A 60948-nucleotide genomic window follows, 5' to 3' on the forward strand; every position below is an offset into this window, starting at 1 on the left:
TAAGGAGGCTGAGGACTCTGTATACCAAACCTTACTGTCTAATGTTGAACAGTGACTTTGGGCCCCTTTATTCCATCTAAATCAATACAATCGATACAGTCCCTTTCTCTGTCATCGCTCATGCTTGCAACTCCTCCCAATTTGGTATCATTTGTGAATTTCATTAGTGTGCTGTCTACTTCCCCTTCCCAATCATCAGTGAAGATGTTAAATAAGGCTGGTCCAAACATTGAGTCCCTGGGGCACCGCATTAGAGGTCTCTTCTCTGTTTCATATGTTGCTTTTTATTATTTCTCTTTGGAGAGAGGATAATGTCCTAGGTGCACCACTGCTCTGCTCTGGTATTTTCCTGTCTTGCTAAGTTTGTGAGTTTTTAGCTAGTTTTGAATCCACATCACAGTTTTGCCGTCCTTGTTTCTATTACTGTTGGGAGAGACATAGAATTGTAGGACTGGAAGGGGCCTCAAGAGGTCATTTAGTCCAGTCCCCTGCACTCCTGGCAGGACTATGTATCAAATGTGTTATTAAACTCCAAATATATTACACTTATTGCACTCATAGAATATCAAGGTTGGAGGGGACCTCAGGAGGTCATCTAGTCCAACCCCCTGCTCAAAGCAGAGCCAATCCCCAACTAAATCATCCCAGCCAGGGAAGATTCCCCTCTTCCACTGATTTTATGAAGCCACCCCAACAAGCACTGAGGTTTGTTTGAAGTGGTTATCTTCTTTTTGACTAATTGCAATTTTCTCCATGGTGTAGGGTTTTTTTAATCTTATACATTTGAAATTCTACCAGCTAAATAGCATATTATAATAGCCAGAGCAAATCGATATGGTTTGGCACACCCTTATGTATCATCACAAATATAGTCAAGTGTTGACTCCTTTTGGAAGTCTTGTAGATGCACAAGAATTGTACTGCTTTCACGGTACCAGTATTTTACCAGTACCTGTAAGGGAATGGGCATGAGCTCGTCCACTCTGAGATCCTTTATACCAAAATAGCTACATCATCTCCTCTGTGTAGTCAGGAGTCAAAAGCAAAAGGAGGAAAGGTGGAGTGTTAATTTTGAAGCAAATACGTTTCCTGAAAAGCAGAGGCCCACACACACCGTTCACATACCGTATTTCATGTTCATTTTTAGGTCCAGATCATAAAAAGTCCTTTGAGACTGATCCTCATTTGTGACCAGCCCGTAAAGGAATCCCTCCTCTTAGCCAGAGCAGGGGGATGTTCATACTGTAGGAACAAGGGACCGGAAACCTGATTCTCCATCACCCTCCTCCTTGTGCTGTCATTTACACCAGTGCAAAGGAGGACCTGCATGCTACTACTCGGCCTCGGTAGCGCTTTGCTCCCACCGTGCCCTGCTGTCCGTGGCGACAGCAGCTTGTTGGGAATTTTCGGAGGGAACAGGCTTCTTTCAGGAAATGTGGCCTGAGGGAATTGAAATGTTCTGCTGCCGGAATGTGTCAGGTTTGATGGAAACCTGCCCCTCTGCTGGGTCTCCTGGCAGCTTGCCTGCCCACCGCCTTGCCTCTTGGGCAGCCCGCCTGGTGGGTCATCGGGGTTCCCCAGCTCCATGGCTCAGGCCTCCTCTGATCCAGCCTCCCAGGCGGTCCAGGGGCCAAGAAGAAAGGCAGGAGGGCAGTTAAGCCGCCTGACTTCCCAGGCTGGCCCCCACCCCATCTAGCCAGGTCCCCGGGGCTGTCCATCTCTCCAGCTACCTTCCAGGGGGCAGCAGGGCCCTGGCCAGGCAATATTTTTGTTGGTGAAACATTCCATTTCTATTCTCCCAAAACTTAATTGTTTGAAATCGACCCTCCTGCCGATTGATTCAGAATAAAGATGTGAAATTCTCTGCAGGAGGGAAACTCCAGTTCCCGCCCCGCTCTGCTGGAGCCACAGGGCAGCGGAGAATCAAGCTCTGAAAAGACCAGAGAGGTTGCCCAGTCCCTGCAATCCGTTTCCTAATGCCAAGTCTGGTTTTAAACGGTTTGAGCAAGGATGCCCCCCTTCTCATCCCCTGGGCTAGTGCATCTCCCTGTTCCAAAGCTAGGCCTGGTTTATTGCTGTTCCACTTTTCTCCATTTGCCAGTCAAGTTTGTTACCCCAAGCACACCCCCGCCCCCAGGCGATTCCTCTCCCTCCTTCATGCATCTACGCTTTAAATACTTGCAGACAACTGTCATCTCCCTCTGCCAGAGCCCCTAGTCACGTGACAAGCGACATACGAACAGTCTGGACTGTAAAGCTAGCCGTGCCGCATGGGTGCTGGAAGAAGACAAACACTGCGACAATAGCACATTGCCTTTCCCTAGCGACTCTCATCCGACGACCTCAAAGCACATTACCAGCATGAAGGAAGCCTTGTAACCCCCATGGTTAGCTGGCTACCGACTGTGGGGGAGCTAAGTGTTATTATGCCCCTTTTCCAAATGGAGAACCGGAGTTGAAGTGACTTGCTCAAGGCTATGCAACGAGTCAGTGGCTGAGCAGGGACGAGAACACAGGAGTCATTCCCCAGAGGCAGAAAGAACGACACCACTGCCTAGCTCTTAGCTAGTACTTTTCTTCCATAGATCTCAAAGCCCTTTACAAAGGTGGGTCAGTATCATTAAACCCATTTTGCACATGGGGAAACTGAGGCACAGAGAGGGGAAAGTGACTTACCCAAGGTTACACACAGTCCACTCTTTAATACCTAGCTCTTACCTAGCAGAAATGGTCATAGCTCCACAAATGGTCTATGACCATTTACACCAGCTAAGGATCTGCCCTCAGGTCTTTATTTCTGTCTGTCCACACATCTTCCCAAAGGCTCCAAACAGGGGCGGGATCCTGCACTCTTTGCCTTCCCAAGGCCTGCCTCTGAGCCACTCGGGATGCCTGCATGCCCGTTGGAACTGCTGGTGTTCATCACCTGGGCGAATCAGGACCCCCGTGCTCCCACTGAACGCAAGCTGTGGGAGAGCAGTGAATGCAGGGCCCAAAGTGAAATAGCCACACTCCAAGGGAGAGGTTCTCCAACACCATCGGCAAATAAATTAACGGCACAGCCACATTTGTGTTTTTTTTTAAAAAAAACCCGTTTCAAATAAAAATCCTAAAAGCTGTAACAAGCGAGGATTGTTTTCTTTACCTGCGGTCCCAGGATGAGTCTCTGTTGAGCAGGTGAAGGGATTTGAAAGGGGTTTTTCAGCCCCTTGGTATAAAGTTGAAATGAACCGCTACCGTGTGTTTAAAAAAATCGCCCCCCCCCCCCCAGCCAGCCCACGTAGGGAAAGAGGGGCCGCAGCCAATGAGAGAGGATGCTTGGGAACCAAATGCTGCTTCTGTGGTTTGCACTGTCACTGTGTCACTGGTTACATGACACTCATATTAATAACAGGGGGCGAGAAGAAATTTCCTGGCCTTCTACCTAAAAGTCAGCTGCCTCCCCCCGGCCCGCCAAATGGTGGGCTCTTGGTTCACAAAAAAAACTAAACACCCCCAAGCATGCATCTTAAACAAACTGATCCCCCCACTTTCCTGGACCAATCACCTGAGTTCTAAGTCTTTAAGGTGTGTATTTATTGGTGCAGAGAATATATTTGGGGATATTGTTATTATTTGTAATACTGCAATGTCTAACAGCACATTGTGCTAGGGGCTGTACAAACAGGGGAGATGGTCCCTGCCCCAAAGAGCTGACACTCTAAATAGACAATGCAGAATCATAGAATACCAGGGTTGGAAGGGACCTCAGGAGGGCATCTAGTCCAACCCCCTGCTCAGAGCAGGACCAATCCCCAATTTTTGCCCTGATCCCAAATGGCCCCCTCAAGGATTGAACTCACAACCCCGGGTTTAGCAGGCCAATGCTCAAACCACTGAGCTATCCCTCCCCCCAGGGTAGGAGCGGAAATGCAGGGTGGGGGGCATTGATTTCATAGAACCATAGAATATCAGGGTTGGAAGGGACCTCAGGAGGACTTGCCCAAGTTCACACAGCTGGTCTATGGAGAGTTGGGGATAGAACCCAGGTGACCTGATTCCAAATCTAGTGCCCAAGACTCTGCTTCTTCCACATGTATCTATCGATCAGTGAAGCCCTGCGGGGGAGAAATGGGGGTATTCAATGGAAATCCGTTAGTTGTTAAGTAAACAATTAATTGCTTTTCTCTTTGTGGATTAATAAGGTTCTAGCAAATATTTCCCTCCCAGTAACAGAATTCTGTTTGCTTGTGTGGAACTGATTGCATTAACGAGGTGCTAGACCAAATCCAACTCTTTGTGAGCAACCTAGGCCACTGGCTTTCCCAAGGACCTACAGCCCTCCGCAGGGGTGACGGCACAGGGAGTGTTATTCTCTGAGAGACCCTGTACTTCCCCGTATCTGGGACAGGGTGAATTACAATGTGCCTTGAGTAGAACCTGTGTATGTTTGTCCTTTCGGAAGCCCCACATTAGGGATACTCAGGGGGTTCTGACAACTTTCCTGAGAATTTCCTGAGAAGCAACCTGTGAGTAATACCGTGATCAGCTCAGCAGCTGGGGGAAAAGTGAGTGGGGCTGAGTTTCATTCTAAAGAAACAGCTGCAGATAGCCCAGGGTGATGGGGCAGGGAGCTGGCGGACCTAGCTGGAGTGTAAACCCCTTGGGGGAATGCACCGGGGGGAGGGAGAGAAGGCTTTTAGTTTAATCCCTCCCCCCTTTAAGGCCCAAACAGATGGTTTTAGTCCTGAGGGAGGGAAAACAACCCCCTTACCCCAGAGGGCACTGGTCCCCCAAGTCCTTGCCTGGGGCTGGGGGTGCCCGCTCCAGCACCATGGGCTGGGCTCAAGGGGAAGTGCTGAGTGCAGCTCTCAGGGTGTGTCCCGGGCTTCTGGGGCGCTGCTGGGACAATGGCAGGGGGTGGGAGCATGTTGGGGAAGCGAGGTCAGGAGGGAGGGAAGCGGGGAATGAAGAGCGTGTGACGGGGGGAAGCAGGGGAGAGTGGGGCAAAGCTGGGAAACAGGGAAGAAACTTGAACTGGGCCTTTGATTGGCAGCCAAACTTGTCAGTGTCATCTGGGCCTCCTGGCTGCCCAGAGCCCCCTTGCCCTTTACAGGCCAGTCCCAGCACGTGTCCTCGTGTTCCCCAGAGGGGCTGCATTCCCAGCAATGGAAACACGAGCCATTCGGAGCTCGTTTTGCATAGGAAGATAATATAGGGCCGTGGTTCTCAAACTTTTGTACTAGTGTCCCCTTTCACACAGCAAACTTATGAGAGCGACCCCCACTGGTAAATTCAATACATTTTTTATTATAAATGCTGGAGACGAAGTGGGGTTTGGGTTTGCAGGGTGGAGGCTGACAGCTCACAACCCCCACAGAATCACCTTGCGACCTCCTGAGGGATCATGATGCCCAGTTTGAGAACCCCCGACATAGGGCCAGGGCTGCACAGAGCCTTTGGGGGGACCTGGGGCAAAGTCTGAAACCGAGCTGCTCCCCCACCACCGCCCCCCCAAAACCGAAGCCCCAGCGGGAGGGGCCGAGGTTGGAAAGCAAGTCCGCCCCACAGTCATCCTGCAGCAGCTGCTCCTGTCCCCTCCAGGCTCTGCTCTCTGCCCCAGGGTCATCGCGCCCCTTGGGTTTGGCCCAGCCGCCCTCTGTCACGCCGGAGGGGTGGCCGGGCCCCATTTGAGCGAGTGGCATTGCGCCCTGGCGCGTGGGGTCCCAGCACCCACGGCGGCCAGGCCCAAACCTGCGGGGTGCCGTGACCCCGTGCTTAACACTACTCCCACCAATTTCACAGGTTCAGGGGCCCTCTCAAGCAGGGTCAAACTTAACCCCCACCCTGGGCGGCTCGGCTTCGAGCCATGTGTTAAACGGCCTGGAGCTGAGCCAAGGAGCATGTGGAGAGCGAACGCTGCTGAAACCACCGTGGCTCACCCTGCGTGCTGGCTGCTGGAGACAAAAATAGCCACCGTCCGGGACAGACGGGAGGTGTGAAAGCGGCTGTCTTGCTCTGTAGCTGCACCGCCTCTCGGGCGGTATCAGATCAATGGTATGACGTAAACTACGCGGGCCAGTGGAGCGGGCACGGAGGGCTCCTGGGTTCTAGTCCTGCCTGTCACGGGGCGGCAATCACCCCTGCGGCACCTCCTGCTGGTCTCGCCGGGAATTAGCTCTTCCAGCCTCCGGAGCACCCTCTGCAGGCCAGTGTCCCGCTGCCCCCGCCAACATGTCCCTCCCAGACCCCGGTGCCCCTTTCAGGTCAGGGGGCCAGTACCCCCACAGACTCTGGGTCTCCCCTCCCCAGGGAACCTCCACCCAGTATTCCCACCTCGCCTCAGTCTTTGGCTACTGCTGCCAAATCATCACAGCCCAGGAGGGTTTGGACCTGCTGCCTCTGCCTACCTTTGGGCTTCCCCCTGCAACCCCAGTACCTATCCGGCCTTACACTAGGCCTGCAGCCGGGGGGGTTTCCAGGCCAGCGCTCCCTTGGCCTTCCCCCAGCCCTGCTCCACCTCAGGTACCCTGGTACACTCCCCAGCAACCAGGCCTATCTCCCTCCACAGCTAGAGGAGACTGTCTGCTCTTGGCCCACGGCCCTCTTATAAGGGCCAGCTGAGCCCTGACTGGGGCATTGCCCCAGCTGAGCCTGCTTCCCCCAATCAGCCTGGGAACTGCTGGCTCCCAGCCACAGCCCTCTCCTGGGCTGTTTTAAGCCCTTTAAGGCCAGAGCGGGTGACCACCCCCCTACACTGCCTCTGCCACTGGTGTTGGGCGGGTCACTTCCTCGCGCCGTGCCTCGGTTTCCCCATCCGTAGAGTGATACTCACCTTTGTAAACTGCTTTGGAATCTATCGGTGCTTTGTGAATGCAAAGTGTTATAAGATTTCACAGGGATTTTCATGCCGGTTGGAAGAGGTTCTGGGTTCCAAATCCTAGCAGAGTCACTCCCTTTGCAACCTCCAGTGAGTCACACACCCCGCTTGTGCCAAGGCCAGCCCTGCAAGCACAACAAAATGGACCCTTACTGCAAGGCAAATGCTGCTGCAGATTACCAGGGAAACGCCCGACACAGACTCAACGGGACTTACCTTTTGGATGCTGCCATAAAGGAGGAGGTTCAGGAACCAACTTCAGAGCAGCGTTGAAGCCTAAATCCTCTGCCCCGGGGGGCTCACACCCCATGTGTGCTGCTAACCTTGCAGTGGGTCACATGGAATGCCAGAAGAGGTCGATGCTGCTACGTTTCATTTCACCCCTATGGGTTTAGCACCGACACCTCCCTATCACACAGAGGCTTCCCATACGGATCTGCAAACCACTTGTGGACACATCCGGGCCAGCCTGGCTTACCCGGTCAACGTGCAGATTGCTACTCCAGAAGCAAAGCCACAGTGATGTACAAAAACCCAGTGCACTCTCCTGACCCCTTGAAATCTCGACTGCCCTGGGGGGTTACTCACACTCTGGGCCTGGGAGAAAATAATAGGTATTCCAGTGCTTCGGTGATCGGAGGAAAGCTGCATCTTGGGGCTTAAATACTCAGTGCTCATGCTGTGGTGGTGGGTGCTATAACGCGGCATGAATATCTAGATAGATGGATCTAATGGTTTCCTGTGGCAGTAAGTTCCACAGATTAACTCTCTGCTATGTGAGGGGATGTGTTTCCTTTTCTGTGTTCTAAATTTACTTCCCCTTCAATGCTCTTGAGTTTCTCTTGTTCCCATGGCATGCCCCTTGGGGACAGGAGGGACTGGCTGGCTATAAAAGGAGGAACCCCGGCACCTAGAACTGTACATAGTTCCCTCTAACCCAGTTGGTGAAGGATGGGTATCTAGTAGGCCATGGTCCTTCTCCTTCTGTGTGCTGGAGGTAAAGTTCCCCAGCTGTCGCATTCAGCTTCTCTGAACTATGGGGAGGAGATGTTATCTAGTGGTCAAAGCACAAGACTGGACAATGGCAGACCCAAGTGCTCTTCCCAGCCCTGCCACTGCGTGGTGCTGATGGCCTGGGATATACAGGAGGTCAGACTGGGGGTCCCTTCTGGCCTTACACTTTGTGGCTGCCTGTGTCTCTGTGCCTCAGTTTCTCCATATGTAAATGGAGACAAAAATAATACTGCCCTATCTCACCGAGCGGGGTGCGAGGTTCGACGAATCAATCGAAGTCTGTGAAGAGCCCTGGTGTGGTAAAATGGATGATGCTAGAGGACAAAGCACTGTGTAACTATATATCTTTCAGGCCAGTCCTAGCAGGATGGGTTGGGAAGAGAGGGTTTGTGCAAAACACATCCTGATCTAGTAGACAGAGCCAGTGTTTTGGCTGCCCTAATGTCTCCAAGTTCCTGTCCCCAACGGGGACAGAGACATGGGGGGATCCAACAGGCCTCTACCCACAACAACAGCTTCTGCTTCTGCTTGACTCCGCCGGGGTCACGGCTGAGTGTGTTTACAGCTAACCACCAGCGTGAACTTGTCATGAGCCACACCAAGCTAGCAGAGGCCTTGAGCCTCCAGCCTGAGAGGGTGGAGATGACAAATGACACCCCAGCCTGGAGACTGCGTCATTCCTAACTCATGAGGGAGGCCCCATGACATCGGCCCCCCAGAGTCACGCTTTCCCCCTTCCCCCATAGTGACTGCTGACATTTCTGTGAACCCCCCAGCCGGCTCTTCAGAAGGGCGCTGCCCTCTGTCACCTGGGCCATGCCCTTTGCTTGGGGTTCCCAGGGAACCCCACCTGGACCTGCACCTGGATCCCCATGTTACTGAGCCCCAACCAGTTGCACCTGGATCCCCACCCCACTGAGCCCCACTCCCCCAGCATCTAGACCCCCCTATTGATCCCCCCACACCCAGACTCCCCTGCTGAGCTCTATCCCTCTCACACCCAGACACCCCCCACTGAGCCCCAACCACCTTCACCTGGACCCCCTGCAGGGTCCCATTACCATTGCACCCAGAACCCCCCAACAAGCCCCTGTGCATCCAGATCCCCTCCACACCCAGATCCCCCACTGAGCCACCCGCACCCAGACTGCCCCACACAGAACCTTCTCAACCTGCACCTGGACCCCCCCACATTAAGCCCCTCCACACTTGGATCCTGCCTTGCTGAGCCTGCCTGCCCACACCTGGTACACCTGGCACGGAGGGGCAGGGTCCTAGGGTGTTTCTGGGGCAGGCCCGGTCCTTGCGCTGTGTCAGGGTGGGTGCAGCCTCACCACCGAGTCCGTGGGCCAGGGAGGAGATGCACAATGGTCTCCCACCCCTGTGCAGCCAGTGGCCTGTGCTCCCCAATGCCACGCTGGAGCCTCCACATTTATGTGACAAGTAAAATTTTGCAGAAAAATTTAAAATATTGTGTGCAGAATTTTTAATTTTTTGGCGCAGAATGCCCTCGGGCCTAGCTAATTCGTGCACGTGGAGGCAGAATCAGCTATGCTACCTAAGCACCTGGTGTCACTCCAGTCCCTGTAAATCTTCTGAGGGTGCTTCTAAGTCAGGCAAGGGGGCAGCTCATTACACGTTCAGTTCAATCCACTGACCCCTGCCCAGGTACCCGTATGGGGGATGCTGGGAGGGAGAACCAGAGCTATGGCTGGCTCCATTCCAGGGGTTGTGTGGCCTTCCAGTCAGACCCCAGCCCACTCAGACAACAGCTCTGCCCTGGCCTGGGCTCTAGCTGCTGCTTTCACCTCCTGGACAGAGGCCACTGGCTGGGCTACGGCTGGGCTGGGCCCGGAGATGGTGAGAGATAAGCTTCCCATCTCCCTGCTGGGTACACCTCTGAGCTTCTGCTTCCTCTGCTCCCCCGGTCTCCACGCCCACCCTGCGCACACCGCAGTCGCACGGCTGTCTCTTGACAAGCGAAGGACAAGGCCGTGCCAGGGGCTGTTGACCCTGCCGCAAGATTGGGGACGCCCCTTCCCCTCCAGTGCCATCCCTGACTGCTCGGGTCTCATGTGGGCAGGACTGGGAGTAGATTGTGCTCTGCAGAGTTCATGAGAAACCGAGGCAGTGATGATTCAGCCACAAATACTTGGCCCTTAACACCCCCTCCACACACACACACCTGATGATCTCAAAGCGCCTGGTGCCTGTCACAAAATACGCATACATGCTCCACTGAGGAGGCGATATCACTGCCCCCATTTGACAGATGGGGAAACTGAGGCCCAGATCAGGCAAGTGACTCCCTGAGTCAGGGACGGAGCTGGGGCGAGGCCCCAGGTCTCTACCGCCTCAGGTCTGTGCTCTAACCACCCTTCCCCTCTCGCCTCTCCTGTCTGCCTGCCTTCCATACCATTGCGTTCTCTCCTCCCCCGCAGGGGAAGCGGCCATGGTACCCGTGAGGTTACTGACAGAGTTTCAGCCATTTCCTGGCCTGGCCTGGAGAAGGGTTGGTGGGATGCTTGTGGTTAGTGCAGCATTTCTCACGCAGACTGGCCTCTCCAGCTGGGAGGCTTTAACTGCGTCTGCTGCCAGGGGCGGCTCAGACAGATGGGGGCGGAGGGGGGGGGGGAGGCCATTTATTTTTTCCTGTTTCATTGTTTTCATGTCAGACTCAAAGGCTTCACTGCTCCTCACGCCGGGCCCCACCAATGCTGGCCTTCCGCCCCAAAGCGGCCAGTGATTGGGGGCAGCCAAGCTGAGACGCGAACCTTGGCTGATTTTTCACAAGGTGCTGACTGGACAGTTGCCCTCTGGCACGCCAAGCCACTAGCCCCTTGTGGATACGCAGGCCCCAGCCTTGTCTCCGACACCCCAGCCTGATTCAGCCCCTTGATTTAACCCAGCCCAAGGACAGACTGGGCCACTGCTCAGGAGTAACAGGGAGAGTGCTTGGGACACGGTGGGGAAGCAGCTGGGGGAGCCTGCCTTAGCACGGGGGGGGGGGGGCGGGGGGTAAAGAGTTTTTTAAAAACCAAGTGTTTCAAGCGAGCTCTTTCTCCAGCTGGATGTCCACCACTCCCTGCCCCCAGGCCCTGCAATGGATTGCTCCTGAAAGTTCCTTATTCCTCCACTGAACAACTGATCCTCCCCCAAGTCCCCCGTCCCCTCCACGGCTGGCCCTGTGCCCAAAGGACGCCACACGGCTCCTCTACGGCTGGTGGATGGTACAAAATTGTCGGGCAGGCCCCCCAACCGAAACTGCTGGCTCTGATGTGGCGCCCTTGAGGGGTGGGATTAAAGCCAGAGGCTAGCTAGCTCCAGAACTGGAGCAGTGAAGTCATGGCAGGGGGGATGACCAGATGTCCTGATTTTATAGGGCCAGTCCCAATATTTGGGACTTTGTCTTGTACACCACCACCTCCTGTCCCGGTTTTTCACACTCTCTGGTCACCCTAATGGCTTCAGCACTACCCAGCTGTCCTGGGACCCTGGAGGTTAGCTCGCGCTGAAGTGAACTTGCTGCAGCTGCAAGCCCTAAGCTTGCTAAATTACACAAGCTCAGGGAGGCCTACTCAAACTGCAATCTCACCCTGTGATTCCAGTACAGACCTACCCACTGTAACCCTGACACTAAATAATCCGTCTGCCTTTGATGGTGAGGGATTGGCAAAGGAGGTGCAAAGTCGTGGGGCTGAAATGACACAGACGAAACCTGCCACCCCACTGGAAACTTGCGCATTTTATTATTACGAGCAGACTAGAGCTCCCTGAACCTTAAACTTGTTCAGGCCTCCCTGAGGTCTGAATGAGTCACCAAGGCCCTAGAGCTCTGCGATGCTACCGGCTGAATGGGGGCTGGCCAGACGCCTCACGCGTGACAGTCTGCTAGAAGAATCAGAATCCAAGGCCAAGAGCAAGGCCCTGTGGACGTGCCTGGGTGCGAACAGCTGCCAACGTTTGCAGTAGTTGAATAGTCTGAGATGGATTTCAGGGTAAGAACGAGCCTGGTTTATTTATAGGGTCAGCAGATCTTCCAGCTGAGAAAGAGCAACACTCGTCATGGTGGGGCGTGTACCAGGGTAGGGGCCGGAGGGGAGCACAGGGAGCTAAGGGGTTTAGCTGGTGGAAAAAGGTTTCACAGACCTGGCCACAGACGCTCTGGCCAGCCCTGGTGGAGGTGCCGGCCCTGCAGAGGCTGTGGCAGGCATGGGGGAGTGGGCTCCCGGGCAGTTCCCGCCCCTCCCACAGAATGGGAGCAGTGCACGCTTCCCCAGCGCCCACCTCCCAGTGCTGCTAGCAGGTGTGGAAGGAGCAGGTGTGGAAGTGGCTGGCAGCCCGTCCCCCAGCCAGGCTCCTTTGGGGCATACAACAGCTCATTCTGTGCTCTGGGAGTGCAATATGCCAGCAGCCTCCTGCCCAGCTACATGGGGCAGGGGCTGCGGTTCCCTGTCTTCTGCCCTCCACCCTTGTGCGCCCTTCACCGGAAAGGCCATAATCAGCCCAATAACAAATCGGGGGAGTTAGGGGACATGCAATGTGCAGCTGGAGGCGGGAGCCAAAGCGGGGAACCCCGGGGGAGCACAGGGCAGGGCTGAGGGCCGAGAGCCAGGGACGGTGGTTAGGTGGTGTGCAGGAGGGGGCTGCCGTACTGTTCTGCCCAGTCCCTCAGGTGGCACAAGCAAAGGCTGCAAATCATGGCCGAGAGATTGAACGATGGCTGAGTTCCCTTGGGAGCCTCCTCTTTGCCATGCCAGTCCAGCCAGCACCGTTCTTTCCGAAGGGCTCAGTTCCGTGACTCCCCAAGAAGCACCAGCAGGAGAAAACCAAACCCAAACTAGCCAGGGCATCTCCAGCTCCCTTCCCGAAAGACCAAGACTAGAGCGCGCACGTGCCGAGGACGCCTCTGGGCACAGAGAGGAAGACTCAGGGGAAAGCTGCTGTTGCCTTGTCCTCCTCCGTCTCCTCTGGCCCCTTTTCTGTCTTGGCGGCGATACTGTAGTAATAGGAACGGATTATGGTTTCCACCGCTGCAAACCCTGGGCGATCTTCCCACCTGGAAGAGAAGGGCGGTACTGAAGAAAGATCAGCAAGAAGGAGCAACGCAAATGGGCCAGGATGGGGGGACAGCCCAGGCGCTCCCCGAGAGGGCCTAGTGTCGGTGTCAGGAGTAAGACCTTCGGCTGCACCTGCTCAGGATGCCTGACGCCCTAACGAGCCAGCCACGGCGCCTCATGGCCCGCCCTGCCTGATTGGCTGAGGAAGCCAGCAGGCCGGTTCTTAAACCTAGCAGCGGCCACAGCTCGCTGGCTGCTCAATACCCATGGACTCTGCCTCCCTGTGCTCGCCTCTGCAAGCCCTGCTCCACTCCTCCACAGCTCCAGCCAGACCCTGCCCTGCACCCCATCTTGTTCCCATCCTGTTCCAGCCACAGAACCAGCCCTGCTCCTAAATTCCCTGACTCCTGGTAATCCGGCTCCGACCCTCAGCTCTGGCATTCGGCTCTGACTCCTGATATTGACTCTGTCTCGCCCCTGGGCTCTGGCATTCAGACTCTGACCACTAGGCCTGACCGCCTATGACCCAGTCCACTGACAGTGGGGCAGGGAGAGAGGGGGATGTGGGAAGAGTTCCTGGCACCACGTTTGCACCGGGGCTTGAGAGGAGAGTTTGGCCACCGTGGTCTATTAATCGTTAGCCTCTCTGCTGAGTCTGCAGGCAAGGAAGCCAGTTGTGCTAACGGGTCTGGGATGTGGACTCTGCGCTGAGAAGGCAGATGCCTGTCACGTCTGACCTGGCCTGGACTCAGCTCAGCGACAGGCTCTGTGTCCCGTGGTAGGAGACATCCAGCAGCACCCCAAGAAGAATCCAGGAATGGGCCCAAGCTGCAGAAGTTGGCGGAGTGGGAAAGCCACTGCTGGACTGTGGGAAGGCACTGACTGCTTTGGCTGTGAGCATTGATTCTGCTGCGTTGCCAGGCTACTGGGAAAGGGATCCTCACGGGTAGGGGTGCCCACCCTGAGAGTTACCACCCCTGCTGCTTAGCACCCTGGTAAGAAAGACCAACAAGGCCAGTAACTGACTAGACCAGGCAGAGCAGAGCAAAGGGACCCTCCTTCACATGTCAGTGGCAAAGGGAGATGCCCTTCCAATTGCTCGGAAACCCCAGGAGGAGCAGAGAGGTGAGTCACCGAGAGGGGCTAGCCCTGAGGAGCTGCTATGTTAAATCTAGAGTTGGCCAAGCCTGTTTTGCTTTGCATCGTGGTACCTAATGACTGATCAGCTAAAACCCTGTCACAAACATCCGGCTCTTGTCAGTTTCATTTAGGGTCATCCCCAGGCATCTGCTGACCACAGATGCTGCAGCCTGGCATGGTGGCCTCCTTGGAGAGGCTGAGACTGTTTCTGAGACAGAGAGCCCCAGAGGGGCTCCAATCTTGTCCAGGGGAACTGCAGGCCAGGGGAGGGGCAGAACGAAAAGGAAATCATCACTCATTACAGACCCTGCAGCCCTCGCCAGAGGGAGCTCAGGACAGGAGACACCCCCCCACACACCCGTCACCCTCCTGCAGACAATGTGCCCAGTCCCAAAGGGGCCGGCTCCAGTCTGCTGGGAGATTAGCCGGGGGAAAGCCTTACTTGTAGGTCCAACACTGCAGCATCAGCTTGTACATCTCTGCCGGGCAGTCTGCTGGGCACTCCATGCGCTTCCCTTGGTCTATGAAACTGATCACCTCGGGGCCTTTCATTTTCTAGGGTGAGTAGGGAAGTCTGTTAATGACCCTGCCCTCCCCATCAAGCACAGGAGCTGACAGCGCAGCTGAGAGAGGGCAGGTTAGACACCTCCACCCCCCAGGGCCCTTTTCACTGAGTGTGTAAGGAGCTAATGGCACTGGGTGTGGCCAACCTCCTGTGATGATGCTGTCAGTAATCACAGCACCTTGCGTTAGTATCTCATACCTGCCCTGGTACAGGTCTGACCCCTGTAACCCGGCCAGCATCCTGCTTTTTGGCAATGTAGGGTGGACCCCCTCACCATAACTGGATGATTACTTTGGCTGGCCTCCTTCTCCCTGTCCTGGGAGGAAAGACATCCCAGAGTTCATTGCCCCACGTACAGCTCTGTCCGCCTGCCCTCTGGGTACTCTCTCTACGATCGGACTGCTACCTGGCTCTTTGCGGGATGCACTGAAACAGCGGGGATGGGGTGGGAGCACAAACTCGGCTGGGACGGCCAAGGAGCTGCCCTGGGTCAGTAAAGCGGACTCTGATTCAGCAGTGCGCCCTTGCTCTGCTCACCTTGTACGGTTTCTGCCCGTAGGTGAAGGCCTCCCACATGGTCACACCGTAACTCCACACGTCACTCTTGCTGGAGAACTTGTGGTACAGGATACACTCTGGCGCGTACCATTTCAGGGGCCACTTGCCAGCCGTCCTGGCCTGCAGCAAAGAGACAGAAAGAAGAGTGTGGCTTACCCAGAAACTGTCCGACACACTCCCATGCCCTGAGCCGGAGCCTGTTGTCTTGGGTCTGCCTTGCCGTATCTGTCAGTCCAATGAGCTCAAGACCTCTCGAGTGAGGGTTCACTGCCAAAGGCAGATTCAAAGGGCCTAGCCCCAAATCCTGGATCCGAGCAACCCCAGCAGGTCAGGGAAGCAGTGGGTCATGACCGGAACCAATATCCAATTTATAGAATAGAAGATTAGGGTTGGAAGAGCCCTCAGGAGGTCATCTAGTCCAACCCCCTGCTCAAAGCAGGACCAACCCCAACTAAATCATCCCAGCCAGGGCTTTGTCAAGATGGGCCTTAAAACCATTAAGGATGGAGATTCCACCACCTCCCTAGGTAACCCATTCCAGTGCTTCACCACTCTCCTAGTGAAATAGTTTTTCCTAATATCCAACCTAGACCTCCCCCACTGCAACCCATTCCAGTGCTTCACCACTCTCCTAGTGAAATAGTTTTTCCTAATATCCAACCTAGACCTCCCCCACTGCAACTTGAGATGCCTGTGTATAAGTAGGGGCATAGTGAGCAGATTGAGGGACGTGATCGTCCCCCTCTATTCGACATTGGTGAGGCCTCATCTGGAGTACTGTGTCCAGTTTTGGGCCCCACACTACAAGAAGGATATGGATAAATTGGAGAGAGTCCAGCGAAGGGCAACAAAAATGATTAGGGGTCTGGAATACATGACTTATGAGGAGAGGCTGAGGGAACTGGGATTGTTTAGTCTGCAGAAGAGAAGAATGAGGGGGGATTTGATAGCTGCTTTCAACTACCTGAGAGGTAGTTCCAGAGAGGATAGTTCTAGACTATTCTCAGTGGTGGAAGAGGACAAGACAAGGAGTAATGGTCTCAAGTTGCAGTGGGGGAGGTTTAGGTTGGATATTAGGAAAAACTTTTTCACTAGGAGGGTGGTGAAACACTGGAATGCGTTGCCTAGGGAGGTGGTGGAATCTCCTTCCTTAGAAGTTTTTAAGGTCAGGCTTGACAAAGCCTTGGCTGGGATGATTTAATTGGGGATGGGTCCTGCTTTTGAGCAGGGGGTTGGACTAGATGACCTCCTGAGGTCCCTTCCAACCCTGATATTCTATGATTCTATGAGACCATTGCTCCTTGTTCTGTCATCTGCCACCACTGAGAACAGTCTAGATCCATCCTCTTTGGAACTCCCCTTCAGGTAGTTGAAGGCTGCTATCAATTTATGAGTTGTCCGCTATCACTATACTGGGATGAACCAAAAGCCCAGGGCTGGAAACCCCTGCAGTTTGGGCTGTTTGGATCCGGATTGGAGTCCACATGGTGCACTGAGTCCATCGCTAATTCAAAGCTGAGCTATCGGCGCAGGGTCCTACCAACCACCTCCTTTCTGGCTCTCCAGGGGAACAAGGGAGAGGGCTTTGTTTGCCAGAATGGATGGAGGATGAAAGTAACAGGAAGTTCTGTCCCTGTCTGAAACGGAGCCTGGGAGCAGCCCGTCCTCCATGTGACTAATGAGCCGTTTACAGAGCCCCAGGGTGTCCTCTGGGGCCCCTGAATGCAGAATCCAATCCAGATATGTATTTCTCCCAGAAGGTGGGCTCTGGAGGCAGCGTTCCAGCCAGGAGCCACGCCTGTTCTTGATCCATAGCGCCCATCTCAGGGCGGGTGGAACAACAGCTAATCCAGAGGACAGGGTCTCCTGCGCGGCCTCTTGGACGCGTTCCAGATTCTGTGGTGTCACCTGGCAGATGCGTGTGCCACTGGGTTAAAACATGACAAAACACACACACACACTCAGAAATGAAACTGGGGCCTAAGCTGTGTCTGGAGAGATCACTGTGCGAATGGTGCCATCGTGTGGCAGGCACATCCGGCTATGTTGGCAATTGTTGTTACTTACTGTCTCTACTGTGGGATCACCTGGGGGCCCCACTTGGGGAATGGGGCTCCTTGTGCTGGGCACTCTACAGACCCAGAACAGAAAGCTGGTCCCTGCCCTGACAAGCTTCCAATCAACTCAGCATCGCTCCTTCTTCCCCTCGCTCTCTGGCTTCTCTGCTTCGCTCCTCACTTCTCCACATGGCTGCAGTGACAATAACCTTCTTCTCCCACAGCTCCACCACATCACCCACCGCCCCTGCCCCCCGTTTGGTTCCCTCCTCCCTTTGTCCATGTGTATTTCGAGCCCCTTGTCACCCTCAAGGCTCAGCAGAGCTCCCGGCTGCCAGCATCTCAGCTCTTGTTTCTTGCTTCACCCTCCTCCAGCCACTCCTGATACATACCTAGCCCCCCTCCCTCTTTCAGATCCCTTCACAGAACTCTCCTCTGGTGTGTGTCTTTCCTCTCCAGCATTATGCATCTTCATTCTTACCCCTGACCCTTAGCCTTCCATTGTATCTGTCTGTGTTGGACTGTAAGTTCCTTGGGGCAGGGACCGGCTTTCTGAACGTTTGCAAAGCCCCTTGTACAGCTATGGTATTATATAAACAACAGGCATGATAAGAACTTGGGGTGATCACAAGGCAGAGCTCCTGGGAATGGCTCTAGGTCTCAGCAGCAAGCCAGAAAGGGTCAGGTCACAGGGTGTTCGGGGTGAGCGTCCCAACGGCATGCGTGTGAGATGCATGCATGGCTTCTGCTAACAGGTGGAGTGAAGGGCACAGACTCCATCGGGGCTGACTCTGTAGATGTGCCCCGGTCTGTGATTCCTCGGCTGTGCTTACACTTACCTTGTAATAGCTGTCATCAGCAGCAAGAGCCTTGGAAAGTCCAAAGTCACTGATCTTGGCATAATGCTGGTTGACGAGCAGGACATTTCTGGCAGCCAGGTCTCTGTGGACGAAGTTTTTCTCCTCCAAGTACTTCATCCCTATAGACACCTGGTGCATCAGCTCTACCACATTGCTCACTGGAATCTCCTCTCTGGGGCAAAGGAAAAAGAGGGCAATACAGCAAGAAATCCCTGGAGAAGTAGGAAACTCATTACCATGGCCCTCGGAGCTTCACAGCCACAATGAGCAGAGAATTCAGACTCTCCTACTCCAGAAGCATCAGCCCTTACTAACCAAGGTAAAAGAAAATCTCCATTAGCTATTAGCAGTACAGGGCCTGTGACACACAGCTGCATAGTTCTGGTTACACACAATAGAAGACCATGATATGCACACACTAGCAAGTACAATATTTTATTGGGCAATTCCACTAGCCAGCCAATAGATCTTCCACCACCAGCTTGCTGCCATATTGTTGCTAGAACTTGATGGCACTCCAAGCCTCATGTGGAACATGGCCATATCACCAAGTAGTGCCATCACCAGGCTGGGAAACCGAGAAAGCTGGTTGGCTGGACAGGACGTTAGCTGTTGATGGAAAGGCCCAACAGAACATTTTGAGCATTTCGATTCTTCCTTATTATTTGCATTGTGTTAGATGAGATCAGGTCAGAGGGCAGGCAGGCAAATGATACCTGAGTGTGCGATAAAAACGTCTCAGGAGCCTGAGATGTCGTCTCATCCCTTGAGAGGCAAAAGCTTGAGTGCATTCTGTGGGTCACCCCACATGTGTGCCAAGAACCCATTTGTCTCACCCCACCCGTCCTACATGTGCCACGCCCAGACTAGGCTAGGAATGCTTCAGAGAGCTCCCTAGTGTTTTATTGGGACTATTTTCCACATCCCTCCACCTTCAAAGCAAGTCGTCTGCCGTTACTGTGAGCCTGATGGGACAGTGCCCAGAAGGGGAGAGGAATCAGCCAGCCATGGCTATTCAATACCCCAAAGAACACTCACCTCTTGGAAGACAAGTACTTGTTGAGAGGCCCGCCCGAGGCCATCTCCATGACCAGCATCAGGGATTCTGCCTCGCAAACCCCGATCATGCGGACGATATAGGGGTTGTCCAACTGGTGCATGATCTGTGCCTCCTTCATCATTTCATCCTTCACGGCCTTCTCGTTGTTGCTCTTCAGCACCTTGATGGCAACGTCAATCTGCTTCCTGGCCAGGGGGCGAGAGGAGGGGCACACATGGAGTGGGTTAAGCTGCAGATGATGGAGTGTATCACAGCCAGTAACGTGAACCCCCGATCAGTGGTACCGTTTAAAGCTGCTGGCTCACTAGGCTGTATCTAAAATGCCTGGGGTAATAATGATATTATTAGGGCATCTCGTTCCCAATTATGGTCATGGGCTACAGGTCTGTGAAGCAAGGGGATTGCAGATTAACTCTGGGTGAGGTGCTCCTGCAGCAGTGCCGCTGGGGAACCCTATTCGAGTACGCAAGGACAGGAAACGGTAGCTAGAGAAATAAAATGACAGCAATTCTGTCTCAGACTGTGCAATCAGGGGCAGTTAGTCTCTTCCCTCCCCCTTCCTAGCACAGTAATAACACGTAGCATTTATAATCTATAGCTCTGAAGGCACCTTACAACGCAGGGATCAGTATGATTACTGCCATTTCACAGGTGGGGAAACTGAGGCACAGAGAGGGGAGGGACCATTTCCAGGCTCACACAGGGAGTCAGTAGCAGAGCCAGGAATAGAACCCGTCTCCTCCTTCTCAATCCCATACCCCATCTATTGGATCAAGGTGCCTTTCTTAAAACCATGAGCTCCCCCTCTGAATTCACCTCTGGCCAGCAGACACCTCTGGTGCTGGCAGTCAATGTGCAAGTTCCCATTGCTCGCCTCTCCAATGCTCACCACATTCCCCAGTGCACATGAAGTCGCTGTTGCAACGTTCACCAGTAGCTTTCCCATGCACGCGCCCTCCCCTCCCCCTATCAGCACAGACACTCCTGTCTCCATCCCTGTTACCACATCTGCTCTAGAGATGGGTCCGAACCAAAGCCCTGGGCCCAAACACCTCTGACATGGGATGGGTTTGGCCCATCTATATCCTAGGTGCAGTCTGGCCATGCTCCCCTTCTCGTCCCTTTTGGACAGCGCTTACTTCCGCATCTTGTAGACTCCTTTCCTGACACAGCCGAAGTTCCCTGACCCCAGCTCCACCTCGTCAATCATCAGGTGGTCCCTCTTCAGGAAGAGCTTCTTGTCCTTCAGCTCCTCTGGGTCACTGTAGGGACTCTCGTAGACGCTGGTGTCCATGGGCAGGAGGCGTGATTTCCCTGAGCCTTCCACAGGAGAACAAGTTCAGGGATCTGTCACGTGCCCCCTGCCTGTCACTCCCTCAGGAGAACCCAGAGCCTCCCCGTTCCCTCTGGCCACTGTCCTCCCTGCGCTGACCTTCCAGCCTCCCTCTCCGTCACCTCTAGGCTTTCCAGCCTGTGCCGGCCCCTCCCACTCCTACTGCTGGGTGGAGTTGCGTATGTCAGTACTCCCACCACCCCGGACCCTGATCCTAAACACGCTTGCCGTGTGCACGGCTTCTCACACATGAGCAGTGCCCCTGAAGTCGCATTACGCCCATGTTTCAGTGTTTGTGGATTCGAGCCCACAGATAGTAGTGAGGCGGGGGAAGGTGGGGGGGCTGGACTGGGCTGGGCTTGGTTTATTCCTGGGAGCGATCGTTTAATTGCATTCATGCAAGTGGTTTGGGGCCCTGTAAAACAAATGGGTCCTTTGGATTGCCCTCGGGTGCCTTGAGTGGATGATTTAGTTGGGGACCGGTCCTGCTTTGAGCAGGGGGTTGGACGAGATACCTTCTGAGGTCCCTTCCAACCCCGATCTTCTATGATTCTATGAAAGCCTTGCAGCACCTCTCTTAGCCAGACGGTGGTGCTGATGTGCTAGGCATTGTGTAAACGCTCCCTTGCATTGTTGTAGCTGCAGGTTCAGGGGGCATCACTAGCTCGCGTCCCACAGCTTGGCTGGATCTGCACCGACAGGCAGAGCCGCCTCTGCAGCGATACTCACCTATGGGCTCCGGGGTGTATCCGTCTGCGTTAAGAGCCCCCAGGTGTCTCTGGGCCTGGGAGAGAAACAGTGATAAAGTCAATGATGCATTTAATAACACAGGAGGGAAACCATCGGCGCCAACTCCGTGGGTGCTCTGGGGCTGGAGCACCCATGGGGGAAAAATAGTGGATGCTCAGCACCCACCAGCCACAGCTGTTTGGCGGTGCCTCTGATTGGCTGATCAAGGTGCTGCCAAACAGCTGACTGGAGGCACTGCCAAGCGGCTGATTGGCAGCTGGGACAGGGGCTTGGGGGAGGGCAGAAAGCAGCAAGCGAGTGGGGGCCTCGGGGAGAGGGGTCTCGGGGAGGCCTGGGGTGGGGGTGGGGCCCCGGGGCAAAGCAGGAGTGGAGCACCCCTGGGGAAAAGAAAAACTCAGTGCCCATGAGGGAAACAATTGGGGTGGGGGACAGGGACCCTCCAGAACCAGTGCCTTCCCGTGATCCCTACGGCTCTAGGAGATCACTGGCTCTGTGTGCCCACTCTCTGGCACATATGCAGACCTTTCTAGCTAGCATCATCTACTGGGGCAGCACATATACCCTGCCTGTGCCCCAAGGACACAGAGAGAGGGCAGCCCCATCCACCATGCTGTCCCTTCCACCCCACACACAATCTGGAGACAGAAGGGGGTGGGGAGTAGGGATCCAGGCCACCATCTCAACACTGGTAAGGAGCTTGCTTTTTCTTCTCCAGGCATGGCTTGTGTGCACCCCTGGGGCAGATCGGCTGGAGCCAGTCTGGGATCCATCAGGTGGCAGATATTCTCCTGCCAATCTGGAGTCCAGCTCTGCCCCCAGTAAATCTATAGATCCTGCTCCTAGTGCTGGGGGAAGTGGATATTCCGAGGTGGATTCTTAGGCACAAAACCTGGAAGAAGGGGCAGGCTGTCTGGAGAGTCGAGTGCGCCCTTCTGTGATGAATCATCCTTTATTAGCCAGGCACTGAGACTCATGTACACGAATGCCCAATAGAGCTGGGAGTCCCCTTCCTCAGTCCTCCTGTGTGTCTCTCCCACCCCAGAGTCCTGAGACTCCCTGCAGCACTTTGCAGTCAGAAAGGCAGAGAAGGAGGAGCACAAAGATCGGGCCAAAAGCCTGTGGCTAGGCAGGTCTGCCTGAGTGTTCCCAGCCTCCGCCAGGCAGGCCGGCCTGGGGCTGAGCTTGATTCCCCAAATCATAGGCCCACATGTTGCATGGCGGAAACCAGCTTCCATCTCCAGCTGTATCTGTGCCCAGCCACTACCCCTTCCCCCTCTGCCCCAAGGTGGGAAGGGCCGCAGGATTAAGCTGCCCATATTACATTCCAGTAAGAGAAAGGCAGGATTTTCTCCCCAGGCCTAAAAGGCAAGGATGTGAGAAGCTCTGGAGGGATGGAGAGGAGATATTGCCCCAAACTTACGGTTCCGGAGGGGTGGGCCGGCGGGATTGGTGCCACGGTTGCTGAAAATCAGGAAAGAGAGGTTAGCTCGCTGCCCTGCTCGAAGTTCTGGGCGCAAAGGGGTTTCCATGCACCTCTTTAGCCCAGGCCTAATTCCAGTTCGCACTGCGCTGACAAAGTGGAGTCAATGAGGATGAGGCCCACAGACCTGGTGTGGGTGGGAGGAGACGGGTGCAGGGAACCCCGTGGCTAGTAGCAGGGACAGAGTGTTCTGCTCCTGCCCCAGGAGAAATACTGCAGTCCAGCGAACAGGGCACTGATCTGAGATTGACTAGACATGGTCCTGATTTGGGGGGCCCCGTTTAAGACACCTTAAAGGGGCCTGATTTCCAGGGAGCACTGAGCACCTGCCCTCTGAAAATCAGGCCCCTTTAAGGTGTCTCAAGTGGAGCACCCAAAATCATGAGTCACTTTGGAAAATCTTGCCCTCTTCCCAGCTCTGCCACTGTCTCACAGTGACCTCCGGCAAGCTCCGGAGGCCAACGTTTGCCTAAGTGGCCACTAATTCTTGCCCGACTTGGAACATTGTGGCCCTGATTGTCCGAGGTGCTAAGCGCCCACATTGTGTGTCTCTCCTGACCAGAATGTAGGCATATTGGCTGGGTACGGTGCGGGGGAGCTTACCCTGTTGCTGCTCAGACTGACCCTGCTGTGGGGATAAAAGGCCTTAAGACTCCAGGGCTGTCCATCTGGCAGCACTCCCCAGCAGGAGATACACTCAGCTTAAACAAAAATGGGACTAAAACAGCCAGGGAGAGACAGAAACGAAGCAAATAAAAAATAAAACCTTTCCCTTCCTCTGGACACACAGCCAGAACCATTCAACATGCTTGGTGGTGGATCAGGAATCATGGGGCAGACAGAGCCCCTTGTCCTTCCTGCTTAAACGAGGGCACTGGGTGACTGATACCTCAGTGTGGAAATGAAAACCAGTGGCTGGATTCAATGGTGCTAAACTAATTTATGCCAGCTGAGGCTTTGACCCCCTCTGTCCTATCTCTGGATCTGGCTTCATCATCGCTGTCTTCCCTGTCTTTGCTTATTTCCATGATGTTCAGCTTTGCGCAACGGGCTACCTGTAGGTGCCTTGGAGGAACCAGTTTTGCCTTCATCTGAAATATCAACTCCCTTTCAGTTGCAGGGCACCAGACTGATTCAATCTGGCAGCAGTGGAATTCCAGCCCCGATGGACTAACAGCAGGCCAGACATCGTCCTAGCATGATGCGGGGGCTGGTTTGCTAAGGCAGAAGTTGGATAACAGACCAGAGCAGTGCTTAATGTGCAGTGAAACAGTCAGGGGAGCTCTCCCCGCAGCCACGGGAGAGGAGGGGAACTGTCTCAGTGTGGAGTGCAGGCCTGGGAGCTGAGCTCCTACCTTGTTAGCCCTTATCATAGCCCTTGGCCAAGACCAAGTGACACTACGCTGTGGTTTAGCAAGCCAGGATAGGCCAATGCCGGAACCTGCTATGAAAGATGCACACATTGCAATTTCTGTCCCGAGCCGATGAAGGGCCTTTCGCCCAGTATCCTCTGTCCAACACTGGCCATTGCCTGATTCTTCAGAGAGAGATGTGCAAAAATCCCAGAAAGAGACAGGGCGGGCAGGAGGCAGGATACTAAATGAAATGGTCCCAATGATCTGGTCTAATATGGCATGAAGCAAGAGAACAGCTGAGCAGATCCACCAGAAAACTGAAAGAACCCCGGAGCTAAGGTAGATCCCCAGTATGAAGGCGAGGTTAGGTGTTCGCAGCCAAAGATGGCTGGTCCTGCCCTTAAAATTCAACTCACCTGCCGGCATATTGGGATTTTGGCAGCTTTCCTTCAGGAAATATATCAGTCCGTCTGGCTTGAGTTTCAAGTACTCCACCAGCTGGGGGAGGAATCGGGAAAAAGAGGAAAATCACCGCTTTGTTTTACAGGCAACATTTGTGGTTTATGGTATCTCTTTCTCTTAGGTTTGTGGCAGACAGGCCCCCATTAGCCCATTAGTTCCTCTCATCTGTCTACGTATTCGGGACCCTCTTTGCTCTGTATTTACAAACCCCACTGGCTGGGAGAGCTGGGGAGAGGGACTTGGGTTGTTACTACACAAAGGGAAAGAGAACAAGGAGAAAAGGAAAGTCTGTAGGAGTAGAACCGGTTGGAACATTTCCAGTTAAATGAAACGGGATTGAAGCCAAAACAGTTCACAGAGAGGTGTTGGTTCCCGTGATTGTGAGTAAGACTCTCATTTCACCCTATAGCCTGGTGGCTGGGCACGTCCCTGAGACACTAGGTCCAGGTGCCTGATTCCAAGTGGAGTTTTTCATCCCCCATCACTGGCTCATGCAGAACCAGGACTTGAACCTGGGTCTCCCAAGCTGGTGCTACAGCATATGAGAAGTTTCTCTGTCGCTCCACCCCCCCCCCCCCCCAGCAATGGGCAGTCAACACAATTCCATCTGTGTGAAAACATTTTGTTTTCGTTCAAATGCGGAATGAAAACACGTTAAAAACCCTCAAGACTCGCTCTGAAACGGAATGGTCGTCCTCTGGACAGCTCTGTCCAGGAGAGAGCATGGTGTGTGTCTTCTGTGCAGCAGACTGCAGCAGTTCTGAGACCAAAATGGCTGCTGTCTATGCACACGAGAGAGATCTTTGAAAAATAAAGGTGGCATTCACAGAAGACAAAAGGAAAGGAGGACTTGTGGCACCTTAGAGACTAACAAATTTATACTCCTGTTCTTTTTGCGAATACGGCTGCTCCTCTGAAAGAAGACAAAAGGCATCTGAGTTCCCTGGCTACAGACACATCACAGCAGCAGGAGGTGGCTCACAGTAGGAGGGAGGGACAGGGGATAAGCAGGTGAGTCAGGCCTCGTAGGCAGGAATCTCTAGCGTTATGTGGGCTGATCCTGTGGCTCGGTACGTGATGTATGCCCATAGAGTACAGGCTTAGTTAACAGGGCCACCTCGAGGTTCCTGACCATGAAAGTGTCGTGGCCAGGGGGCTAGAAATAAAGGGCATTGTTCCTCTCGGTTCCTTTAGAAACACAATGTGGTGGTGTCCTTCCAAGAAGTGCCCAGGGTGCAGCAAGGCAAGGGTTATTTCAGAGAGGCCGTGTTCAGATCTACAGCAGAGAGTGCTCCTATTATTGCACAGAACTGACTGGGGGATGGATATAGGAAGCAGGAAACTGAGGTCTAAAGGGTTAATGCTGCCTCTGGAGAGAGAGCTCTTCTCTCCTGGTCTGGCTGCACAAGGCTTCTGAAGCTTAGGCTCTATCCCCCAAGACAGAGACAAGAGAACTTTCCTCCTCCTGACTGGGGGCAGGGAGGGCTGGGGAGAGCGTCCCACAGTATCATACCTGCCACAGCGTGTCAAACTTGGTCCCTTCGGGGATGGAGTACTTGCCGGACTTGTCCTGGTCGATGCGGTAGTGATACACTGTTTTCCCATAGACGAGGGACAGTGCGTAGGTGCCATTTTCCTTCCTTTCTCGCAGTCTGGGTGGGAAGGAGGAGGGGGTCAGAGGGGCTGGCTTTGGGGCTCACCCCGTGAAATTACCGTGCGTCCTCACGAGGCTCCTGTACCAGAGCTCTGGGAAGGGTCACCCCCTCCCACCTGGGCCGCATCTTTCCATGGGGAGGTTGGATTTGCTCCCCGTGGAACAGGCCAGAAGCCTGGTTTCCAAATCCTGGGGCTCTCACATCTCCTGGATGGGTACTAATCTCAATGCAGAGATCCGGCGCGCCACACTGGCCCTGTCCTCGCCAATCTCCCTGCACGCACTTCACAGCAGCACTGTTCTGGTCCTTTCTGGGCCCACGTCTAAGTGTCAAGGGGAGCTGCTCCTGGGCCTCCAGAGCTCCCCCGTGGAGCTCCACAAGGTTCATTCCTCTGCCCCCCACCTCTTGAAATGTGGGGAATTGGGACACGGGCTCAGCTGCTGGCCCTGACCTGATAACACCCTCTCTACGTCGCCTCGGAAACAAGCTGATGGGGCGGAACGGGGTTGGGGGGGTCACAGTAATAGGAGCAGGTGTCTCCCAGCGCTTTGGATACTCACAGAAATTTCCCATCAGGCTGTGCTCCGGAATAGAGCCTGCGTTCAGCCTCCTCCCGGGAGACGTTGCCGTGGTACCAGGGCATCTTCTCATGGGCAGTGGTGGCAATGAGTTTCTCGACCTGAGGGGCCTGGCTTATGATGGCCTGTTCGAGGGCATCACCCTGCAAGGAAGCAAGAAGGGAGACCATTCTACCCAGCTACTGCTAGGCACCATGCCAGCTGCTGCAGGGCAGCGCTGGTTTTTATTGCACCCTCTTGGGCAGGTGATAGTGAACTCTCAGGAGACCTCAGAATCCCTCTCTTGGTAGCCGATAAAGCTCTGGATGCCCACACCACGGGAGTGATATTGGGCTGAATTCTGCTCCCGTCTAAATCTAGAGTGACTCCATCGTCCAAAGGCGTCCCTGTCCCTCCCGCCCCTCGCTACCCATTGTGGGGAAGGGAAGGGATCTCACCAACTTGCAGGTGAGAGAAGCAGAAGGTCATGGTGGCCTTTAGAAGAGGACTATTTGTTAGAGCTGGTCACAAGCCTTGGGGTCTGTCTTCCATTGTCAAACCAGAGGCCTTTTAAAATCTCTCCTGGCTGCTCTGTCTCCCTTTACTTTGCTCCCTACTCCCTGTTAAGAGCAATGTAATCTTGAAGCCATTCACAGTGCACGGCAAGTTTATGACTCCCGCATATGTGGACTATTACATTTTCTTATTTGCCTGTAGATGGCACACTTTATATTAACAACCTGGTCTTGTATGTAAGCACCTATATCTCCTTTGTGTCTGAGGGGCTTGTCTACACTACCGTCCGGATCGACGGGCAGCGATCAATCTAGCGGGGGTCGATTTATTGTGTTTAGTATAGATGCGATAAATCGACCGCCGATCACTCTAGCATCGACTCCGGTACTCCACCTCAACGAGACGTGCAAGGGGAATTGACGGGAGACGCACGCCGCAGTGAAGACACTGCGGTGAGTAGATCTAAGTACATCGACTTCAACTATGTTATTCACATAGCTGAAGTTGCGTAACTTAGATTGATCCTCCCCGTAGTGTAGACCAGCCCAAACAGCCCAGCATGTGGATGATGCCCATCCTGCCAAGCCTCTCTATGACCCCTCTCGGATTGCACCTGGCGGCTACAAGAACACCAGGTAAGAACCTGTGGAGCACTCCAGCTGTGAAGCTGGGAGTATTTCCCAGCCACCTTTGAGATTTATTGATTTCTGATGGGCAATGGGTACCCAAATCTCCAAGGTGATTTTGCCACCCCACCCTCAAAGGATGTCTTGTCATTCTTAGCACAATGGAGTCCTGGTCCAGGACTGGGGATCAGGCTCCTAGGTGCTCTTTTAATACTATTAATAACATAGACAAGCCATTGATTTGGTGATGCCTTTCTGTTGCAAGGCAGGGTTGCCAATTTTGGTTGGACGTATTCCTGGAGGTTTCATCACATGATATAATCTTTAATTAAAGATTGATCTTTAATTCCTGGAGACTCCAGTACAATCCTAGAAGGTTGGCAACCCTATTGCAAGGGCTTATTTCTTTTAGAACGGTGAGTGGGACCATGTTAACCATTTGAGGCCTTATTTTGCTCTCACACCGCAATAGACCATGGAGTTACTGCATTGAAATCTATACATTACACCAGTGGAAACTGGCAAGGAATTTCAGAGGGAAATGGGAAACACAATAGCAGATGAAATTCATTGTTGACAAAGGCAAAGTAATGGCCATTGGAGGGAATAATATGAACTGGGTTCTTAATTGACTGTATCAGCTAGGAGAAAGGACCCTGGCATTGTTATGGACAGTTCAGTGAAGACTTTGCTCAATGTGGACCAGAGGCTGACAAAGCAAAATTTGTAGGATGCATAAAGAAGGGGAGGGAGCCTGACATTGAAATTACTGTAATACCACATATATATACAATATACAAATCAATGGTGCATCTGGCTCTGAACTACTATGTGCAGATCTGGTCACTCTGTGACATTCTGTACCTTGCGGGAATACCCTGTAACCCCCATATTCCTCATTTATATGTGATTGTGATCTTACATATAAAGCATGCCTTGTAAGGTATCAAGAGAAAGGTTATGACCTGCTGAAAGTCATTTCTCCATTCATATGTGTATATCATTAATGCATATGAAGTTATGAGAATTGTGTTGTATGGTGGTCACTAAGACATGCTGTAAGTTGGAGAATCAGCCAGACATTAGCTCCCCAGAGGCAACAGCAAGGAAAGTAGCCAGCACCCAGGAGGGGTGTCAAACCATCCATCAACAACCATTGTCCAGCAAGGGAGCTACGATACAATGACTCACCTGCATGAGGCCACATGAGGGGAATTTCTCAGCCTTGCCTAGAGACTCAGCAAGGCCCACCCAGACATGCCTGGACTTGTGTTTTCCAAGCATATGGACTGGGGGTATAAAACAGATAAAGTGGACACATACTGGGACTTTTCTCCTGCCCCAACCTACGCTACAAGCAACTAAGACACTGAGAAGAAGACAAGACTCCAACAGAGGAAATAGGACCAGGTTTAAGGAACAATCCTGTATATTAAGGACTGCAATATCCAGTGGGGTGATAAAAACTGCTTAATCTAGTTGTTGCCCAGTCTAATAGGGTTGAGAGGTTAGACTGTATGCTTATATTTTATTTCTTTTGGTAACTAACTTTGACTTGTTGCCTTATCACTTAATATCACTTTAAATCTACCTTTTATAGTCAATACATTTGTTTGTCTTTACCAGTGAATTTGTATGAAGTGTGGGGCAAATCTGCTCAGGTTTGACAAAGGCTGGTGTATGTCCATTTTCCACTGATGAAGTGGTGAACCAATTAATAAATTTGCACTGCCCATCTTGAGCAGTGCAATACGGTATATTCCTGGGGTGCAGTGCTGGGAGCTGGGAGGATTCGGCTGGTGCCTTTCTCTGTGTGATTCATGAGTGGCTCCGGGAGCATTCATGCAATCTAGCTAGGTGTGGGACATACGGTTGTGCTGAGTGATCACAGCGCCTGGAGGGGTTTGCTGCTGGTCACTAGCAAGGCATTGTGAGAGACAGCCCAGGCTGGAGTGAGTCCAGGGGACACAGCAGTCCCACAATCCCAGGCTGCACCCCAGGGAACCCGTCACACACCCCATCTAAAAATAAGATATTGCAGAATTAGAGGAGGTTTGGAAATGGGCAACATGTTTAGGGGCGTGGAATAGTCTAATATGAAGAGAGATTGTAAAGTTTGGGACTATTTTCCTTAGAGAGGAGGTGAATAAGATGGGACGTAATAACATATACAAAGTATTGGATAATAAACAGAAGGTAGAGTGGAAACTTCTAATCATCCTCTCTTGGTATACAAGAACAAGGGGATGTTCAATGAAACAAAGTGTCAAATTTAAAACTGATAAAAGGCAGTATGTCTTCACACAATTATAATTAGCCTGCGGAACCTTCTGCCACAAGATCTCATTCAGGCCAAGAGCATAGCAGATTTCAAAAAAGGATTGGAAATTTCTATGGATAACAAGTACATCCACCATTACATTAGACAGAGGGTAAAATTGTGTAACGGACATATGTTATAAGTCATTAGCCAATCAGTCTGCCTGGGGACTGGGAGAAATTTCCCATGTGAGCAGGTTATTTGATAATTGTCCATTATGGAGTTTACTGCATCTGCTCTTGCAGAGGATCTGGTACCAATCACTGTTAGAGACAGGACACTGGATCAGATGGGTCATACTAATAATTAATATAAAACTTCTTAACTAGCATTTTTCATCCATACAACTCAAAGCACTTTACAAAGGAGGGCAGTATCATTATCCCATTTTACACATGAGGAAACTGAGGCACAGAGCTGTGAAGTGACTTGCTCACAGCAAGCAGCTGGCAAGCATAGCTGGAACTAGAACCCAAGTCTCCAGATCCCAGTCTGGGGCTCGGTCCACGAGGCCACACTGCCTCTCTCATAGATAGGTCGTATGACCTATAAAGCCCTAAATGGCCTAGGACCTCCTCTCTCCCAGCACCATACTGCTGCAGCTGCAGTCAGCAGGGGCCTGCGAGCTGGATCTCCCTGACAGAGAGGGCCTAGAGATTTTAGAACGTGCTTTCCCCTTTGGTCTGAATTAGCCTGAACTTTTGGTGACCTTGTTGATGTGCTGCAAAAGCTGCCTGTTTGCGAGGGTTTGGGGAGAAGGCTGGCGGTGTGCTTCCCAGAGGAGGAAGGGCAGAAAGGAGTTCTGTGCAGGGCTGGCTGAGCCCTCGCTGACCTGATCAGATTAATGTTGCCGAGATCTAAATTGCATGCACTGTTGTCTGGTACATTGCCTAGAGCCTTGGACAGGTGTTATTCTAGTTTTTTCATAATGGGAATAAACAGACACATAGCTAGCTCTGATTCGATGTACCAACTCCTGCGTCCACAAGAAAAACTCCCCGTGACTTCAGTGATGGAAGAACTGAGGAAAAGCGGAATCAGCATCTCAGGGTCTGGCTCTGTACAAGTCCTGTACAGCACCCCTGAAGCACAGCCAGCTTGGGCTGAGTACCCAAACAGTAGCACCTACCCTGCTGTAGCCAGGCTAAGGACACTGGGGCTAGCCCCCCTCTCTTATGCTGTGAGCTCTGCAATGGCCACGGAGGACAGACAGGACCTATCTTGTTAAGCCGGAGCAGAGGGAGAGAGGAATTTGAAGGCACAGGCAAAGGCTCAGAGCTATGTCTGCAGCGGGAACTGGAAAAGGGAGGAAGGTTCAGGGAGGCTTTTCCAAATAGCAGGAGCCCCAGTTGTGCTGAGCGTGTGGAAAGGGCTTGAGAAGAGTCGGTGTAAGACGAACGGAGGGAGGAGGAGTTGAGGGACAGTGTGACCAGCGGCAGCAAGACTGAAGACAGCCTTTGCCTTGGGACCAGCCAGTACCTCCAATTTCCACGTCTGCCGGACGTACTCGCGCACCATGTTGTCCCGCATGCTGTCGAAGATGCCGGGCTGGAGCTCCACGCTGCTGGGGCGGTTGCAGGGCTTGCGGAGGGTGCAGCAGAGCCCGTCGGCGTCCTTGGAGTAGAATTCGCAGAGCTCCTCCGGCCCGCAGTGGGCCTTGCCCCCCGCGATGGCGTACGTGCCGTTCAGCTGGCGCTCAATGGGGTAGTGGTAGAACTGGAGGTTGTGGACCATGGAGAGGACGTAGCCCCCGAGGCTACGCAGGCACTGACGTAGGAGGAAGAGGCCGTCCGACATGCCGGCCAGTTTGAGGTACTCCTCGGCCTCCGACCGAGAAATGCTGCCATAGAAGAAGGGCAGGTGGCTGGCTGCATCCGGCATCTCGTACGCTGACCGGGGCTCCTCGGACCTGCTCAGACGCTCTGGGTGCTGGGCCTAGGGAACGGAAGCAGAATTCCTCATTGAGACATTGCATGGCAACGCTGCCACAGAAAAAGGGAAGCTGTTGGCAGAGGACCCCTTGGGAGTGCAGGGCCCGCGTCGCCATCTCCATCCGTCTGCCCACAAGCCATTACCGCAGGGTCAATTAGTAGAATCTAAGGCCAAAAGGGACTATTCTGGTCATCTAATCTCCTTTCCTGCGTAACGGGCTAGATAATTCCACCCTGTGGTTCCTGCATCACGCCCCTAACTGCTGACTGAGCCAGAATGTGGTTTTTAGAAAGACACCTGGACTGGAGTTAGAGATTTCAGGTGATGGAGAATCCACCGCATTCCCCTAGTGAGCTGTTCCAATGGTTAATTATCCTCACTGTTAAAAAATTGCAGCCTGACATTGTCATTCGCCCTAGTTATGCCATTATTGTCTACATTAAAAAGCCCCCTGCTACCCAAAATCTTCTCTCCAGAGAGGTCCCTGTAGATCATGATAATAGGAAATACCGTTTTTTGCAATGCATCATTAACCTCTGGAACTCGCTACCTCAACATACTGTTACGGCCAAGAAATTAGCAGGCCTCAAAAAAAGGACTAGACAGTTCTATGGGTAATCAGAACATTGACAGTTCCACTAGATAGGATACAAGTTTATAAGGGATATAAAACCCTTATGCTTCTAGGCATAATCCAACCGCCAAGTGGCAAGGGCAAAGAAGAACCTTTCCCTATCTGTTGCTGAATTTTTTGCATCTTCCGCCAGAGTATCTGGCAGTGGCCCCTGTCAAAGATTGTCCATTAGACGGACCAGTGGTCTGAGCCAGTTTGGCTGGTCCTCTGTGCCTGTCAACCCAGAGAAAGCTGTGACTTCAGTGTGACAATCCATCATTGCAGGTTGGATTCTGTGCGATTCTCCCACCCTTTTCCAACTGGAATCTGCAGATGTCACCGGAGGCCCCTAGACTCACGACAGAGTAATAAGAGAAAGGGACTTACCACCTATCCCGGTAGAGCCAGCTGTCAATAGGAACCCAATGCACCATGTCACGCTGCTGGCTGAGCCTGTGACGAGTCTCCTCCACCAATGAGCTGTTATCTGTGCTCTTGGTTTTGGTATCTAAATCCCACCCACAGACCCCGGCCAGTTTCCGTTAATTAATGGAAACACCAGTGAACTCCAGGGGGTACATTGGCTCCCTGGGCGCTGACCTTTGATGGGGATGTAGCGTGACGTGAGAAGAGCTGAGCTGGCGTCTCCTTTTCACAGACGTGTCGGTCACATTCAGAATACAGTCAACCCAACTCCTTGGGTTGCGGTGTCTGGTCTCCGCGCTTCTGCACACATTTTTAATTCATTATTAGTAGTAGTCATAGTATCATAGTGCCCAGGAGCCCTCGTCAGAGACCAGGACCCAATGGTGCTAGGGGCTGTACAAACCCGGAACAAAAAGGACAGTCCCTGCCTGACAGAGCTGACAGTCGATCAGACGAAGATGGACACAGACAGACCAACAAGATTTTAAATTGTCCCAACGGCCAGGCCTCTTAGTTGACTGAGGGACAGACCTATTGCACACTAAAGGCCAGCACAGAAAGGACCAGGCCTTAGACGGTCATAAGGCATTCTGAGCTGGGCTGGCCATACCCTGGTAGTGTGTGGGCTAGGCAGGGACTGTCTTTTTGTTCCGTGTTTTTACAGTGCCAAGCCCAGTTGGGGTCCTGATCCGTGACTGGAGCTCCTACGTGCTACCATAATACAAATAATCAATCATGATAATAAGCGTTGACCTTATAGATGATATACACTAGTGCAGTGGTTTTCAAACTGCGGGTCACGACCCAGTACTGGGTCACGGAATGGAAGAAGATGGGTCGTGGCGGCTCTGGTCAGCACCGCCAACCGAGCCATTAAAAGTCCCGTGGTTCCTACCTGTTCTGACACCACACTGCGCCCTGGAAGTGGCCAGCAGCAGGTCCGGCTCCTAGGCAGGGGGGCCATGGGGCTCCACGCACTGCCCCTGCCCCGAGAACCAGTTCTGCACTCCCATTGGCCAGTTTCTGGCCAATGGGAGCTGAGGGGGGCGGTGCCTGCGGGCGAGAGCCACTCAGAGCCACTTGCACGCCTCGGCCTAGGAGCTGGACCCGCTGCTGGCCGCTTCCGGGACACAGTGTGGTCCATGGTGCCAGGACAGGCAGGGAGCCTGGCTTAGCACCCCCGCTGCGCCACTGACCAGGAGCCGCCCCAGGTAAGCCCACACCGCAATCCCCTGCCCCAGCCCTGAGCCCCCCCCAAAACCAGAGCCCCTTCCTCCACCCCAAACTCCTCATCCCCAGCCCCACCCCAGAGCGCGCACCCCCAGCCCAGAGCCCTGACCCCCCTGCACCCCAACCCCCTGCTCCATCCCAGAGCCCCCTCCCACACCCTGAGCCCCTCATTCCCGGCCCCACCCCACAGCCCTCACCCCCATGCCCCAACCCTCAGCCCTGAGCCCCTCCCACACCCCTCATCCCCAGCTCCTTTGGGTTGCGGGCATCAACAATTTTCTTCAATTGGGTCACCAGAAAAAAAGTTTGAAAACCACTGGCCTAGTGTATGTGAGATGGGGATGGAGGGGGATTGCTGGAGAGACGCCATCCCACCATAACTCCCCCGCTTTGCTCAGGAGCAAGGCAAGGAGGTGCCTGCACAGGGAGCTGGATTTATGGCCACCAGCTTTTTTTGCCAGATTTGTTTTTTAACTGCCTGAAGCCCAGAAAGGGCCATCCGACAACCGAAAGCAGGCTGAGCAGTGGAGGCGTTTTACTATTGCAGGAAACCACGGCCGGAAACAGTCAGGGAGGTTTGCAACTTGGGTACAAGCCGTAGATTAAACTGTGTCAGACTCAGCAAAATTCAGCCTGCGTTGTGAAGCCCCTTTAATCAAATGCATGAAATGGGAGGATACGGAGACCAAATGGGCCAGCAAGCAGGATTGCGGGGGCAGGAGACCTGAGTTCGGAACATAGGAATTGCCGGACTGGATCAGATCAGGGATCCAACTAGCCCACTATGCTGTTACCAACAGTGGCTGATACTAGTTGTTTCAGAGGAAAGTGCAAGAAACCCTGAAGGAAACAATTATGGAGTAACTAGTCCCCCCGTTAAATTTACTTCCTGACCACTGATATTTAGGGAGTGGTTTAGGCCCTGACACATGTGGGTTTATATCCCTTCCAAAGTTTGTGTTTAATCTTGACTATTATAATACAACTATGGAAACTGTGGTATGCAATGGTGTTGTTGCCATGTTGGTCCCAGGATATGGGAAATGTTTGTTATCTATATACATCTCTGGTCCTTTTCTGAATCCTGCTAAGCACTTGGCCGCAAAGATATTGTGCAGTAATGAGTTCTGTTCCTAACACTGCCACTTGCCTCATCGTGTGACCCAGAGCAACTTTCTTAGCTGCTGCGTACCTCAGTTTGCCTCTCTGTGAAATAGGCACAGCATTATTGTCCCCATCTTGCAACCATGTTGTGAGGCCTATATGGTGCTATGCATCTTCAGCTCCCCCCGATTGCTAAAATCAGGCCCTGATTTTTCAAGCTGCCTCTAAATGTTGGGTGGCAGTCGGGGCCTGAATTTCCAGAGGGGCTGAGAATCTCCACATGCCCGAAGTGTCTCAAGTCAAGCAACCAAAAACCAGAAGCACCCAAAATCAGTGGCCACTTTAGGACATGTTGGCCTTCATGTGTGAAGTCATAGAATCTCATTGGAGACCTCAGGAGGTCATCTAGTTCAACCCCCTGCTCAAGGCAGGACCAAGCCCCAATATTTGCCCCAGATCCCAAATGGCCCCCTCAAGGATTGAGCTCACAACCCTGGGTTTAGCAGGCCAATGCTCAAACCACTGAGCTATCCCTCCCCCCGAAGTTGCACTGAGAAAGGCCTCTCCCACACTTAATTAGGTCTGATCAAAATTGCAACCACATTTAGGTGGGCACGACAAACAGAAAGATCTCTGAGATATCTGTCATTTACAGCTATCTATAGCCAGCCACAGACCTCGGCATGGGAGAAAACTGCCAGCAACGGTGTATCACTTCCTGACATCTAAACACAACAGGCTGGGCCAAATTCTGCTGTCTGTGACACTCGTGCAAATCAATCAAAGTCAGTGGGGTTGGATCCGTGACGCAGGGAGAAGTATGGAGCCTGTCATAAGGGCTGTTTATGTCTTCCTATTATTATTGTTGGCGATATTATCATTATTATTAGGATTTATGATTAACCTGGTCACAACAAACCCCAGTAATGTAGCTCTCGCAGTGTGAGCTAGCCCTTTAAGATGGATGAGGTTCAGCATCACCTGTGCCAGGTGTAGCCTGCCTCCCCAGGTGAAGGGAATGGAGAGGGGCCGGGGCAAGGGAATGGGAGCGTGTGACTCAGCCCTAGGCCTGCTGAGGAATATAAGGCCAGTGTGCTCTCTGGTGTGCTTGAGCAGAAGCTGCAGGGAGCCTGCTCGGCTTGGCTCAGCTCGGAAGAGGGTTAGTGGAGCCAGCACTAAGAATGCTGCCTCAAGGGTGTGAGCCAGCTAGGTGGGTTGAGTTGTGGGGAGATTTGTGAGTGTTTGACTGCCACCTTAGTAAACCAGGCTCCTGGAAAGAGGAGGCATGTTCAGCAAACACCAGCAATAGGGTGATGGAGATGGGAGAACGGAGGCAGCAGACGTGCCTGAAGTCACATGGGGAAGGCCTGCTGCAGCAGCTCCAGGGCTGGTGTTGCCTTGAGGAAAGGCAATGAGGGTGAAAGAGAAATAATCCCCTTGACTGTTCTCTTGTTAGTGCCTCTTGCTGAGTCTGGGCTTGGCCCTATAGACTCCCTGTGAGTGCCTGTTCTCATCCTAGGAAATGCAGCAGGGATGAGGGTGATATTGGTGAAGATGATGCCTGCCTTCCCCAGAGCTCAGCTGTGTCTCTCTGGAAAGCCAGTAATGCTTGGGGGGGGGGGGGGGGGTATTTTCTTGCCCCATTGCTTTTGATTTTCCTACCTTCCCTGCTGGAACATTCCTCCTTGGGTGACCAGATAGCAAGTATGAAAAATCGGGACCGAGTGTGGGGGGGTAATAGGCACCTAGAAAGAAAAATCCCCAAATAGTGGGACTGTCCCTATAAAATTTGGACATCTGGTGACTTTCATTCCTTCAGAGCCCTAGTGGGGATGACACCATGAGGGAGTACCACTGGTAAAACGCCACTGGCTACAGTGGCCCCGGGCCCTGGGGAAGGCAAACAAGCCCCAGCCTGGCCATGGGCTTGAGGCAAAGGCCAGGAATGAGGTGTGATCGCACTTGAGCGCAAGGAGGGGCTGTTTGAAGGGGCAGGTGCTTAAGGAGGAGAGACATGGTGGCAGAGCAGTGAGAGCGACCCGGGGAGGGAGGTGGAGGCATGAGGCTGGAGAAGGGGGAGCAAGAACAGGGATGCAGATGGGGGGCCCCTGTAATGAGGCACGAGGAGCTAGTCTGAGGGGAGCTTTTGGTCCATCTCCAGACCGCTTCCCTCCACCCCTGCGTTTGCTTACCAGGAGGCAGTGCCCTTGGAAGCCTGACATGGCCACGTACCGGACTTGCTGAGCCTTTTCCCGGCAGTGACCGGGGTGAGGGGGGTAGGGCTGGCTCGTTCCAGGGTAGAAACTCTCCCTGCTTGCCAGGCTCCCAACCGACGGCCGCGGCTTGCAACTGCCATGGAACCTTCCTGCTAGGCCCCGCGAGGAACTGCCTCGCCCTCGCCCCCGCAGCCGCGTGCACGGCTCTGCCATAGCCCTGGCCTTGCAGGGTTTGCACCAGTAGGGGCGTTGCTGTTATCAGCTATTGCCAGGCCTTGGAAAGGGGTCCCTTGGATAACTTACCAAGGCCATTCTTTCTAACCGAGCGGCTTCCTTTAGTGCAAGGGGCAGTGACCCCTGCTTTTTAGAGCGTTTAGAGGTCCCTGGTTCGCTCCTGGCCCTCCTGCTGACACAAGCCAGTCAGGGTAGATAGCTTGCGTGTATGGCTGAGTAGCATTTCAGGGGCATGCTCAGCAACTGGGCCCTATTCTGCACAAACAAGAGCAGCACTTTAAGCTAGAGAACTGAAATATCGGCTAAGGAGCTGGCTTCACTGACCTGCTAACTACATAGGGCCGGATTCTCCACTGCCTCTCCTTTGGACTCTATTGGCTGTAATACCTGGCCCTGTCACTTGTATCCGGGCAAAGGGGGCATACGTTGCTACCATTCTGCACTCCCTCTGCCCTAACATAAGTAACAGGGGGATCGGGCTCAGCATCTTACACTGGGCATGGTCGTGCTTCGTGTCAAGGGTCTGCTTACAAAAGCCTAATAAGGAATACTTCCTAGCTATTGTAGGGCCTTTCGTCAGTGGGTCTCAACGTACTTTACAAAAGTGGTCAATATCGTTATCCCCATTTTTGTGGAAGGGGAAACTGCGGCACACAAGATGGATAGATATGAGCATGTTACAGTCATGAATAGTACGTTATACATGGTTATAAGCGCATCCGTCAAAGGTGTTGTAGGTGGTTATAAGCCGTCTATTGATCGATTGGACTGCGTAACAATTGATTAACCTCTCATTAAAACATCTGCTAACACTTGAAGCTTTCTGAGCTCCTGATAAATAGAACATTAGTATACAGTGTGGGCTCATTTACATTTTGCTTCTGTTTTTTTTTCAGTTCACAAGTCAAATACAGTTGAATAGATATTGCTAAGAGGAGTCATTTCTCCCTGGAAGAGGGTTTTATTCAGGCTTAGTCATTTCACTTAAGGCTGTGTTCATGTTTACAGAAACCCCTCAGAACAGATGTTGAGACGCTTGTTCTCCAGGTTTTCTTTTGGAAACCTGCACCACTCGGGCTTCAGCTGGGACCTGGTCTTCGCTCATCTAAGGAAGTGAGCTGGTAAGGTTATTAACTTGGAGGATAGTACTTGGCTGTGTGTTTAAAAGGGTAAATAATAACTAAAGTCTGAGGTCTCTTTCATCTCTATGGATCCCAGACTGTGCAAGTTGAGATCTTTCATCCACCACTGAAATGCAGCCACTTCTGGTGTGGAACATGGTGACCATTTTGCCCTAGTAATAATGCACCATTTTTAGGAAGTAAAGTGTAGAATAATTTCTCTGATACCATGGGAGGGAGGTTAGGAAAATACTATTCTAGGCAGGAAAATGAGGAGAAATCAGAGTTCAGTAAATATCCTCTCCTTCTCAGCTGTCATTGAAACAGGATCACTCTTCTGGGTACAGGGAAGGGTCTGTGGCAGGCAGCTGCTTCTGTGTCCTTGTCTGTATTGCCCACGTTCCACTTAGAGGATGTCTACACTGGAGCTGGAAGCGAGCCTCCCAGCCCGGGCAGACAGGCTCCAAAGCTGCAGCAAGCCTTCCCTGAAGAGCCGCAGCAGATCCCTGAGGGGCCTGTATCCATTGGGAGCTGACCCAAATCACAAGCCCCCAACTAAATCCCCGATCATGGTGCCCAGACCCCTCAATTACCAGGATTTTATTTGTTCAATAAATGGAACTTTTGCCCAACGCGCTGACAGCTTGGGCCTTTGCTCCCTGTGGCACTGCTGACTGACCCACCGACTGCTCAGCACCTTATTGTCCCTTATGCCTCTTTCCATCTGTGATCTGGTAGCTCTGGCTAGCAAGGCTCTGTCTCGCCTGCGCTGACCCCCTCTCCCCCACCCCAGCAGCTGCTGAGTTTACTTGCAGCTGGATGGGTAGTTGATGACTGAGGGGAAGCTTGTCACATTTGTGAGGGGGGAGGAAACTCACGAACCTTTATGCAAAGTGCACCCCTACACACAGACACCCCCCCCCCCATCTGCTCCCCCAGGCTCAGGAATTGCCACCTGCACACTTCAGTCCCGTCCTGCCCTTTCATCACGATTCATTCACTTTCTGCCCGTGCTTTGACACAGCTGCTCTGAGCTGGCAAGAGCCCCCTGATTCCGCTCGAAGGAGAGATCAGGTGATAAAGAATGGAAAAATAATGACACATTTGATCGGCGCTGTCAGACGGCAGTGAAGGCCTAAGCTTGCTCATATCCTGCTGGGGACTTTTTCTCTCTCTGTGGTTATTTGTCAAATGCTAATGAGCGGAAGCAATTAGCTCCCATTGCTGTGTGGGGAGGGAGGCAGGCCACCTGCATGGGGGGAGGAGGCGGCCTGGTGGGCATGGCTTAGTCGGCAGTTTGAAAGCACAATTCTCAGCCAAGAAAGTATCTTGTATCTGAGCTGATTTTTGTGTGTGTATACATGGGTTGAGGCTTTAATGGTGAGGATCTCCTTGTTACAAGGATCAGAGTAACAGCCATGTTAGTCTGTATTCGCAAAAAGAAAAGGAGGACTTGTGGCACCTTAGAGACTAACCAATTTATTTGAGCATGAGCTTTCGTGAGCTACGATGAAGTGAGCTGTAGCTCACGAAAGCTCATGCTCAAATAAATTGGTTAGTCTCTAAGGTGCCACAAGTCCTCCTTTTCTTGTTACAAGGAAGTTGTCTTCCATTCATAGAGCGCCTTTCATTTTACAAATGGATGTGCCAATTGTATGCCACAGGAATGAGTGGAATGCAGCCACCTCTGGGGTGGAATGTGGCAGCTGATTGGCAGGGCGGAGCAACGCTCCTATCAGCCGGAGGCTAAGGCAAGGACCGTTCTACGGCCAGGTAAATCTGGAGGGCAGTGTGAAGTCACCCAAGCTGGAGTTTGGCCAGTGCTGTGCTGCAAACAGTACCAGGGAGTCTTTAAAGACCCAGCAGTGGTCAGGACTGTCTGAGAAATAGCCACACAGCGTGCACCCACTGACTTGGTGGCAGTGTCCCTTCTTCGTGCTGACCCATCATGAACACCCCTTATTGTTGAGGGCTGCTGGCTGAGCAGGTTCCTATAGCGAGCTCCTTATGCTTTTCCTTGTCTCCCTACCTAGCCAGATACTCCTAGGCCCCCATCCATGTAGTATGGGAGACCCTGCTCAGTAGCACCCTCCTGTTCCTTTTCACAAATGCTCACTAGCTAATTGTCCCCTGTTATGAGGGGGGAGGGGAGGACAGCAGAATCTACAGACATTAGCTTGATCTCTAAGGGGCTAAGCAGCAATGCAAATTTATTTGAGCATAAGCTTTCGTTCATCCGATGAAGTGAGCTGTAGCTCACGAAAGCTTATGGTCAAATAAATTGGTTAGTCTCTAAGGTGCCACAAGTCCTCCGTTCTTTTTGCGGATACAGACTAACACGGCTGCTCCTCTGAAAGCAGCATTGCGTGAAACAGGAGAACTTATGTAACGTGGCTGCTTTCAGGCAGTCACTCTCTGCAGCGGTCAGTGACTGACCACAGAGTGGACCCAAACTTTTTCAATGGGATCCTGACGATTACCAAAAGTGTCTTGGCTCCACTAAAGTTGCGACTGCAAAATACTGCCCTGGAGTAGCCATATAAGGTCCCACTCCTGCAGCAGAATCGGCAGGCGATGGACCCTTTATCTCATGTAGGAAGGGTAACCTAGGGGATCTCTTTGCAAAATTAAGCATGATTATCTCTCTTAGTATCATTGTCTGTATGACCAAGATAGTCGTTCCCCAGGGTTTTCATTCTGGGGCAAAGTCGTTGCATCTCAGTGAGTGGAGGGATGGGATTCCTGGGCACAAAGGGCATCATGTCATGTGCCTGGCCTTTGGCGTGTGATAGCGTGTGGCCATTGCATTTCTAGAGCAGTTTTTTCCCTGAAGTGGTAGGATGACTTCTGTCTCGTGACCCAGTGGTGGGATGCTCCAGATAAAGCTGGCACTGTGTACTTGCATGCAATGCAACCATAACCTCCTGGGCTGAGTGTCCAAGTGAGTGATGTTCCTCCAGTACAGAGTACTGGGCTCCCAGACAATGGCACGTACTGTGCAAAGGAGAGAGGCCTGACAGAGCAGAAATGAGGTGGAAGGATGGGCCAATGGTTAGGGTGCTAGGCTGGGAGGAGGGAGGCGGGGTGCAATTCCCAGCTTTGCCACAGACTTCCAGTGTGACCTTGGGCAAGTCACTGAGCCTCTTTGGATAAAGGAGGAAAACAGTGCTTCCCACTCACAGCACCACCGTAAGGCACTCGGGTATCCTGGTAATGGGGACCATGTAAGAGCATGAGAGAAATGAGAACTATCTTTCATCTTCCACACTGGCCCCAGTTGTTCTGATCATGCATTTAGCAAGCTCCTTCTCACGCATGGCTGGAGGCATCGCTGCATGCTGAAGAGGCAGCCATCCTTTGCGGGAGACACTTTACACCGCAGCCTCTCACCGACATATATGCCTCATGCTTAAGCAACTGTTAGAAATGTGTGCTTCCAACCACAAAATGACCCCGCCAGAGACCTAATCCTCTGCATGTTACAAGAATTTGGAATGTTTTTCTTGTTAAAAAGGGGGATCTTTAAATATCCTGGGGTTGATATTTAATCTTCTGGTTTAGTTTTTTTGTTTGTATGTAGCGCCTAGAGGCTCCAACTGAGATCTAGGTGCTGTATAAACACACAGCAAGGAGCAGTCCCTGCCCTGAAGAGCTTACAGTCAAAACAGATGGCAGAGGGACGTGCCAAGGAGGTCACAGGTGGTCAGTGTCAGCTGCCAATAGATTCAAGGTTTCCTGATTCCTAGTTTGCCAGCCTAGCCACCAGCGCACACCGCCTCTCCTAATGGGACGCTGATCTCAAGTTGCACTGCAGTGCAAATAATACAAAATAATAATAATGCCCCTTTTGTTAATTGCATTCTGTATTGTCCTCCTGGGTTGTGCTCAAACACATGAGCGATACTCGGCTCCTGTCAGCCACGTCTTCACCAATCTCTCGGCAAAATGATGCCTCCTTAACTGAACCCTAAGATTTCTAATTCTAGTCAGTCCAGCAAAGGCCAATAGATCATCAGGCTTAAAACGTGTGATAGCTAGAGCTGTGCGAGAACTGTGGGATATCATGCAGTTCCAGAAAAAAGAAATTGTTCCAAGCTGGACAGAAAAGCTGGAAATGTAATTTTTTTCCACAGACTGGAAATATCTTGGTATTTACTGGTAAGTGGGCTGGAAAGCTGGCCACCCACAGAGCCTGGGACCCTGCCCACCGGCTGGCTGGCTGGCCAGTGGGCTAGCAGGAAATCAGGCTGACTGGCCAGTCTACCCACCTAGTTTCCATTGAAAGTTTCACTGGAATCGACACGGTCGCAGAATGTTTCCGTTCCACTGAATCGGCATTTTCCATTTGAAAACTGTTTGTATCAGAAAACTTTTGACCAGCTTGACTGAGAACCCTGAGCTGGCTTCAGTATTTTTATCATGTCCCTTCTTAATCATCACCTCAATCTGTTTCAGTCCATGCCACCCTACCTCCAAGTCCGCAAACTCCTCCATTCTAGTTATCTTGCTAATCTCCCTATGGTCCATTCCCTTCGGTCTAACTGTATCTGTCCTCCATTCAGGTAGGACAGATTGGAGACTTTATCCCAAGTGCAGTCTGAGAGGAGCTTTACTCCGTGATCACACAATATCCTTACATTTCTGTCTTGTGTCCCTGTGTGATAGAAGCCAACGATCTACTAGCCTTATGTACCGCTGGGACATGTGAAGTTGGGTTTGTCAGTACAGTGGGGCTCCTCCTCTGTCCTTCACTGTATTAACTGCTCTATTTCACTGCAGGGGGGCTGGAACCGTTTGTATAGTGGGGGTGCTGAGAGCCGTTGAACAAACTGTAAACCCTGTATATGATGGAAACCACTTCAAGATGGGGTGCTCCCGCACCCCTCATTCCAGCACCTCTGCTTCACTGCCTTAAGAGCTACTTAGCTTGGATGTCTTCTCCAAATGCATCCCTTTCCACTCATGTTCAGTTTATTCCACCTCTAAATCCATTCACAGCATTTGTCAAGATTAACCCACCAAACAGTCAAGTGCAGTAGACTGACTCAGAGATGCACAAAGATGAGGACTGTCTTTTTGTGTTTGTGCTGTGTTTGGGTAGCCCCTAGCACAACTTGGTCTGGTGGAAATCCACAATCCTGCAAAGGGCAGTAGGAGGTCTAGGCCTTACTTGTGATGCAATAGCCTTGTGTGCTGGTCCTCTCAATTTTACCCATTTGACTTCTAGGAGCAGCTCATTTTAGGATACCTACTTCTGGCTCAGCCCAGTGGAAGTGCTTCTTTCCACTCGCAGGGGGATCCAAATGTGTGTAGCCATTGGCTGGAGAAGTCCATTTTTTTTGGTCGTCATCCTAATGTGACAGGCAGATAGCATCTTTTGTCAGGAAAGGTCCCAGAGCACTTTGCAAGTTGTTTATATGGATCATTCACCCACCTCTGCAATGTAAAGTTCATGGAGCAGAATGGCTGTGATGTCCCTCGGAGATGGGCTGCCCCAGCCCTTCTGCTCCTGTGACCTTCCACAAGTGCCTGGGGAAGGGAAGAATACATTCTCCAATTAAAACTGCAGGAGGGGATGTAGAGCAGGCAAACATAATTACCCAAGTTGGAATCTGGCCAGGACATCACGGTTAACATCTCTACTCTTGCAACATGTGCCAAGAGATCTCTAATGATCCCGAGTCGCAAGGCGTTTGTATCCCATTCGAAAGGGCAGTCAAGCGGATCCAGCACATCCAGGCATGACGATACCTTTTATTTAGATAGCTTGTTTGTCACTAAGCAGTGTGCAGTTCGCTTGTAGGAACGCAGATGGTTGAGTGGCTGGAATGGAAGCCATCGCTATCTGGGGCGAAAGCCAGTAGGGCCTGGGGTGCATTCATCAGTTCTCAAACAAAGACAAGTCTTCTTTGTATGAAATAAACCTTTTAAGAAGTTGCTCTTTTAAAAAGAAGTGGACACCTGGCCCCTGATGCAGCTGCCCCGGCAAAGGAAGGAGCAAGGCATCCTGATCCTGCTGTTATTTCAGTTGGTATCTCCGTATCAGAAAAATGTCAACAAACTAGCAAAAATTCAGCGAGGAGCAGTAAAACTGCTAAAGGGCTGGCGGGACTGATTTATGAGTATAATTCTCAGGAACTAACTCTGCACATGGTGTGTTGGCCAAGCATGACTGGGGGGAAAACGTGATCGCCAACTCCAAGCGCCTGAAGAGCTTGATCACTCAGGAGAGAGAGGAGGCAGTTTATTAACCTGTTCCAAGGGGGTATTGGTAGGAATGGCCTGATATTAAGCAAAGGAAAATGTAGGCTAATTATCAGGAAACATTTCCATTTGAGCGTGGAACCATCTTCCCCGAGGGAAGTGGTGGAAGTCCTATTACTTGAGTCATTTGAAACTGGACTAGAAAATATACTATAGGGAATAATCCCACATTGGCAGGCCATGGATGGGATGAGCTAATAGGACTTTCCCATATCTAATTTCTGCAATTCTGCGAGTTCCACTTGGGGAAAATGATTCTCCGGATTTCTCATCTTGGCCTGAGCGTAAGGTCAGGCTCAGCGACTGCTCTTTCGAAAACTCTGGAAAAGGTTTGATGGAGAAATGATCTGCTTCCATAGGTTGGAATTTGGTCGCCTTTTCTGCTGGCTGTTAAAGAGCTTGAACTGACAGCCCTGAAGAATGAGCTCCTCTGCCCACCCGCAGAATGGGAACAGTGGGGAGAGCAGCAAATACAAGCTTGTCTCACCCCTTTCCTGGAAGGCGGCTCAGGCCTGACCTACAAGTCCGTCACAAGTGGAGAAAACAGAGTTCAGTCTCAGTGGCCTGGTCAGTCCTTAGCCTTTGCATGTTCTGTGCTGCTGGTCCCGGGTGTCTGGTTTGAGTTACTCCAGGCCCTTCCTTGCTAGGATATTTATTGACTTGGCTCCAGAATGGCAATCTTCCGAAGCCTTCCCCATGTCCTCGCTGCTTCGCATACTTGGCCCCCTAGGCAAACTCACTGCAGCCTTTAGCACATTGTGTTTAGAGGCTAATGTCCCACTGGGACATCTGCTCATAACAGGTCCCAGCCCCATTCTACTGCTGCACAGAGGCTGCTGCTGAGGTCAGCTGCCAAGGGTTAACGTTCTCCCCAGAAAACCCTCAGACCTCTGTCATCTCCAGCCACACCCTTCTGCGGTGCCCAGCAATGTCCAGTTATCTCACCAATGTGCAGGCTGCTCCTTAGATCATCTGGTGGTAATCCATGAAAATGAACTCTCCTGGGGGAACATTATTGCTCAAGGAACTGGGTGTTTGCCACAGAGTCTTTCACCTCCAGGTCACGGGCTTGAAGCCAGTTCTGATGAGAAGTGATTGGCTATTCCAGGCTGACAGCTGTTTGGTAGCCCGGAGGGGAAATGCATGCATTTGTCTTGGTCTGATTCATAGTGGACTAGTGCCCCCATCACAATGATTAGGTTGACACAATGATCTAGTTGACCCCCGACCCCCCCTCCCCACACACACACACACACACAGCAGAGTCCAAGAACTGAATTGACTTGGGGGATTGAACTTGCCCTCTGAGGGAATCCTTCCAGGTCACAGTGAAGTGTGTTGCTTGGAGGACATGTGGAAGTTTGCCCTGCTACAGCCAAGTTGTTTTTTGTTTGTGCATAGAGAGAGGACATTAGAGTAGGATTCTCAAAAGCACTCAGCATTGGCTTAACTCGGCGCCCAGTGAAGTCAATGTTAAAACTCCCACTGAGCACATCTGAAAATCTTCAGCCCTCTCTGGCAAGCCTCAGTCCAAAAGGAGGAAGCTGGACTGGGAGAGAGGGGGATGCGGTTCTCTATGACCATGGGGCCTTTAGCCAGTCTCTTGTCCATTCATGTGCCCGGGCAGTGTCCATTGAATCTGTTCTCAGAGCTCTGGACTTTGACCAGGGTTCTCTGCCCGGGGTCCCCCTCTGCATTGCTTGTTTTGATCCCGTGACCTGCACCCCCATGCCTATTTTGACATTTTGTCCTCCATAATCTGTTGCTTTTTGGACTCTGTGGCCCCCTCCCTGATTTGAGGGCAGGTGGGCCAGTTGTTTTGGTAGGCTCCACCCATCAACTCAGGGTTCAAGTGGGCTGGCACCTTTTGTCAAATGCCAAATTCACTTAAAAAAACAAAGCACACTTTAAATAATTAATAATGATCACATAGCCATGCTGGCATCTCACCTCTGCTTTCATGTGTGTGTGTGGGTAGGTGATCACAATCTTCCCAGATAAGGAACAGGCCATATATGTGCACCGATACACACACAGTGTTCAGCTTCTCAGCTTTTTCCACACAAACATCTTGCGGGGAGAGGGGTGTAATGACTTTCACTCTGAAGTGTCATGGTGTTGAAATGAGAAATTCTTCTCAGTTTTCCATTTGCCCTAGTGACCCCTCAGAGGCTCCAGTCTGGTCTGCTGGAGAAACGCGCAATCAGATGCGCTTTAAGCAGAACGACGGGAGGGAGAGGAGGCGGTTGATGGAGTAACAGAAAGGCAGGGAGAATGTGATGAATCTGTCTTTTTAAAAGTGACGCAACTGGCGTCATGCAAAGCCGGGGTGGATGAACCAGTCTGGATAGTCTCTTATGAGACATTGCCTTCATAGCCTCTTGAAGGACTTTGTCAACAACTTTTGGAAAGTCCAAATAACTGTATTCATTCATCAATTTTAAGATCTCATGGGACCTCACCGATCATCTAGTCTCACCGGCTGTCTAACAGAGGCCAAAACCTTTCAGGGAGGGTAGAATCGGATCAAGGCCCACCATGTTCATTTCACACGTGCCACCAGACGTTCATTCTGGACCAGTACAGGATTTGAACCCATGCTCACAGCTGAATGGCACCATCCCTGTACCCCACCTGATGAGTCGTTCATCTCCCCTCTCCTGCTCTTTGTCATCTCGTTCTTCATCCACAATGATTTTGCCACACACAAAACATTTCTAAGCACTTTGAAATGGTACATTTTTGGCTGAATAATCATTGGTGCTAATTCTCCTGAAAAGTCGAGATTCATTAACATTTTTCACTAATGCCCAGCTTGTGGATAGTATAGCTCCAGGAATCCCCGAGCTCAGTTGTTTTACCATGCAGCCTACCGAGTTTTGCTTACCCCGAAAGCTGTCTGAATTGGGATCGTTCCAGGAGCCCCTGGAAGAATCCAGCTCATCCTGTAGAATCCATCTCACGACTGGGCCTTGTGGAATTCTTCGAGCAGCCTACCAAGTCTCACTGTAGATGAAATGGAAGGTGCAAAGTCCTGCTTTGGTTTTAACCCTTATGACTGAAGGATTTTTCAATGTGCATCAAGGGGAGTGTTAAAATTCCTCTCTTCCTCTTTGTGAAATCTCGCTGTATTTCAGTGCTCCTGGCTGGAGAGCCCTGGAAGGAGCTAGAGAAGAGGGGCCCTTGAGAGCCAGGGGCTCCTTTCCCATTGACTGACAGACTTGCGGTAGATTTTACCTGATACAACGGGAAATTTGTATTTCAGAAACATTCATTCACTGTTTTTCTTGCTGCCTGACAGGTCTGTGTCATGTGGCTGTGTGCTACCTGAGAGGCAGGTGATGTGATTACTCATTCTGCAAAGCCCTTTGGGGTCCTTCAGGATAAAAGGTGCATTTATTTATATAGCAAGAGAGAATAGTAATAATACACTGGGATAGAAAAGACCGGCACTGCCCCAAGGGGCTGCTCCTACTTGCATCCGGCCTGGCCTGTTTATACATAATTATCCCTGCTAAACTAACCCGGTAACAAATTCTACTAAGCCTGTAAACCATCCCCGCTTCCCTTGAGCTCCAGCTTAACCATGTAGTTGCAGTCCACCTGCATCCTAGCAATTGCAAGATCAGGGGTGTAGGTCTGGTCTACGCTAGGTCGTGTTACAGCTTGGCACAGCCTTGCATGCATCTGCACTTAATTCTGCTTCCCACTCACACAGCTCTTCCCCCTACTCCTGAGCAATGTACAACCCTCTCCCAGCAGAGTGCCAATGTGGACGTAGAAGTACCAGTATAAGCAGTTTTCCAACAACAATCTCCCAGTGCAACTGTCTCGTCAGCATTGCACTGCCTGGTAAAGGCTTTGAACTCTGCTCCCCAGGGGTGTCAGTGCCCAGAAATACATGTGTAATACTGACAGACCCCAGTCGTCGGCCAACAGGCTTGAACCTGGGGCCGCTGGAGCTTAGTGCCTCAGTCTCTATTGCATGAGCTAAAAGCCACGTGGCTCTTAGCCAAAGTTGTAGCAGACTTATTAATCTCTAGATCAGTGGTTCTCAACCAGAGATATACGTACCCCTGGGGGTACGCAGAGGTCTTCCAGGGGGTACATCAACTCATTTAGGGATTTCCCTCATTTTACAAGAGGCTACATAAAAAGCACTAGCCAAGTCAGTACAAACTAAAATTTCATACAGACAGTGACGTATTTATACTGCTCTAGATACTATACACTAAAATGTAAGTACAATATTTATATTCCAGCTGATTTATTTTATAATTGTGGTAAATGAGAGAGTTGGCAATTTCTCAGTACTAGTGTGCTGAGACACTTGTGTATTTTTGTGTCGGATTGTGTAAGCAAGTCGTTTGAGTGAGGTGAGACGTGGAGGTCCGCAAGACAAATCAGACTCCTGAAAAGGGTACAGGGGTCCGGAAAGGTGGAGAGCTACTGCTGTAGACCAGGGGTGGCCAACCTGAGCCGCATGTGGTTTCGGAGCCCCAGGTTGGCCACCCCTGCTCTAGATCAGGGGTCTCAAACACATGGTGCACGGGATTATTTCCTGCAGGCTGCCAAGCTCCCCTCCTGCCCTTCCCACAGCGCACCGTGTCCCTACTCCTCTGCCTACCTCCAGGTGCTTTCCGCCGCCAAACTGCTGTTTGGCGGCTCTCAGCGCTTTCCAGGGAGGAGGTGGAGAAGAGGCGGGGATTTGGGGAAGGGGTTGGAATAGGGGAAGGGAAGGGATGGGAATAGGTGGGGCCTCATGGAAGGCATGGAGCAGGGGAGGGACTTGAGGCAGGATGTCAGTGATGCGGCCCTCGGGCCAATGTACTAGTCCTCATGTGGCCCCCCTGGTGATTTGAGTTTGAGATCCCTGCTCTAGATGGTCTAGGTGCCACTCGAGGGGGACAGAGCAGCACATCCAGCAGGCATGGGGTTACACAAGCCTCCCATTTTAGAAGCTCAGTGTGTTGCTGGCAGATATATCTGTTACCAGCTCTATAGGCACTGGAACTTGGGGTGCTCCTGCACCCCTTGGCTTAAAGTGGTTTTCCATCATATACAGGGTTTACAGTTTGGTTCAATGGCTTTCAGCACACCCCCCCCCCCCGCCTTATACAAATTGTTCCAGCCCCCCTGCACTCCAGCTGCTTTGCACTGCCCCAGCAGTTATAAATCCATTTGAGCCGGTCAATTCCCCAGGCTGATGGCTCCTTTGTGTCAGCAGAGCACTGTAAAGCCGCCAGCGCGTACTGCTGAACGTGACCCTGATTAGTTATAAACCCAAAGAACTCTCCTGCACCTGGTCTGGTGCTTGAAGGATAGGCCTCTCCTAGAGAAATATACATTTAGGCATTTACAGGAAGATTTTTCCAAGGACCTAAGGGTATATCTATGCTACCAAAAAATTTTGCAGCAGGGAGTCTCAGAGCCCAGGTCAACTGACTCGGGCTTGCACTACAGGGTTAAAAATAGTGGCGTAGACCGGGGGTGGCCAACCTGTGGGTCCGGAGCCACATGCGGCTCTTCAGAGGTTAATATGCGGCTCCTTGTCTAGGCACCGACTCCGGGGCTGGAGCTACAGATGCTAACTTTCCAATGTGCCGGGGGGGGTGCTCCCTGCTCAGCCCCTGGCTCTGCCTCCGGCCCTGCCCCCACTCCACTACTTCCCACTCCCTCCTCTGACCCTACTTGGCCTTAGTCTTCCCCTTTCGAGCCTCCTGCACGCCACGAAACAGATGATCAGGAGGTGCGGCGAGGGAGGGGGAGGTGCTGATCGGCAGGGCTGTCAGTGCGTGGGAAGCACTGGGAGCGGGAGGGGTGCTGATGTGTTACTGTGGCTCTTTGCCAATGTACATTGGTAAATTCTAGTCTCCTTCCCGGGGTGGCCAATCTGAGCCTGGTGTAGACTTTCCCAATTTGGACTGGAGCCTGGACTATGAAATCCAGGCTCTAAGACTCTCTGTTGTGTTTTTGTTGTATTGTAGACATACCGTAAGCAAACTAGGCACCTGAATCCCACTGAAAGGCAATGGGCCCCTAATTCCCTTCAGCTCATTTGAAATCCCAGCCAGTTGTGAGTGGAACTGGATGAAAAATGGTTTTCCTGTCCTGCGAAAAGTTTCAATCTATCGGAAAAACTTTCCAAACCTGAACTGGGACAAAAAGGCCCAATTTCAAAAATGTCAGCGAACCAAAATCGTGGGGGGTGCGGGAACGTTCAGGTTCATTGAAACGTTTCATTTCAGAGTGAGAGACACAAGGTGGGTGAGGTAATGTCTCACCGACAGAAGTTGGTCCAATAAAAAGTACTGCCTCTCGCACCTTGTCTGTCTTAGCCTGGGACCAACACCACTCCAGCTCCACCGAAGAACATCAGAACGGCCACCCTGGGTCAGCCAGAGGTCCACCTCGCCCAGTGTCCTGTCTTCCGACGGTGGCCAGTGCCAGGTGCCCCAGAGGGAATGAACAGAATAGGGAATCATCAAGTGATCCATCCCCTGTCACCCTGCTCCCAGCTTCTGGCAAACAGAAGTCATTTCAATTTTGACCATTTTTTATTTTTTAAAGTGTTAGTTTAGTTTTTAATTTTGAAAGGAAAAGCCATTTTAAACTGGAACTCTAGAAATTTTTGTTTATAAATGTTGAAACCTTCTGTTTTGACCATTGGGAAACTCTTTCTTTCTTTTTGCCTTTTTTTTTTTTGAGCTGAAAAATTAGTTGAAACTGGCCCTTTTCCGCAAAAGGTTTCCAATTCAACTCATTGGCGTTTGTCGACCAAAAAACCACTGTTTTGAGAAAGGCCCAGCCAAGTCTATCTGGGAGTGCTCAGCAACCTTGAAAATCAGGCCAATGATTTAGGTGCCCTAACGTGAATGGAAGGACAGGATGGTCACAAAGCCTATGGGAGTTAGGCACCCAGTCCTACTGAAATTGAATAGGAGCTGGTTGCTTCGGATCTCTTGAAAAATCCTACGCTAGTTGCCTAACATTTGGGGGCTGGGTTTGCAAACAGTGATGCCAGCTTAAGAACAATTAAAGACAGCAGTGAATGTAGGGCTTGACTTTCATTTACACCAAGGGGCCTTAATATAAATAAGAATCACACTTCCTGTGCTCAGTCTGCTTTGAAATACTGAGGCTGGTTGTGAGTTACAGAGCAGTGGGGGATGGGCAGTGCACCGAGGAAAGACCTAAAAAGCTTCCATTTTTTTGGTTACGGTTCTAATTGGGGCAAATGAAATAGCAAGCCAGCCCAGACCGAATGATCATCTGGGACTAACAGCAAAAACTGATCAGTTGAGCCGACCGATGTGTCCTTGACGAGCCTTAAGTCATATGCTTAATTTATAGTTGATGCACCACTGTATCGGCAGCCCATACAAGTAGTGCAAGATTGACTAATATTCACATCCGTAGCGAGTGATTGTCAAATGCCTGCTGGACGTGATGCAGGCTGGGACCCCGGTCGGCAGATCCACAGCTGGTGGGGAGGGCTGATTTGCCACATCCATCTCGTTGCCCTGTGAGTCTGGAGGGCAGCATGCCACTAACGCAGTTTTCTAAGCAGAAGGGTTTTTTCCCCTTTCTTGTTAAGCTCCAAAGATGCGTGTAAAACTCCCATTAACGCACATGCTTAAAAGACCCGTTCATGGGCTCTCCCCTTTTCAGCGGGTAGCATTAAGACACCAGGGGATAAAGGTTCAAACTTCGTCAGCTCTGCTGCACTGGTAAAACACCATAGGCGCTGACGTGCAAACGGATGTTTGCGTGAGACCAGCATGCATTTTGTGCAAAGCCGGTGACTCCATGAAAATGGATGTTGGTGTACACTGGTCGCTATTTCTTGTGTGAAAGGGTCCGTTCTGAGTGTGCAAATGCACGAGTGATTTTTTGCAGGCGAGGCCCAGCGGTCGTGGAAGTGGCTTGGATGCTGAATTTTGAAATATTGAGTCCTTAACATCCGCTGCATGGCAAAGGCTGAGCAACAAACATTTTTAGCCCTGATTCAGGGAAACAATTAAGCACGTGCTTGCACCCCAGGAAGCCAATCTTACGTGCTGCCTTGAATGGGGATGCTTTCCTGTCCACGTTGGCCATCGCTAAGTCCTAGACACAGCTGCTTGTGGACTAAATTCCCATTGCCAATCTGCCCTTTTGCTGCATGTTCTGCACGTACCCAGGGTATATCTACACACAGAGCTGGGGATGTGATTTGCAGCTCGAGGAGACCTGCCGGTGCTAGCTCTCGTCGAACCAATGGGTAGCCACAGCTTCACAAGCAGCGGGAGAGGCTAGCCCTGCTGAGTACGTACCTATGGTCTAGGATGGGGTATCCCAGAAGAATCTCAGATTCCCCCATAGATCCCACCTCCTGTACTGCAAACCACACCCTAGCAGGTAGGATCCCTCTGTGCCCAGACAGCCGACACAGCAGCCTTACCCAGTGGATCTCGGGGCTACTTTGAAATAGTAAAATGCTTTGTGATATTTAATGGTCTGACAGACAAATAACCAGCCTGTCGTACTGCCCAGAAATGACAGCCACTTACGACCCCGTTCCACCCCAGCAGCTAACTGGCGGAAACCCATTAAAAATGGTGGGGATCTTCGAGGACCTAACGTTGAGGCTGCTTCTGTTCCGTCTCGTGGGCCCATGCACAGATTGAGGAGGTGGGCTGTGATTGTTAGACCTCAAAGCTACGTCCCCCCCTGGGCTGGGTCAGTACTGGACTGGGAGACTTTTAAGGGACATCGGGCTCGTCATGAACTGGCATTTCCAGTTCACTAGGCGCCACTGTTCCCTTTGGATCAGCAGCGAAGCCATGCTCCTCTGGGGCAGTAGGGACGCTAGGGATGTGGACTTTCAGAAAGGGCTCATGGCCCGGGCCATCCTGTGTGGTTATCAAAGGTCCATGGTGCTTCCTGCATAAACAGGGGTGTTTAACCACCGTGTATGTGGCAAAATATCCGCTTGGATAAGAACTTTTTTTTTCTGCCTCATTCAGTGGCTGACTTTTGTTCTCTGTTAAGAACGGTTGCTGTTTCACCCCAGAGAGGGCTGCATTTCGTTGGTAGATGAAGCAATCCCAGTGCCAGTGTGTGAGATAAAAGGCATTGAAAGATCAGTCTCACTAGACAATTTATCTTAGGGACTTAGCTGGTCTACATCACTTCACTATCCAAGCACCTCTCAATCTTTAATATGTTTATTTTCACAGCACCCCTCTGAGGTAAAGCAGGGCTGTTCTCCACATTTTTCAGAGGAGAACCAAGACACAGAGAGACCACATGTCTTATATAAGGTCACACAGGACGTTTGGGGTACAGCAGGGAATTGGACCCTGGTCTCCCAAGAACTAGGCTGATGCTCTAACCACTGGTCCATCCTTCTTCTTTAGGACCTGTCCTTTCCAGGAGAGCATCTTGCTTTCCTTCTTTTCTCCCGCTGCAGTTAATGAATAAGTGACATGAACCTCGTTCTCCGCTCCCCCTACCAGCTGCTTGTATCTACAGTAGAACCTCAGAGTTACAAATACCAGAGTTGCAAACTGACTGGTCAACCACACCCCTCGTTTGGAACCGGAAGTGCACAGTCAGGCAGCAAAAAAAAAAAAGCCAGTATGGTGCTGTGTAAATGTAAACTACCGAAAAAAACAAGGGAAAGCAGCATTTTAATTCTGCGTAGTAAAGTTTCAAAGCTGAATTAAGCCAGCGTTCAGTTGTAAACATTTGTAAACTAATTGGGGGGAGAGCTAGCTCAGTGGTTTGAGCATTGGCCTGCTAAACCCAGGGTTGTGAGTTCAATCCTTGACAGGGCCATTTAGGAATCTGGGGTAAAAATTGGGGATTGGTCCCCCTTTGAGCAGGGGGTTGGGCTAGATGACCTCCTGAGGTCCCTGCCAACCCTGAGATTCTATGAAAGAACAACCATAAGTTTTTGTTCAGTTACAAACAATTCAGAGTTCTGAACAGCCTCCGTTCCCGAGGTGTCCATAACTCTGAGATCTCTACTGTACTTGTTTGTAGTCTAATATTTCGACCATAATCTCTTTAGGTCAGGGCCCAACATTTCCTTCTAGGGATGTACGGTGCCTAGCAAATGGGGCCTCGGACAGGGCCTAGGGATGGTAGTGTAATAGAAATGAAATCATTGGTGACCATTAGCCGGGATGAACTACATTTAAAAATACAGATTAATCACTGAGAGGCAGAGAGAACGATCCCGAACAGCCAAATAGAATAGCATGCAGCAGAAGCCATAATGCTGACCCTGTGTGTCGCAGTCTGTCTATTGCTTCGTTATGGTAGCTGGGATTAACAACGGTTCATAGGAAAGCAGGTGATCTACAGCATACATAGAATTTCAAGTTATTTCATATTGATTCCACGCATTCTGTCTAGAAAGCCACACCTCAGTGGCCCCAAGACTGGTGTCCTGCAACATGCTTACAGATTTCTTCACCTAGATGGATAGCAGCAAATACAAGCTTCCCTCTCCCCTGCCCCCGGAAAAATGGTTCAACTCTGACCTACAAGGCCCTCATTCGGGGTGAAAAATGGTTCAGTCTCACTGGCCTGGCCAGTCCCTGATCTCTTTGCTTCCTGTTCTGCTGGCCCCATGTGGCCAAGGTTTGTGTTAGTCAAGACCCATCCTTGCTAAGATATTTATTGCCATTCTTGAGCCAAGTCAATCTTCCCAAACCTTTGCCACTTCGGTGCTGCCTGCCGTACTTGGTACCCGGTGCAAAACATGGCGTGGCCCTTAACCCGTGTCCCACACACGTCACGTTTACAGGCTAATTTCCCAGTGGGACATCTGCTCGTAACAGGTCCCAGCCCCATTCTACAGCTGCACAGAGGCTGCAGCAGAGATAGGTAACGAAGGGTTAACATTCTCCCCAGAATACCCAGGCGTTGGCCAATTAAAGGACAAATGTGCCCAGGGTATTGGTTAAAAGACAGGTGCCCAAGGACAGCAGTGACCTTGTCACGTTGCATCTCCTAATTATGGTCTTGGTGGAAAATAACCTTTATAAAATCTCATAAAATCCACTTTACAAATTAACACTTAATGCACTTGTGGCTTCATGCCTATTTGTTTATGAAAGTGTGTATTCAGTTGTGGTGCCAAATCATTTTACAGAATATCAGCATGGCATACAGGAAGCTGTGCCACTCCCCGACGCGAGTGGAGAAAGGATAATGAATGGAAAAAATACAGAAATCAGACAGGGTTGACACAAACCTGCTGAGATCATCTAGTCCCATCCCCCTGCCAAGATAGGTGCCTTCCCTGTGATCTTTTCTCCAGTTCTTTGTCCTGATCTACTTATAACTGACCCACGTTGATGGGGTTTCCACCGCTTCCCTTGGGAGCTTATTCCACGGTCAAACAAATCTGACTATTAAGAAAGGTTTCCGGAAACTGAACCTCAAATTTCCTTTGTTCCATTTTGTCCCATTACCAAGCTCGAATTGATGGGATTTTGCGATGTTGCCTGTGTTCACTAGACAAGTGCAGAGCAAGAAGAGATGCGATGACAAAGAAATTAAGGGAAATGGATGAAAAATTGCCAACAGCCTGTCTTGCGGAGTATAGTTTATGTCGATATTTGTAAGTGGAGAGCCTAGGAAGGCCCCCTCTTTATTTAAAGGTGTTTGTGAATAGGTGTCAGGGAATCTCAGCCAGGCTCTCCCTCCCATATTGCTAACTGGGATGAGGAGTTCTGGCTAGATCCCAATTCGATGGGAGAAAAGGCTCTGGAGGCAAGTCCTGGTATGGAAAAGTTTGAGTACCACTGGCTAACAGGATGTCAGGCCATGTTAATCACTACCCCAAGCTGGCTAACTCCCCACTGTTTTGAAAAGAAAACTCAGGGACCCTGAAACACTCTAACCTTCCTCCAGTTTTGTTCTGCTGTAATGCTCCTGAAATCAACAGAGTAATCCTACGGTAAAACTGGAGCCATGCAGCAGTGAATCAGGCTCAGTGCATTTAACAGGCCCCCAGTGCTCGGAGGACGTGTAGACAGACATAAGAGAAGGGAGAGTAGCAGCAGGGTCGCAATAACCCGGGAGCTGCGCACCGTAGCTTACCTGGCTTTGAGGATGGGGCGAGGGTCTCGGCTGGATTTCTTTACATCAAATACGTAGAAAGAAAGTGAACAACATTCCTGGGCATAAAAGCAACATGATGGTTTCAGAGCAAAAGGGAAACGGGCCAGGTCCCAACCCCTGTGCGGACTGACATTCACAAACCCCCGCCTATAGGTTTCTTTGAAATGTGACCTATTTCCTTGTCGCAAAGACAGGAAAGGAAAGAAGAGAGAAGCTCTGCAGCTCTCAAGGGGTACAGAGTTCTGAGAACAAGCCCGACATGGCTGCATAACTGTCTGTTATGGAGGAAAACAAAATCAAATGAAGAAACTGATGTGCCCTGCCTGGAGAGCAAAGTTTATCCACGGAGCAGACGCCATCTGGGAAATGAGCCCTTTGGCACAAATGCACCTCGCTAACATGCCACAGCCCCTCACTTGGAAATCACTGGGAGGTAGAGCACAGCCGAGTCTCCAGAGGGAATCTGTGTCTGGCCACTCCACTGAGACCGCCAAGAAAGGGCCATTTGCACTGCCCTGCTAATGGCTTTTTGGGATGGGGACACCTGTCCACTAAGAGCTGGGCTGAGATCCACCAAACCCATTTCACGCTGAACAGCCTCGGATGGGAAGGACTCAGGGTTAGCCCTGCGCTGGCTGTAAATCCCTGTCCGAGAGGAGAAAAGATCCACATCCCATTACCCATCCAGCCATCTCTATGCTATTTGTCAGCAGGCAGACCTTGCCTCCTTCTGAGAAAAGCTATCGAGGTATCTGTGTACCTTCACAGGGCAGTAGCAGTAATAACAGTAGCTCATTGCGAGCACCCAGAAGGCATGTTGGGAGGATCTCACATCCATTCCCTGTCATCCCCTCGCAGCTTCTGGCAATCAGAGGCTAGGGACACCCAGAGCATGGGGTTGCATCCCTGACCATCTAGGCTAATAGCCATCGATTGACCTATCCTCCATGACCTTATCTAATTCTTTTTTGAACCCCGTTATACTTTTGGCCTTCACAACATCCCCTGGCAATGAGTTCCACAGGTTGACTGTATATTGTGTGAAGAAGTATTTCCTTTTGTTTGTTTTAAACCTGCTGCCTCTTAATTTCATTGGATGACCCCCTGGCTCTTGTATTATGTTAATGGCTAATAACACTTCCTTATTCACTTTCTCCACATCATTCACGATTCTGTAGACCTCTATGAAAACTCAGTGCCTCTTCCTCCATAGACACAGAACAGTGACCGAGTTAAAGTCCAGCTTAGCTTTGGCTTTGTCCATCTTCTGTGCTGCTGCGTGGAAAAGACCCATGATAAGTGTCCCAGTCCTTTGGCTCACATAGCCCCTTTCTGCAGTTTCCCTGAGCATGCTGCAGGTATTTCACATCCTGGTTCTTTCAGAGCCTCCTAGGCAATGGCTCCTTGCCTTGGCAATCTTGGTTCTGTGGATGCATTTTGGCCTATCCCGTTCCTCCGTCAGACAGCGTTGTTGAGCCCCCCCCCCCCCCGAAAAGACGTGCAGCAAAGGCCCTGTCCACACCACAGTCACAATGTGGGGAACAGAGCTTAGCACCTTTTGCCTCCAAAATCCCAGCCTTTGAGGATGTAGGAGAAGCTGCATTGGCTCTATGTTGTATTTGGATTTTGGATTCGGTCCTCTTCATAGTCCTCCGGCCATGAGAGGGCAGCACAAGCATGAAAACGGCTCTGATTCAATCTACTAGAAGGCAGTGGTCACACAGCCTCTTCCGCCATACGGAAACCAGCCTGGGCCTCCCAGTGACCGGCATGGTCAAATAACTCCTGGGTTTGGTTTCTGTCTGTTTAAGGAAGGGGGCTGAGATGTTTAGTGGAGGGGTTCTGAACCTAGGAGGGTCACAACCACCCTGCCCTTCTCAGATTGGTCTGAGCTAGATCCCAGCTAGATTTGGAAGGTGATTCCAGGGAGGGTGTCCCGGTATGGAAGAGGGGAGAAAGGTACCAGTATGGAAAATGTTGAGACATACCAGTCCAGTGGTTAGAGGTTTAATCCACTGATGTTTCTAAAATGTTTTAAGGTCCTCGGACGAGTGAAAGGTGCAATAGAAGATAAAGCATATGGCAGACCAGCTGCCCGTGAATGTTGCTCCGCCTCTCCCGCCACGGGGTTTTATTGCCAGGTTTCAATCTGGGATTTCTTTTCTTACGTTAAATTCTGTAGCAGCATGAGATTGTGACCACCAACCTATATTCAAGGTTTAACACAAAACACAGGACTGCTACACTGCATACCATCCCCACTCAAAACTTCATAGCCTCAGTAGGGATAGGACCCAGATCTTCCTGGTCAAAAGCCACAGTACACTTGAGCTCAAGGGAAGCCAGGGGTATCTCTCGGTAGTATAGGACAGTGGCTCTCAACCTTTCCAGACTATTGTACCCCTTTTAGGAGTCTGATTTCTCCTGTGTTGCAAGGCCTAAAATATTATCAGGGGCTCTTTAATTATCCTCTGAGTCAGAGCTGTGGCGCAGGCCCCTGAAAACTCAGGAGCACCCCCCAGATCTGGGGGAATCTGACAACAGTATCCAGCAGCAATGACTGCCACGTGCATCAGTCTGTATGTGATCCCATTTACCACCTTTCTAGAGGGACGTGATCGGACTCCGTTTGGCAGCTCTGCGGGATCTCCGCGTTTAACTACTGGTGAAAACTAAGTGACCTGGACCTTAGAGCAAAAGTTTCTGTTCAGGCCAAATGCAATGTCACGTGGGGAAAAGATGAGAGGCATAGAGTGCATTTGAAATCTGATGGTAACCTGAATCCTTATAAAAACAACGAGGAGTCCTTGTGGCAGAATCCTTATGTGACTATTGCCAGTCATGGCCACATGAGGGCACAGTGTAACTGAGCATCTGAGTGTGTGCTGTTCCTAATTGCTGATTCTCCGGCTCCAAACGGTGACAGTCCAAACTAGTGAGATTGCAGCAAAGCCAGCGGGGTGGGATTTTGAGTGTCTCCTGGAAACAGGACAGAAATTCTTCATTGCGAGAGTGAGAGAGGCTCCAGAAACAACTGTGTGCGTAGTTAGTCGAATGGCGGGGTTTGCATGCCGGTCCTCCCCGAAATCTTCATTTCATCACCGCTGCCCTCTACTGGAGAGAATCTGAACTGTATAACTGTGTGTCTGCCGCCATGCACTGTTAACAGCTTGATGGAGGTTCTCCGTTTGCGCTAGCAACAGAAGGAGCTGGGTCTGAATTCTATCCCTGCTGTTGTGGATCTCCAAGGGGTCACAAGATGCAGGATAGGCCCAACCAGGAAGCTCCCAGATGTCTCCAGCGTAAGTCACCTTAGGCCTGGCCAGTTCTTAGGTTTGGAGGCACTATTACCAGGGGCAAGAGGGCCTCTGGTTTATGCCAGCCAGGAAACCCACTCCTCTCTCGGGCTGCGAGTGACAGTCAGTGGCCTGCAAGGAGAGGGAGACTGCATGGGCAGAAGA

At 51.5% G+C, this 60948-nt stretch overlaps 1 protein-coding gene across 2 annotated transcripts; it reads right to left on the reverse strand.

Annotated features, from left to right (window-relative positions):
• Positions 1-11864: 11864 nt before the first annotated feature.
• Positions 11865-57635, reverse strand: ZAP70 (zeta chain of T cell receptor associated protein kinase 70). Of its 2 annotated transcripts, XM_048830913.2 has the most exons (14): positions 57467-57635; positions 33373-33498; positions 31707-32162; positions 26769-26929; positions 26067-26205; positions 24508-24589; positions 22677-22717; positions 21236-21290; positions 20313-20493; positions 19152-19358; positions 18093-18285; positions 15176-15316; positions 14516-14628; positions 11865-12932 (listed from the first exon to the last, which is right to left on the reverse strand). In XM_048830913.2, exons 3-14 carry the CDS (start codon positions 32106-32108, stop codon positions 12803-12805), a joined length of 1845 nt encoding a protein of 614 aa, XP_048686870.1. In that variant the 5' UTR covers positions 32109-32162; positions 33373-33498; positions 57467-57635; the 3' UTR covers positions 11865-12802. The 2 variants fall into 2 exon arrangements, with proteins under 2 accessions (XP_048686870.1, XP_074979295.1); XM_075123194.1 differs by lacking the exon at positions 33373-33498.
• Between the last annotated feature and the right edge of the window lie 3313 nt (positions 57636-60948).

This window comes from Caretta caretta, chromosome 25, assembly GCF_965140235.1.
Source record: "Caretta caretta isolate rCarCar2 chromosome 25, rCarCar1.hap1, whole genome shotgun sequence".
Taxonomy (NCBI): Eukaryota; Metazoa; Chordata; order Testudines; family Cheloniidae; genus Caretta; species Caretta caretta.

Excerpts from the sequence above, each read along its gene's own strand:
- ZAP70 (XM_075123194.1), bottom strand. The coding sequence starts at position 32,108 with ATGCCGGATGCAGCCAGCCACCTGCCCTTCTTCTATGGCAGCATTTCT. Across the intron at positions 26,206-26,768 it reads CAGCCTGATGGGAAATTTCT|ACTGCGAGAAAGGAAGGAAA; the intron begins GTGAGTATCCAA and ends CTTCCCACCCAG. Across the intron at positions 14,629-15,175 it reads ACGGGCAGAAACCGTACAAG|AAAATGAAAGGCCCCGAGGT; the intron begins GTGAGCAGAGCA and ends TACTCACCCTAG.